Source organism: Notothenia coriiceps, unplaced genomic scaffold, assembly GCF_000735185.1.
Source record: "Notothenia coriiceps isolate Sejong01 unplaced genomic scaffold, NC01 NC01_scaffold00037246, whole genome shotgun sequence".
In the NCBI taxonomy this organism is placed as follows: domain Eukaryota; kingdom Metazoa; phylum Chordata; class Actinopteri; order Perciformes; family Nototheniidae; genus Notothenia; species Notothenia coriiceps.
In genome coordinates, this window is record NW_011369947.1 from 1018853 (window position 1) to 1090786 (window position 71934).

Genomic DNA, 71934 nt, shown 5'->3' on the forward strand with positions numbered 1-71934 from the left:
GACCTCTGCATGGCTATTGCCAAGACATGTCTCACTCACCCTCTTAGTTTTCACCACCGGCCTGTGACGGTAAAGAAAAAGCAGCACAGAAGAAAACCTAATTTCGCGTTTATGTTCAGACAAAGCCAGTGGAAGCACAGTGGAGGTTCATCCCAGGAGTCTCTGCTCTGATGTTATTCATACATGTTAGTTTCTGTGCAGGCAGTCCCTGTGGGGAGGGAATAGCGAAACCCTTTAAAGACTTCTGTGGCTATCAAATATCTGCCCTCAAAATATGGAGCCCCCTAGCCAATATATCTATGACTATTAGCTATCAATTAATACATCTGTCTCCATTGTAGGGGTCCACTGCCCTGCTAGCGGCCTGACCAGGCAGTGAACTCTTGCATTCCTAAAAAACACGGTCATCCAGCCTCTGTAATTTGTCATGTTAGAAGTTGACAGTAAAAGGTCATCCACTCCCATCGCTGGAGGCAAGAAAAAGCACCAGGATGAAAGTGCACGTTCTGACGATGCCTATTGCTGTGCTCTCCCTATTTGTATAAGACTGGGAAGACACACACACAGCTTTATCTAATCTAGACCACCTATCTGTCTTATACTTCCCAGACTATCTGAAAGCAGAAGCACCAGCAGGTCCTTTAAATAAGCACTACAGCGCTTCATAACCCTTCTATTACTTCCCTAAACTGAGTGTGAAGTGTCATGTTTGTGACACATTTTTACAATACGAGTTAAAATGCAGCTCCTCTGTGCGATAAGTCACATTGTGTACTCCCTCTCAGTTGTTTTTAAAATCAATATCAATAGATTTTTTGACAAGACGTTTTCCAAAACCGTGAAGTTAAATATATCAGTTGGAATTGAAGAAGGGACTGTGTCGTACCACTCATCATATTCATGTTCACTGGATATCATGACATATCAGTAAGCTAACACCAGCCTCCACTATAGCGGTAGATGTTATGCTCCGGTATAGTTGCACATCTAGTTTCGAAGCCGACAAGCTATCCATTAAAATCGGCCCACCTCTGACTCCACTCCAAAGAAAGGGCACGTCTGCCAACAGCTCATCCATCATGCACAATATCAATTGATTTCCAAACATAAACAGAACATCTCTGATATAAGGGACAGCTGGATCAGAGGGGGCACGGTGGCGGAAATGCACTTATAGGCATCACGGCCGAATAGTCTCGCTGCTGTCTGCTGCCCTCTCTCCCCCAGACTGGCATGATTTAGCCGGGTCGCTCGCTTCCTGCAATTATTTTACTTCCGAAGCACAACACGGCCGGAGCCTATAGCGCCATGACACCGAGGGGTTGACTCTAATGACTGCTCCAGTTCACCTATAGCTGAGCCTCGATCACTATTAACCCATTACCTTCACTATAGTACACCCATAAAACAGCATACCCATGCAAAACAAATGAGCTGCTAATGGCATGGAGGTTACAAAGGGCACATGTATTCACACTACGAGGGACGTGTAGGAGGACATTATGAACGTACGAGAGGCTCAGTCTGTGCTACTGTGCATCAAGATAAGAGTCCTTCATTAACGTCATTGGGATAAGGTCTTTGTGCAGCCTTTAAATAATTACAAATATTGATAGCTTTCATTCATAAAAGCCAAGTAAAATGTGAGTATTTATTTCATCTCCATTTGTTTCATCTACCAATACTTCCAGCATTCTAAACTCCAACACTCGTATCTTTCAACTAGGAAATAAGTGTATGTTTTAGTAATCATTCATAGATAATCCTACTGAACATGATAAGGGGCAATTCCTTTAAGCCACATTGAAATATTATCAATTATGGCGTTTTAATTCCTACCCAAGTGGCTCCCCTATCTCCACTTACATTACCCTCCTCTGCTCTGCATGCAGCATTAGAGCGGTGTCATTAGTGGGGAGCAGTGGGAAATCTGCCCGCAACGGAGCAAATGGAAGTCGTAAAGCAGCACTACTCATCGCATGGACATTACACACTGACCCTCCCAATCTCTCAGCCTCTGCAATCGGCTGACACTGTGCACCAACTACACGGTGAACCACAGGCTTTTCAAACTCAATTTAGTCTAGCATTAATTATTCCAATAAGTATTCTATGCCCCTGTTAATATTGAAATTCATAAATGTATAATGTTAGCGTGTTGTGGTACTCTTACTAACTTGATGATACAATTCACATTTGAGGTAGCCAACAAATTAACTAGCAAGCTGTGTTCTGCCGGACTCGTATGTCTTTGTTATAACAGACAAATATTGACTGAAAATAGAACAAGTTTCGAGTTTTTTTGATAGCTTGAAACTTCCATTAACTTTTATTTAAAATCCACTTGCTTCTGTATGAGGAACTACCACACGTCCATGTCCATCTATATCTCCATACACCGGACAAAAATGAATTACCCGTGGTGCTAAATTGAATTTGTTGCAGCACAGCCTCAAATCCTCAGAATGTTTGATGCCATAAGTGGATTAGAATCTCTCTGTGATGTAAAAATATTCAATACAACTGGTGGGTTGCTGGGTTTCTGGGAAACACTGCACTGCTGATGCACCATAGGTTTTTCATCTAAGGTGAGAAGAGTTCACGTTTCCTGCCCGAGGGCCCTGTTGTCCATTTGAACCCTTGGCCTTTGGTCCGGGGATCAGAGGTGCAGACTCTGCTCCAGCTCAGACAACCTCAGCATTGCTCTGTATTCAAATTAGCTGATCACTAAGATCAGTTAACTGTCTGTCATACTTACACAATAAATCAGAATGATAGACTTCATTTAAATTAATTGTTTGGATTACAATTGAATCCTAACTGATAGTTTGGTTTAAAGCACTTTTTTCACCTCTAAAATCTCGCTGTGGAGAAAAGGCAGTCAGCATGTGGTTGGAAAGAGCCTTAGCCGATTCCAAACAGATTTAGCTGCTGTTATTTATAGCATGATACAGTACAGCTGGTTCTTTTTACATTACCTTTTTTAGAGCGGTTGAACCTCATGACACAGAAGCTGCTCGGCTCTGAGTTCATTCACCCTGAGACTATGATCAGAGCTCTGAGTGGATTACAGTCTAGGCAAAAACACAACTCTCTCACACAAGTCAACATCCACCTAACATTACCGGTAAATATAATTTCTCTTGATACAGAAAACTGTAGATTTAGAGTCCCATGGCAGACATAATTCCTCTTTCTTAAGTCTGTCCATTTGTAAAATCAGAGTTAGGGTCGTCAGTAGGCCAGGCCCAGGAGTAATGTAGATTCTGATGTAATGGACCAACTTTTTGTGTTTTATGACTTACCTATGTAGGTCAAACTCTGAATGTGGAAGCAAGTGATGAAATCGTGTTGTAATAGTGTTGGACAAAAGTACTCATGTTTAATGTGTTTGCGTTTCGTTGTTTTTTTTTTATTTAGTTCTGGAGATGTGTTGATTTAACGTACGTGAACATTGAGCAGACGTTTCAATCTTTGTTTGTCATGTGTGCTTTGTTTTTGGTATTTAAAAAAGGAAAGATTGCTCACCTTGAGCTTCGAGAAAATGTACAGAGCAATCCGACTTTAAAGTTAATCAAATGAAATCTAAATGAATCAATATGCTTTAAAAGTTGCGTCTTAAATCCCTATCCCCTCACACCTCTCTGACACCAATAGTCAGGGGGGGATGCATGCGACAAATTCTGCAAACTACCAACATCAGATAATGAGGCCAAATTCATGCAACAACTAGTCAGGTGTGTACACCGTAAAAGTATTTTTGTTTAGCCTCAACACAAGTACTTTTTGTACAAAACTATGAATGACTCCTTGGGGAGACATTCTGAAGTCTAATATCCTCATATTAAAAGGAACATTGTATCCCTCCCTCTATGACAACAACTTCCAAGTTCGAAAAAAAACAATAAACACTTTAATCTGAACCTGATCAAAAAAACTGAACCAGTGTTTCACTTGTCAGTACCACTCTGTGTTCTGCTGTTCATATTCAGTTAGCTTCCTAGAGATACAGCTGTAGGTGCAATGCATCTTATTACCAGTATATGGGGGAGAGAAGGAGTCGAATAAGGCACAATCCCTTTCTCTTCACACAGTCTGGGGGGGGATCCTATTCTGCAATAATGGTGTAGGGGCTTGTGACATTCACTGCTGATAAAGGACATCATTTCACAGGAGACCTCACAGAGCAGCTAGACCAGGAAGAATGTGGCCAGATGGAACTGGGCTGAATTGTCAACATTTCCCTGTTGACTAGCCAGCTAAGCAAGTTCCAAAACGTAGGCAGATTCTTACATTCACAAGGCAACAGACACCACACACACGCACATCCCAAAAAAAGCCACTAAAACCAAACTAAAGTGAGTACACAGAGCCTCCTGAGTGCCTCGTCGGAGAGGGAGAGGACAAAGGTGAGGACTGGCTGTAATAAAGCCGTATGCCCGCTGTTAAGAAATGAAATGTAAAGCCATCACCGTGATCCATCTTCATTAAACAATTTCCCTTCTCCCTTGCTTGCGAGGGTATCAGTTTCGAGGGGTCAGGTGCTATTTCTCCTCCTCTTGGGTGTCGGCATGTGTTTAAATATACTGTAGAGTGCAGCACCAGTGCAGTGAAGCAGAGGAATGGGAGGCCATTGGTCCCGTGCCGATTGGCTGCCATTCAAGGTTACTCTTGGAGGGTTTCCCATCACCCCCCTCTAAGTGATACATTGCAATCTGACAAATGCAAACTGTGACATTTAGCAAAGCACTGGGAGAATAACTACTGTTGTGCTGTTAATATGGGCTCCTCACTGCCAAATTGGATTTTTGGGCAGACAGCTTTACAAGCCTGATGTCCATTACACAGCCGGATCATTTCATAATTACACTGCATGCATTTGACTCTTTTTTTCAACTCACTCCGAGAATATCTTAACAGTTTTAGGACACACAAATAACAGAGTGAGGAACAGAAGCCGGTACAGTATGTGTATTGGCAACTGCAGTAAAAAAAGACAAAATAAAAATACGCAGTAACTTTTAATTTCAAATCCGAAACTCTCTTTAACATCTCTGAACGCTACAGTTCATGTTTATAATTCAGGGAGTGAGTGGCGAGAGTGAAAACCAGATTAATTAAGATCATCCAAGCAGAGCATAACGATGAAAGAACTTTGTACAGGTAAACAAAAGTGTGTGTGTAAAGATCAGATGGTGTTTTGACAACTTAATTACATGATTTATGCCCTTTTTTCTAATCCAAGTCAGGGATGGCCTCTGTATTTTTGCTGATTCATAGGAAAAATACACCAGGACAGATCAGATGAATTGCCTTTTTCTCCAAGTCGTGTTTGTCTAAATAAGAACTCTGCGATCAATCTTCAGTCCCTCTGTTAAGTTTATTGTCTTGACTGGCTCCTCGTTGTCTGAGTAATAGCTATGCATTTTGGAATAGCTGATTACCTCATCGCGCCGGGGCAAATCTGTTATAATTGGAGAGAGCAGGTACACATCTCACTGCCTCGTGATGCCAAAATAAACTACGCAAGATAAGACATGTAAATCCTTTGGAATCTCAATAGAATTCATTATGCAGAGATTTATCAAGACATAAAAGCCATGGCAGCAGAATAATATTGTAAGCTGATGAAATTACAGAAAGGTAGAAATGTGCGTTTTTCGTTCCCAAGTGCACGGAGCCGTTCCCCATGTATGGTTGAAAGGCACACATTATTACAGCGCTCACAGGAATTGTCGCCGAAATATGGCCTTTTGCTACAGATCGGCTTCTTCTTTAATGTGCCATTTAATGCAGTTTCTCCTAATCCAGTTCATAGATAGAGGTGAATGGAAATGGTGCTTCGTGTGTTTTATGCAAATTGAGAGACGAGGTGATTAATTTATAATGGGTTTCAGTGCAATTGAAGGCAGCGGGAACTGATCAAGGGCAAGGACATTATAGAATGGTACAGGCTGCATAGGGGTGGCTCTGCTTGTTCTGCACTGTACCACAGCATGACAGTATCTCATTACATCTAGACAAAACACCTCCCCCATTGATAATGAGCATTTTTCATGAGGACGGACCGTTTTCGTCTCGTGCTGTATTTTCCTGCACTGAGCTGCACGTCATTCTTTATCTGGCTAAATCATGTATTGATCCAGCATCTCATATCCATGCACTATAATGTGTTGTGTACTGTGCATGCAACGCACCAGAGCCTTTTTAAAAAAAATCATGCCTCTTCTTTTTTACTGTAAGAACTGCAATGCATCACAATCTATAATTGAATAACAATAGTCTTTACATTGGCTATAACTAAAATGTGTTATATACGGACGTTGGCAAGCTCTTTGGAAACCAACCAAACACTCACACATAAACTAACATTGTTTTCTCTCACAGTCTCTTACTCTCGCATGCACGCAGCCTCTACTGTTAATGGAACGACAAAGGCTGCTGGATATAATGTCCTTGCCTGGGGAAATAAGAACGGAAAACTGTTTATATGTTTGATGCCGTTCATTACTGATTGCAAACTGCTGCGCGGGCCTGGACACATTCAGCAGTGTCAGTTGACATTTTTGATTTTGTCTGATGGTGTTTAAAACATGCTGGCATTGTCTGTTTAACAATTCAAATACACACAACTGATGCAGTGCCAACTAGCTGTAATGTACCCCCTCAGTTCATCATAATGTACAGTGTGTTAGTATTTAAAACCCTCTGGAGTTCGTCTGTTGATCTGTGGATAAAGTGAGCATGTATTATTTAAAGTAATTTAACTTTATTTATACATCAAGTAGACACAAGCTACAGAGAACACGAGCAGCAGATGTTTGACTTTCACACTACATAATTATGTCATTTAAAAAAAATGTGAGGGATTTGTTTATGTAATTACGGTACTCTGTATATTTTGGGTTCCTGTCAGCTTTGGTAAATTGACAACATGGTGATTCAGACCTAACAGAATTGTTGCTGAAAATAATGATACAATGCATGTGGGGTGAGAACTTCTAAGAAAAAAGAAGAATAGAAATCTGAAGAAAAAAAAAAAATCAAACTAAACCTGGACTTCAGAGGGTTTAAAATGGCCTTTGTGATTCCTCAAAAAAAACTAAAAAGGCCATTTTAGACTTTAAAGCCCTGTAGGGACAAATAAGACTTTGTGTCCTCCACAGTGCCATTACACTTCGGTTATTTTACTAATATCCCTGTTGGCCATCTGTCCCTGCTGCTTCTCATGAGTTCATCACATTAAATATTTACTAGTGCAACTGTGAGACAATAGCATTTCCTAAGTGTTCCTTAAAGCAGTAACTTTGCTGCTGATAAGTAAAAGGTTTGTCAGTCAGTGCAGTATATAGCAACCATTATTATTTCATTACTTGACCTTCTTTATGTGTTTTTACTCAGGAGTTAATGCCTATGCAGAAGCAATTCAATTTAAAAGCATGATTGTGATTCATTCCTCCGTGCTGCTTGGAGGAAAGGTGGATCGTATACTTTTTACTGAAGAGAGCAGGAGCCCGAACGGCCCGAGAGGTTTAGCAGAGAGACACAAAGCAGCAGTGGCACCGCTCATAGCTTCAGGTGACAGAGTGCTGATGATTATAGCAAGGACAATGCCCTGCATGTGTCAAACAATTGGCAAATAATTTACGTCATCTTTTCCACTGTTATTTCCGTGGAGGGCACTAACTGTGATGCCAATATCAAACCTCCTGCAGAGTTGAGGCAAAAAAAAGAGGACGTGCTACAAAAGAGTGATGGAGGGAGAGAGGAAGAGGGAGCAAGAGGAGTGGATTGGGGGAGGGGAATAAGTGCCAGGCTCAGCTTTTTCCTGACTGAAGATGCACAGCCATCTGTGAGGAGACAAACACACGTATGGCCATCATTTGTCCAACATCTTACGTGATGTGAAGGCTTTTCACTCGCCATGCCAACCTGTGTGGCAGATGATGTATGTGTTTCTTCAGTCCCGTGATTACTAGCATGGAGCTGCAGAGCAATGCTCTTCACCTCATCAGTTCCACAGGCTGCGCTCCAAGGTGGGTGAGGGATTCGCAGCAAGATGGCTTCTGACACACAGCACAACCAAGGCGTACCAGCATGAATATTATACAGTGCATTTCACCACAGCCACCCACTGTGAACAGATCAATTGAGGTGGATGAGGTGAATTAGAATTTTAATAGAGTGCCTGGATGCAGTAATTAAAAATAATGATTATATTTTCCCTAAATATATGAAAAATTGATGGTCCGTTGGGGTGGTGCAAACTGCTTTGGTCTTATATAAACTGCCTATAGCTATATGTTCTTTGATGGAAACTTTTAAGTGACACCACATTTACAACATATATAATAATGTATATTATTCATTTTCCTCATTTAAATGTATCTTCTGTGTAAAGGTGGTTAATGTTTCTTTGTTTATGCAAAGATATTGTAAATCTACCATCAGTTCACCAGCATGCACATACACTTTTTGCCCATTCCACTCAGCCATTAATAACTGCCAGGATTTAGGCGAGAATTATTACATTTCACTTAATTTGGAAAATAAAGCCCATTGCTCATTATGGTCTATAATTATCTTTCATGGCTGGCGAGTGATGCTTAAGAGGTTTACAAAAATATATATAAAAGACACAGCCAAAAAGGTAAGTATAAAAGAAGAGGAGGATGGAAAAAGAAGCTGAGACAACAACACCGTGTCACCAGACAAGCGGGTGATAATTGTTGTGGGAGCCACGGGAGCAATAGGCTCTTTGAGAGAAAGGTAACAAACCAGCACAACAATAGAGATGAATCACAGAGGAGGATCTGCTGCTGCAGTACCTTCCACTGAGGAGCCATTAGAGTCGGCTCACAAGCTTTATGTTTCAGCCTCAGACTTCTAGTTACAGCTCTGAAAGCCCAGTCTTCAACAACACAGATTGTAAAACAAATCTCTGCTTAGTTTCAGGTAAGAGAGGCTGATGCTTATCTTGGAAAAGATTAAGAATCAACCTTTGTTGTTGTTTTTACAAATGGACTCATCAAACAATTAATAATTGAGCTCGAGAGATGAGACACAGTGACCGGAAACTCTTCCAACAGACAAGTCTCTTGCTAAGTTGAACAGCAGGGCAGGAAGGATGTTCTGCGTTTAAGTTCACAGCTAAATGTGCGAGACAAGTGAGCTCAGTTTCAATTAGAGAACCAAGGGCTGTCTGTCAACAAAAATATCGCCATTGTTCGGAGGCTTCGTCCAGAGAGGGAGCGATGTTTTTGTAGGGTGACCTGGGCAACTATGCTGTGTCAACTGGTGTCAGGCTACGAGTGCAATATACCAGCTTGCCCGCAGGCTAAACCCCAAACGAGGGCCCCTTGTGTCCCAAACAACACAACCAAAGATAAGGCTCCTAGTCTCCTCCTTGACAAATGTTTCTGGTTGAAAGGAGCAGAAGAGGCACGCTGACTAGACAGGAAACCGGTCAGCCAACCTCTGTTTGGTATGTGAGCCGATCACCGTTGACCTGGAGAGCGTGCATGAACATGAAGGGGTACACTTGATGGGGTAACCTTATCAGAGGTTGCCAACAGTAGCATTGTATTTTCTAAAACTATAATCCTCTAATGTGCGACAATGCTTAAGATTTGTTCTTTTGTTCCTCTGGGGCAGAAGTCTCCTCTAATGGGACCCTGCACCACAGAGGAAGCTTTGTCTCTCATCAAAGAGGAGGAAGTCCTCTGCTGCTGTAACTACATCGCGGCCCTCAGAGTCCATGTTACAGACGACGCAGCATCTTTCATGTTCCAGTTAAGGGGAAGAGGGACAAGTGAACAACCCAACCTTTAACCCCCTCATGACTCTTCATAGCATGTGGTGATTTGTCTAAAAAGTTTGAGCGAGTACCAATCATTCCCTGACCAGAGCGGCAGGCCATATAGAATTATTTTACTTGAATTTGGAAATGTATAGATTTTCACAAGGTCTAATTAATTTACCATGAACAACCACCTTTCGGATCCAAACCAGGCCATCCAGTTCAGTGGTTCTCAAAATGGGACGCGGGAAAAACTCATTAAGTTTCCCCTCACCTCCCTCAGCTGTGGTTGAGCTGCGGCAGGTTAAGTGTCACTCAGAAATTAGCGTTCTCCTGGTAGAGCAGTGGACGCCACATCAGCTGCTACCATTTTTGTAACTACATTAAACAAACCCTCTGAAGGCCTCAATGATGCATGCAATCTTAATTTTTATTACAGCAATTTATTATAAGCTCCCCGAGCTTATGACAGCCCCGACTGTCATTAACAGATTAATTATAATTTCCCACCGCGCTCAGAGTAACGTGAACACATACAGGCGTCTCTTAAAAACAATGAGAGTTGGATAACCGCGTTTCATCATTCCAGTGGCTTTGCCCTTCACCCTTCCTGAAAACAAATGAAATGAAAGAACCAGGGGTCTGGCTCCTGGGGTGCTCTCTGCAGCCGCTGTGCATAACAAAGCACTCAGACACAACTGATGTGCTTCAGAGAGGAGAATCTCTTCTATTGCAGGGGAACTCTATACAAGCTGTTAAAAGCTGCCTTTTGGTTCCACCTTTGTGTGATTGTCCAAAAACAGGGCGATAGTCATGCACATTGCTAGTTTCCATGAAGGCTGACTCAAAATCCCTGAAGATTACTGCACTTCAAAAAATATTTTGCCAGGTCAGAAAAACACAGAAAAAACTCAATCCTGGAACCTTCTACCAAATCACAAAATTAGCTGCAACACTAAATATTTGTTAATTCAGCAACAAAGACTGATTTATATCTCTTTAAAACCCCTCTGTTCAAACATAATTGTAGCATCTCTGCCTGAACAATGGTCTAACTGTCCAACTGATGTGTACTAATGCTTTATCAAAATAGACCACTACTACTTTAAAAAATATGCCATGAACAAAATATAAGAAGAAAACAGTCAACCTATTATTTACAACATATAAATAGGGTGCTAGAAGTAGCATTTCAACTTCAAAGGAAATGATAAATCACATTTCACATATAATCAGCTACAGACATCCCAATTTATGCATTCTTTGTCCCATGCTTTGTCAATTATTTCATCCATTGTGGCCTGCAGCATTTCATCAGACTAGCCTAGCAAAGCCAATGAATGCTAATTAATTGCCAGCTAACGTGACTCAAATTACAGCCAGCAACTTTGAGCCAACAGAACTTCCTTGATAACGTTCACAACCTAACTCAACCAAGCAACACTACAGACAACACCACCAATTCCACTGAATATCAATAGGAAAAGAAACATTTTCGTACCTTTTTTCCCTTATCAGCCAGACGCTAAACAAACCTGCAGGTAGATGCCATCCTCCCGGAAGACGCACCTGCGTATGCTTTCTCCTACCGGCTTTTACTCTTTGAAAATAAAAGCATCGGCCTTTCTACCAAAGGCACTGAATGCACACCGTCCAAACAAAACACAGACAAAATGTACAAAGAAACATTGACAGATAATTAAACGCGCACAAAGGTGCTGTATACCGGCTTGCACATTTAAGCTTTTCACCGGTTGTCTCTCATCTGCATATTAAAACAGCAATACGGCGACATTGAGTTCAGGGTAAGTAACGCTAGTAATTTATGTAGGCCTGTAAAGCATGAGCATTAAAAAACTAGTTGGGATTAAGTGATAGCACATCATTTGACAATGGTTAGATTTAAACTCATTAGGTCACCCCTAATCATCTCTAATCACCCTTACATATATAATATGCACCTCATAAAAGTTCTTCCATCTCAAATGTCATCATTTTGGGTCACAATGATGAATTTAAAACAGTAAAAATGAGGAAGACTAACTCAACTCAGCAGATTACCACTGCTCCAAATCAATATGCAAGTTTCCCATTTTATAGCAGTTTTTGTGTTGAAACTGTACGTATAGCACTTTAATACTGCATGGCTTGAATTGATAGAAATCTGTCTCCTCTCATTAGCATTGCTCAATGTTTGTGATAAATGGCAGCTACTAGAAAAAGTAGCCTATTGCTAACCGAGCCAACACATATTAGCTCTACAGGTAGCCTATGGACACAAACCATGCATGAGCAGCACAGGTTAAAGCAGAGAAGCCCCACTCACACAAGTAACATTATCATAACGAGGTAATGTTACCATAAAGGGGTATCCTGCTGTTTACTACTATCAACATATAGGCTACCAGCCATTAGATGGGTCATTCCTAGCATTCGGTGCCATTTAGGTCCCCACCACATTATATCATATATTTTGTATTTAAAAGGTTTAATGCTTATTTTTTAAAAGCTTGGTTTTTAAATGTTTATGCCCTCTACCATAAAACAACAATGTTATTTAGCCAGGATATTAAAAATTCTAAATAATTACTCTGATTTTAGCACAAGTAGGCCAAATTGCTGTGTCCCCAATCATGTTTGCTCAACTTCTGTAACAGATATACAAAAAGAAATCAAAGAAATACAAACAAATTCTACATTTTTGTGAGTGTTGCATGACCCTTTTGCTAATATTCCTCACCAAATTGAAATTGTTGTTATTAATTCATTTGTATTGAAAATAAAGTGTGTGTCCCCTGTTTGAATGTCCCCCCTGTTACTCTGATTTGAATCCCTCTGGACACGCCCCTTTACTATTCTACTATTTTTATGACTCAAAAAAAATGTAAACATAATATCCTGAGCTTGACCAAAATATTTTTCTTATACTTTAACAAGCCATCATTCAGATTAAATAAAAAAAAAACATGGAAAATTATGTTTTTTATTTTTGAATACCCTAGCTGAAATGGCACCCAATGCTAGGAATGACCCAGATAGCAAAAGCATATATGCCTATAGGTTTTAAATTGAAGCTGGAGTTCGTAAAGTACAGGCATAGCTTTACAAACGTCATCTCAAAAATATACACAGTAAAATATGTGATGTATCAGCTGCAATTGCATTCACTCTTAACTTACAGAGAGGTTTCTTACTTGAGATATTGAACATATTCTTCCTATATAAATGTAACAATTCATGCTGTGTGTGGCATCAAATTAACTCAAGATGATTATGTTGTAGTTTGGGCAGAAGCAAATTTGAAGTTCATTATATTAATGTGAATCAAGGACATAAAAAGATCGAAGTTAAAGAAAAAGGAATATAGTATAACATACAATTAAATACATGTGTAGTAGGCCAAATTATTTAACAGTAAAGTAAGATGTAAAGGGTGTTAATAGGCGTAATGCATGTACATTATGTGTGTAAAACAGGGACAGTAAAAGAGAAACAATAACAGTAAAAAGGGGTAAGGCAGAGAGAATCATATATCAAAGATATCAGGCTGGCAGGACAGATACTGGAATGCTAGGACAGGTGCAAACTAGACAAACTGGCAGGGAATGATTGGAGATGGTCCTGTGTATATGCTAAAGGGCTAATTATAAGGATGGGAAACAGGTGAGTACTTGGCGGGGGTAAGAATCGAGATGGTAATACCAGGAAAGGGTTTACTGCAAGGCAGGAGGGAGAGCTAGTTTGAAAATAACAGAGCAGACAACAAAATAAAAACCATGAGCTATAGTAGCTAGTAGTGTAGTTGTCACAATGTATCTTAACATATAGAAAGAAAACCCTATCAAGTAGTTTATTTTCAGAAAGACAGATAAAAGAAATACTCAATGGGGGATTTCATTAAGCCACAGGAGCTTGTGGAACAGTGGCTAGCCTGGAGGTGAGTCCGGACTTTGGCTCAATATTAAAGAGCAGCCAATGAAGTTAGTCTGTACCAGGCTACTTTATAAATAAATTATATTTTACAATTGGTCTTTGATCCTGAGCTGCACAATTTAGGCCACACAAGTGGTTGCTGGAAGTCGCACAGTAGTTCTCAAAATGGATTATTCATTACATCCGCAATGGAGCACTCCTAAAAAAACAAATATCCCTTGACTTTGAAAACTGCATTACATTTGTCTGGTAGTATTGTCAAAGGAGCTGATCAAGAAACGGTTGTGGTTTTACCAATTGTTGCGGGACGCTTAAATAAACAATGCATGGAGCACTGTGTGAGTAATGCTACTAAGTACAATGTTTCATTTATGAGCTGCAAAACACAATAGTAAAGAGAGCCACATTTCATTAAATTTTAATTAAGACAAATGATCTGAGAGGACACAACATCTCTTAGGTGGCGCTCACGTGACAACCACATGGACACAACCACTGAAATGGAAGAGGAAACACTGAGAGGAGGCAGTGCTGGAGACCTGCTAATAACAATACATTTGTGAGAGCACATATATACACCTCAAACTAAAACAGCAAAACATGGTTGGTGGTAATAGTTTAGTGCGAGTAAACATCCCTCTGACAGGCCGTGTGATTTATGATGGGATGACTGTTATGAGAAAAGGTTAGCAACATGTCATTGTACTGTACTATGAAACCTAATGTACTTATATGATTCTGTTTTCTTCAAGTTTGTATCTTCTTGGTCGAATGCACTTATTGTAAGTTGTTTTGGATAAAAGCATCAGCTAAATGAAATGTAATGTAATTAATGAGATTTTACAGTGCCACAATAAAAAGGCATCCCAAGTAGATGTTCCCAGTTTGCAGTCTTTATATTAATCATTGAGACATGAATAACATGAATGTGCTGTAACTGGGACAAGCCTGTGATGCAATGCATGTTTATGCAGGTGCAATTTCTGCTCAGGGACATTTTACCCACTTTTTGGAGCCGGCAAAATCCAGCTGAAACCAAAACCTGACATAGCATATCTTTTTAAGTTAGTGTTGTCAATGTCACAGCTTAAAGACAGGTCTTAACTAAGTGTGCAGAAGCCAGGAGTAGATATACTTTACATGATGGGATATCAAGGAGCAACACTGGTTGATAACCCTCATCCCTGAAGTTATTTGGTTAAGTCTATGTATGCTTTTCTTTTGGACAACCAATGCATTCGGTGTATGTTTTGGTCTGGTAGTAGTTCACAGGTGAAAAAACTAGTGCTTATCAATCCACTAGACCTTATACCTATTATCAGTTTTGTGTTTTTATAAAGTCAAGTAGTTAGCAAGTTGCTTATTTTACACATCTATCCCAACCAAGGCAACTTTATCATTCATGTGAGGTTGCGTCTCTGGTCACATGATAAGTAAAGGTCTAATATTTACCACTACTTTATCTCTGTTTTTGGTTTCCACTGTTTTTGGTCTCACATTCGGCAGCTGGTTGCTAGCCATCTGCTGTTCCAGCTTTATCTCATCCTTTTTCGTCCTACTTTATACCTTGGATAGTAGCAGCTGGTTTGTCCGTTGGTAACGTTGCAACACATGGTGTAATGCTGTGGTTAAATAAAGGGAACCAAACCACTCTGTTAGGTTTAGGCAACAACATGGTGAGGATTAGAAAAAATGATGGTTTGTGTTAAAATAAGCTTTGGATAGTATCAATACGCTGACGCCCTCTGCTATAGTGTTGGAATTGTACGCCCTAGGTGGGAGACCAGACTCTTAAGTTAGAGACCCTAATGAAACTCATGTTTTTTGCATTTTGATTTTTCCTGATGCAGGTTTTCTCCAATGTTGTGTATAAGAAGTCAGAAAGCAGTGGTTGGCTTACCTGGGAGTTTAAATCAGGTCAGATTCTGAATACATGGAGCGCAAGATACTTATGCTCAATGAGACAAAATATTATGTGGGGTTGCTCTATGCACAGATTCACAGTGAGGAAACAGCTCCGTACATGAGACCCTTTTAAACAAAATTCCATTATTCCAATCCTCAAAGTCTAATGTCAGCACTTCCCAAGTAGAAAATTGTGTCATTTATTTTCCTGTCAGTCAGACCTGACTAGGGTGCTGTCAGTCACCATAAGCAAAAGAGCCATGAACACACTGCTCTGCTACCTACCATTAGGATCGGAAACACTCACATTTTCAAGAGTTACTGCCCCCGGTTTGTCAGCAACACATTTTTCATGAGCAAGCTTTTTGGATATATTCCAGATCCCAACTTTCTGTTTAGGACAAGAAGTCGGAGGATGTAGCTCCATGTGGGATCCTTATCATTTGTACAAGACATGAAAGATGTAAGAGCTTGAAGAATTTACAGCAATAAGTAAAGCAACTTTGTACTGAATCACTTTAGAATTGTTGAAGTTTAACATAATTTCTATTAGTTTTTTTCAAAGAAACGGCCAATGTAATATCAGCAATACTTGGAGGAGATATTTATGTTATGTATGCAGTCATTAGAGGCACTGTAGACCAGAAAGAGATTTATGGACTCGTGTGCAGTCTGTGCTGCCTGGTCATACTAAGGCGAGCTCCTTACAGTGCTTTCCCCTGGGCTAGCGAGACTATTGGTCGAAGTTCAGATATAACTTCATTTTCTATGTGGATGAAATGCACCTTAAGGGCAGAGGCAGCGGGTGGAGGAGGGGACGGGCTGTGCAGAAACTGTGTTTCCAGCTCACACAGATGCTCGGTGAGAGTCAGAGGCTAGGGCATAAAAGAAATCCATTGTGGCTGTGGAGCCTGACTGCTGACAGAAATTAAATTGTGTCCATGGACTTTTCATATAACAACCCAAGGTCTATGTCAATAGTGCCAGAGCCTCAGTACCATTACTGAACAAGAAAAAAAAAGGCTTTTTATTTGTACTAAATGTCAACCTTTCAATTTCCTTTATCTCTATCTCTCATGAGCAATTTCTAATAGCTAAAGCTAAAAACGTCACTATTCCTACTTTGAAACATTATTTCCGGACAATATACATAACAACCTAAGAACATCATGTTGTGCATGTGTTTTGGTTTTTCTTTGTACACACATGGAGGGAACACATAAGGAATCTTCACACCAATGCTTTATGATCAAACCCTTTCTTTTAATAATATAATGAAATACGATTGAATGAAAATCCTAACCAAGTATATTGAGTTATCTTGTATATTAATAATTCCTGGGGAAAATTTGCTTCAGCGTTTTAATGAAATGATTCCACATCACTGTTACCATTGTGTCCCACTGTAGCTGTTTAGGAAGATATACATCTCCACACACTGCACAGGGAAATCTTGATTCAACATGACAAGAAACTCATGAGATTCCCAGCTCAGACTTAGTCTCTATTGAATCTTTGGAGACAGATGCAGTGCTCAAAAGAATATCAGATTGACAGATTGATACATGAGGATGCTGTACGTGTTGATAGTAGCAATCTGTATGAAACACAGGCCAGAGCAGCGAGGAGAAATCACTTTTTTTTTGATGCATGGATCCCACTGTTGAGCCTAGTTCACGGAGAGTTCAGTTGAGCAGCAGGCTGTGTCTTTCCTTTTGAATGGATTCACTCTTCACTATCTCTCTGGCAGGCCAAGGGTAATGGATGAGGTGCGAGGTTCCAACAAAAAGCACATCTGCATCCACACGATAGTCTCACAAAGGAGAGGCTGGTTTCTTTGAACGAGGAGGACCCTCTTGGAGTTTCCCCACACATGGTCCTCATAAACAGTTAAGTCCACCAGTAACCCAAATGTTACTCTTTGGAGATAGACTTTTCAAAACGTATGCAACTACAGCTTAAACAAACAGTACCAATTATCATTATATTGCAACCACCCACATGCGTTATATGACATAATACAGCCTGGTCTCCTAAAGGTTAAGTTCCCATGAAAATAATGCATTGTGAAGTTTGTTTTGAATAATTTAGTTCTATAATTTTAATAACATAACATACGTATTTATGCTAAGCAAAACAACGATGTCTAAACCTTACCAAGTATTTTTGTTGGACTTTTCTTTTGTTTCAATGTTAACCATGTTTGTTATCTCTTTGGAATAGAAGTAGGGCCTCGTGTGGATTTTTTATTGGATATGAGATCAAAGTCAGAATTCTGAGGAAAAAAATATTTTTTGACCTTTTTCATAATTCTGACATTAATCTCAGACAATGGATTTTAATCTCAGAACTCAAAAATAAATTCACTTTTGATCTCAAAGAAACATTCACATGTGGCTCTAATCCTCTTCCATAAAACTGTAACCGTATTCCTTGAGAAAATATAATTTCCCTTGAAAAATAATCGAGTGTGCCTATTAGTTGGAACGTAATTTTGTAGGAGCCAGGGTTGCACTACGATAATATCTGACCAAGAATATTCTAGTAATGGTGTGGCCATTGGTGTAAAATGGTACAAGCGATGTGTTTTCTTTTTGCCTTTGGTCCATTATTGAGCACATCCCATTGCTCAGGGTAGACAGTATTGTGTAATTGACTGGCTGGCCCTAAGGCAACTGGAGATGTTAGGCATCTCTCTGGTCACACCTCAGTGCCTCACAGTTGGCAAGGCTGGACTTGCAACAAATCACACTCCACTGACAGCCACGCTTGTCTTTCGCTGCTCGCATCCTGTGGAACTGCAGCAACAGCAACAAAAGGGCCTGGAAGCCAAGGGCAGCACATTTAAATATTACTCAGCAGCAAAGATTTAACCCAACTCTATCTGCAACTAAGGACTAACTAGTTTCCAATCAGAGAACTGTGAGCACATGGTGGGATCGTTTACCCTGAGTGTAACCTTAGAAATGGCTGGGAAACCTCTGCTCCAGCAAATGGGAAGGTCTGGCCGGGGAAATGTATTGTCTGGGCAATCCAGAGAGAGAACAGATGGGGACCCGCTCCTGTTGTTGGGCCAACAGGACACTTGAACAGGCAGATTGCACATTTACATTTACTCCTCATGACTGGAGACATTACGAGCCAGCGCTTTATGCAGCGTAGTATGCTTCAATGCTCCCAACATATATAGTCTGGGGAAGCAGATACACATAGCCGTGAATGCATGAATGTAAAGGTTTTCAATGCAGACATTAAACCGTTCAGGATTAGAATGGTTGTCTAAGAAATGTGTGTTATATATTAATCAGTACTCGCAAACTCATCTATATAAAATCTGTTTTATTAAAAGAGGCAGGGCAGACAGAAGCACGAACAATTGCTGCCGTTGTTCCTGCATGGGGACACAAATGTATTCAGATTATACCTGGTGGTCAGAGTGCATCCCAAAATTCTCCAGTTTGATTTCATCCCATCTATCATTATTCTCTTTGGCAAACACAATGCCATTGGTTCCCAGAAGAATTATAGGGCAGCACTGCAGAAGACAAACAATTTACTGGCACTTTGCCTCACTGAACAGCACTGTCAGCCTGCCAGGAACAATCCATTTTAAACAATACGTGTTTTAGTCACCAAGCCGCACATTTCTTGGACAGAATAACTTACAGTATTCATAAGACCATTGAAATACTACTTAAAATAATAGAAGCTGTTCAAACACTGGAAATGTGTAATGTTATCATACAGCTTATATTGTATGCGTAATGCATGTAGATCAACAAATATTATATAAAATGAGCAGACAGGATGTGCAGGAATCATCCAGCTACCTCTATTCGATGTATCGTGCTCTTTAAACTACCTCACCTTTAAAGAGGGAGAGCCGATAAGATTCTTCTTGGCAGGCTTTTCTGCATCGACTCCCTCTCCTAGCAGAGTGTAAATTAAGAGGGGAGCTAGTGCAGTGTGCCGGAGCAGGAATGTGGGCCTGAGGCGGAGCAGAGACGAGCGGCGGGATGCTCCAGGGGGGCCGCGGGGCACATTATGCTGCAGCAGGGCCAGGAAGCTCAGAGTCTGACAGCCCCGCGCCCTCGGCGGACACACCAGGACCAGTGCCACCGTATTCTCAGGACATTTACATTATTCAAAGATAAATGCATTGTCAATTTTGTGTCTCCCAACACTAGATATGTATGCCGCTTCACTTCTCCCGCAGCCAAAGGTGGGCTCACCTCCACCCGCTGCAAGACACACTACAAATGAAATCAAATGTCTTTCTCAATGGTGCAGAATTACTTAACCCTGCACATTGCCACGGAGCTCCTGGGTTTTAGATTGTGATGCAGAGGGCTGTAGGTAAGGAGAACAATAGGGGTAGGATATGTGTCTTTGCATTTAGGTATTTTGAAATGAAAGATTCACATTGAGGCAAAGCATGCTGAGATTTAACATTTACAATGAGGATGGTTAGGGGGATAGCACCAAGAGGAAAACTCTCCCTGTATGTTTCTTTCAAAATGGAACAATTTGCCTTGTCTAAAAAAGAAATGAGATTACCAGAAATGTCATTTGTGAAGTAAAATGCTGAATTGGAGACTGCAGTTAAAGAAAAAACTGACCCATCTTGGTCAGTATTGAGTCTTTAAGTTATACTCAGAATATAAGTAGGTATACACTCCTTTAAAGAAATAAGCTTATATGCTAGTCTACTACGAGCTGTGTTGGTAAGACTGATTTTGAAGAGGATTTGTGTTACAAGGTTACCATTTAAGATTTAAGAACATCCTTTCTCACACTTAATATTTGAAATCTCTTATGTGTGCTCAACCCAAAACAAAGCCAAATTGCTCACTTTTGATAATGATACCTCGAGCGATATTCTGTATTTTTGTTATTTTCAAGAAATTCCATGAAAAGACAAAAACCAACAACTAATTGAACCAACTAATTAGTTGCCCCCTTATGTCTGATCTATATTATTCCTCTGTTGTTGTCCGAAAACTATTAAAAACACATCAGCGACACACCACTGCACTGGGTGACACGCTCGCTCTATTGCCATGCAGTTGAATTCAGTCACACTTACAGTACTATAATACCTCTGTAAATACGTTTGCTGTAAAGAGCAAATGTGTATTAATCCGCCGCTGAAAATAGTCCAAACAATGTGCTGTTTACTCCTGGTTGAATAACATTTCCTAAAATACACAGTACCAGCTGTTTAAGGAAAGGAACTATAATGTGTCATTGGTATTTAATGATGAACGTATTCAGTAGGAACAAATCGACTGAGGCTTATTGCCAAAGCCAGGGAAAGTAAAACATGTTAGAGAGACATACAAACATTGTTGTTGTTTTTTTATTGGATTTGAGAATAAGGAAAATATCACCCGCCACATCCTTTAGATGAGCATTTCTATTGATTTTCATGCCATACTCAAGCCATTTTTGATATTTACGATATATATCTTCTCTACAGTGAGTTTTCCTTTAGGATATTATTTCTGCTGACCACAGTGTACGCCATCCAGTGAAGATCCTGTGTGTCAGACTGATAGAGATCTACCTCACATCCTCAGCAAAGGTAAGACCTCCAACTAAGCAGCGTCCAGTTTCCGTCCACTGTGAGGGAAAAGTTACATAGGACACACATTTCATGAATGAATAGTGAACTTTAATTCAGAAACTTATGAATATACTTATTCATTCAACAATCCATCTCTCATATCTAAAAGTCACAGACTATTTTACTGAAATAATGTGTCTGGGATTACAAATGAAAACCACACAGGATCATTCTTTATCCAGCAGACAGATTAAATTCCAAACCCTGTTACTGTAATAGGCACACTTGTAGCTTGCCATGAATTAGAGCTCTAATTATATTAGGTACTATTTTAAACAAAATAACACATTTCTTATGATCCATAGGTGTAATTTATAGCAAAGCCAGGTTCATTTTCCTGGGCAATCAATTTTGTGGTGTAGCAGAAGACTAATATAATTATGTAAAGCGCTGAGAGCTGAGTATCGCAGTCACCACAGAAGGGCTTTTGGAAGATAAATGAAGATGCAATTTATTCACTCATAATTTCATACAGAAAATGCCGTGAAAGAAATCCATATGAGCATCAGCAAAGGGTAGAGGCACTAATACTTTTTGATATAGACTACCAGAGCATTGTAGTCAAGGCTGGGGTAATGTATGAGTTACTTCAGGTTTCCTCACACCAGTGAGCTATCTCTCACACGAGGAAGGAGGAGGAGAAGAGCCTTTTGGCCAAGCCCTCTAAATCATACCCAGAGGAGTGAGTCATTTATTATAGTTACAATTATATCAATATCACTAACACATAAGAGCTGCGATAAATCCACGCACATCAGTTTCTGTGACAACATACGTGATCAATGTAGGGAGGATCCTCAGCTACAGTTATTCTCTGCAGTGTTTTGTGAATCGGTGTTTAAAAACTTAACGTATTAAAGTATAGGTTTCAGATTTTTAGATTTCAATAAATCCTCATCTTGCTTTGTGGTCCCTCCTTATATTTGCAAACGTACCCATAAGCCTGCTGTTAAGGCAAAACACAGGACCACCTACTACATCTCACTGGAAATCCACTTCTGTCAGCTGCAGGGGAGTGGGAGCTGGCAGGGTAAAGATGAATTCTTAAGCTTATCGTTGCTTTAGTTGTGGATCTTTTTGTAGAAATGTCTCCTATTGTTATAGTCAACATGTGTTTGAGTGTATAAAGTGAACCTCCCTGGTGGCACCTTGTATGGCAGCCTCTGTGTGCCAATGGGTGAATGCTGACTTGTATGCGGGGTCATAGAAACTGGAAAATTGCATGCCCATTTACCAGATCATGCACAATAAACAGCAACCCTACATCAGGCATTTGTTACTTAGCTAGAGTCATGTATTTAACAAACTATTTATTTAATGTGCATTTTACTTTGCTATGTGAATGTGGAAAGCCTTTTCCCATATTATGCACTCTTTAATAATTTACCAACAAAAGGACAGATGTAGCCCTGTAGTAGATTTCTGTAAAAAAAAATGCAGTGTTGCTTTAGTTGTGTTTTTTTTTGTTGTTCTAGAAATTGCTCCTAATGTTATAGTCAACATTGTTTGAGTGGAGAAGGGGATCTCCCTGGTGGCACCTTGTATGGCAGCCACTGTAGACATTGGTTTGAATAGGTGAATGCTGACTTGTAATGATGGGTCATATAGAGACTGGAAAAGAGTATGACCATGCAGAATGAACAGCAACACTATCAGTCAGTTGTTCTCCCATGGATGGAGCCTTTTGCCATATGACATGTCCTCTTTAATAATATACCAACCGAAGGACAGTTGTAGCCCATTGCACACAAATGTTAAGTATGCATGGATGAGATGTAGCCCTTCTGTAGATTTCCTTTTGGAAGGAAAAATGCTGTGTTTATAAGTTTGCAAACATCACAGATGCTGCTCATTCATCTGCACACAGTGTTCTGAATCCTTAATGACAGCAGGGGCCAGAGGACAGGAAGGGCTTGTGACAACGGTGTCCTCTAACATTCACATCTTCTGTCAGTATTTACAGATGGTCAGCGTGTGTGATACAGATCAGCTCTCCTTCCTCCTTGTGTCTGATGTGGAAAAATGACTGAACATCAACACAAAACCAGGAAAGAAATAGGATACTGTGTGTCAGTGTAATGGACTGAAATAGAATTATGGGTATTTATATAATCCCTTCAATGTGCACTGGGATTGCACCTTAAGAATTAAACAAGAAGCTCTTTTTGCTCTCATGTCTCTTGAATTAATAGTTTGGATGAGTTAATGACAATAAGATACAAAAACACACAATTTCAAGGCTTATTAAGTCCTTTATTTAAACAAAGAATACATTATATCAGGTAGCAATACATTCTCTTTTATTAATATATATACATTAACATTTCAATGAGTCACTGGTGGTTTAATCTATCAACTTTCAATGGCATAATAACAGTGAGAAATGTCATTCATATTAACATTGACATCCTGTTATCTATAGAAACATGTAGGAATGGAATTAAACACTAAATTGAGTTTACATTAAAATGGTTTTGTTGTTCAGACTGGAAGAGACATAACATATGCAAATTGAATCAAAGTGAATAAGTAAACGTGCACATGTTCCACAGAAATGTAAACTAACTTTATCATCATCTTACAAAGGTGGCAAATTAATTAATAGCAAGCTTCCATCAAACTGAACCAACTTCAAGTATTTAAGGTAGTTGTGAATTGGCTGTTGGATTACATTACATTTAAATCACCAACTATAATAAATCCTGCACTTAACAGTACTTCAGTTTCAGAGATAGCAGCACGATAACACACAAACTATTGCTCTATGAAATAAATGATTTTTAAGGGATGTTGTTATAAAAGCGAGGCATTCCTGCGACCCACTTTCCTCTCACATCCTCTGCTCCACGCTTATATCTGAAATAGTCCTCATAGTTTTTGTCAGATTTTGTTGAGTTGAAAATCCTTCCTCCGTTCACTTCCATCACCTGCTTTGTTGTGAAATGCAGTCTTGATCCGATGATAATCCACAATAACCTCGTTTGACAGGACGCGTTAAATAAAAGTAAAAAACCAGACATTTTCTACCTCATCTTAATTTCTTCTGCGACGCTTTGCACAAACTCCTGCTGCTATCTCCCGTGCGTGTAGAAACATAAGAGCCCTTGGGATGGAGATGAATGCTCTCACAGAGGAACCATCGCGATATGTTCTGTGCACACCAACTTTATCCGAGGTCTGATGAAAGAATTGTCTTGTGTTGTTGCAGTGGGAATATATTCATCCTGCAGCCTATAAATTAATATAAGCAGCAGCTGTGACTGCACCTCTTTTACTTCAAAAACTTTGAATGAAAAGATGGCTCGCTGTTAGCTCTTTATCGATAATCACTGCATAAATTACAAAAGATACCTGAAAAAAACGTTTTAATTGAATAACCGGCTGCCTCTGTCCTGTGTATAGAAGAGCCAATGGCTGTTAACACCTCTCTTTCATTAATAGTTCGCCTACAGTAGGCTACTCTCCCAAATGTTAATATTACTCTGCAGGCTGAGTGGGCGTGGCCCGCTCTGCTTTTATCCAATCAGGATCAAGCTCACTGCTGCACTGCCTGCTCCAACGAAGCTGCTGTTGCTTTACTTATTTATTATGGCTATGATTAACTTGTTATTAAATTGCAAAAAAAAATGTTTAGCATTACTTCAAACAGGTTTACAAAATGACATCCCCTGCAATGCCAGATAGAATTATTTTCCACAACCGCTTATTAAAGTAGTGTTTTTTTCAAAGCAGCTATAATCAAAGTAACTATGCTGCTGCTATTTCAAAAAGTGGTAAAACATATTTTTGGAAGTCACATTGTTGAATTTTGTCGGAGCTAAAGACCAATCAGAGGGTCAGGATAACTGCTCCAGCCCGAGATTTAATTGTCCACAAAAACCTATTTTCATCATCATGTGGAAGAGTATAGGTTAGCTTGAAAAAATGTTATGAATCATTTATTTACATATCCAATATGTGCATCTAGTTCTTCTTAAAGCAATGTTTGATTCAATATTAAATGTATTTTCAATTGTTGTTTTTTTGTCTCAGTGAATGACTCGGTGCAGGAGCTGCATGGGGGGGGGTGGGGGGTAGTGGATGAAAAGAAGAAAGAGCTCACCCAGGGTTAAAATGGCCGCCTTCCTCTGAACACTGAGATGATTTGTGGCCTATTAGAAGCTCACAGCCAAAATCCAGGAATAAATTCATTATAAAATGAGATGAAATCAACTTTAAAGCTTTATGTTGTTTAGGGGTTTACGATTATTCTTGAGTGACGAGACACATTGAGGAATAACTTTTAGTGTGGCTGTGGTGATAAAGTCACTGATTTGCATTGTATTTGCCTTGACGCGCTCTTAAATCCGAGGTTGTATCATCTCAGAAAATGTGAACACAGTAGATTTTTTTTTTTTTAAAGCTCCCCCACCATTAAAGATTGTGGCTGCTCGGTTTGAAATGTGTTACTTGGATCTGGAATGCAAATGCTTTGTTCAGGAGGAGGAGGGATCAGCGAGGAGTCTGAAAGCGACGAGTTTTTGATTAATGAGCTTTGAAATGGCTCTCCAGGAGCAATAAAGGATGAACTGCTCCCTCCCTCTTTCTTTCTCTCTCTCTCACACGCACACGCAAAGGGATAAATACACGCACATCCATCGTTGCATCATTTCCAATGTCAAATCTTGTTTTTTTTCTACTTTTGTTTTTATTCTCACAAATCTGATCTGCCATATTCATCATTGAATAGACACACTTCCACTCCTTCAATATTTGAAATATTAGTTTTTACCAATAAATTAGAGAGCAGTGATTATGCTTTGAAAATGCAGCTTATTCCCTTGTCCCAACAGATATGAAGGTAATCATGTGGCCGAGTCTAAAAAATGATAAGTGACATGTGAAAGATGCAATAAGTCCATAGACTCCCTTCCCTCACAACAATGAAACATCAATAATCTGCAGAGCCTTCGCTGAAATGCACTTTGCATTGGAGGCATAGAGCCGTCTGATGAGTTTTAGATATCCTGGTGTCTAATTATTGATCTGCTCTCCCTGTTTGGACTGTACAGTAGAGCAGTACAGTCAATACGCCTCCTCTGTTACCTGACAGTTCTACTGGGAGGAATTAAAATAATCAGAAACAAGTGGCGACCAATGCTGCTGGGATTTTTCTTTTTCAACAAAATGCAATCAATAATACAAGTTTGAGCACTTTATTTACAAAATTTTAAACACAATAAAATATAACATTTCAATATCATTAAGGTTTCATAAATGTATGGATATCCAACTGAATGGAATAACAATGTAAGACAAATAAAAAATAGTAATGACTACACAAAATGACATGCTGGTGTGTATAATATTCATATTCGATAGTCTACGTTTTGCTTTAGTTTTGACACAAGATTAACCATGGACATGTAGTGGCGTTTATACACTACCAGATGTCCCATTTATCCCAGATTTACAATTAGAAATGCTCTTTTTCAACAATACTGCGAGTCATAGCATTTTTCAAACCCTGTTTTACCAACACTTTTAAGTGCACTGATCTGTCCAATCTTACAAAAAACTCCACACTTATAAATACTCGCATATAAACGATAAATAATGTGCAATACAAAAGTAATTAAATAATAAATAGGCTATATGCTAGTACAAAAGATTATGCAAAATGATACAAAATAAATAAATAGGATGCTCGAGAGGAGAGTGATATCCTACAAAACAGACGAAATATTCCCTAAAAGTCCTTCTCTCTAAAGATGAGCTTCTACTTTCGTGATCTACAAGACTTACCTTCAAGTAACACCATGAAATATTCAGTCAAAAATTGCGCATTGCACTTTAGAAAAAAAAAGAAAAAGGAACAACTGACAACCTGCCTCTGCGCATCAGATTTTCAACAGAAAAGGACAAAGCTGTTATTATTTAAAAAATAATCACACAATAGCATTAATAGTAATATCAATAATACTGTAATAATACACACGACTCGCTTGGAGTGTAGTTATTAGACTAGTGAGGTAATAAAAAGAGCGGAACATAATTTTGGCACACGCACGCACGCACACACACACACACACACACACACACACACACACACACACACACACACACACACACACACACACACACACACACACACACACAGAAACCACATATTACAAATGCGTGAGTTTAGGCGCTTCCTGAATCCTTCCCTGAGATGCTTGGAGAGAGGTGAGGTCTGTGTATGTGGGATGGGGATCACAGGGTCCATGGTGGTGGTTTCCTGGGATCTGAGCGGCACAGCTGTAGTCCACACTGGTGGATGAGGGGTGGGGAAGATGGCCGAGGTTGAACATGGGGCCCGAGGCTGGCATGGAATCAACAAAATTCCCCCCCACGTAAACGGGGCTACCCTGCAAATTGGCGTTGGCAAAGCCGCCGTTACTCTGCATGGCGTGGTGCTCGTACTCGGAGCCCGGGTACCTCTTCTGTTGCGGGATGCAGCCACCCAGAGGTGCCGTGTACGCCGCCAAACCGTACATGTTTTGCTGTGGTTTGGCGAAGGACGGGGGCGAGGGCGCGTCATAGCTGAGGCTGTTCACGTTTTGGAGCTGACCAGAGTATCCAATGTGATTTGGGCCACTCATCGGTGGGCTCCTGTCCGGGGAGTGTCCCAGGGGAGAGTGTGCGAGCCCTTTAGACTTCTGATCCTTTTTGTATTTCATCCTCCTGTTTTGAAACCAGATCTTTATTTGACGCTCGGTGAGATTCAACAGATTCGCCATCTCCACTCTCCGTGGGCGACACAGGTAGCGGTTAAAGTGAAACTCCTTCTCCAGCTCCACAAGTTGTGCGCTAGTGTAAGCAGTTCTGACCCGCTTGGAGGCCGGTCCCGGTGGGCTCTTCTCATCACTCATCTCTCCAGCTGTAGAAAGCACAGCATCATGTTAGCCTCTTTACAGACATTTTATTATAATATCAACTGTAGCAGATCTTATTTATTATTACAATAAACAGGATTGTATTCCAGTATTTCATTTAACATTCTGGTTTTAGCTCATCTTATTCTATTTTACATGTTTATAGTTTACTTCTTACTCATGTACTTGCACATTTGTCCCTTGCATCATTCTCTTGCCCTATTTTATATATTCAGATTTAGTTTTTTTTGCACCATTTATATTGTTGTTTATCTTACATTCATGTTGGATTGCGTTGAAGGACCTGGGACATGCATTGTGCATATGACAATAAAACCTTTGAATCTTTGAAAAGGCCCAAACCCACCCTCACCCCCCATTCCCTTAATGTATAAACAAACACGCACCATCCTGATCTCTACCTGCGCCGGAGCAGCTGCTGCCCTTCTGCTTTGAGTTCTGCCGGGTCTCCTTCATCCAGGGGAAGATCTGCTTAGTGAGGGTCGGTGTGGCAGTGCTGGAAGCGCTGCTGGGTGGGGATTTCTTCTTCGGGGGTGCAGAGCTGTTGGGGCTGGGAGAGGATGCAGACAGTGGGGGTGCCTGCTGCTCCACGATGCTGGTGGCCTGGCTGCTGCTGCTGCTGCTGCTCTGGCTGCCGCTCTGCCGCATGCAGTCTGCGTTCAGGTCACTGTCTTTGAGGGTCGGGGGCCGGACAGCAGCGGTCTGGATGGGACACACCGAGGCCTGGTAGTCATTCTCAATGTTAGACGCAGGGTAGGACTGGTGGGCAGGGCCGTAGTTGTAGGAGTCTGGTTTGGGGAAGGTGTACCCTCCAAACAGTCCAGAGTTATCGTAGTATGTTGCTTTCTGCATTTTGGTGTGGATTCAAAGCCAAAAAGCCAATGCAACTTTATCCAATGGCATGGATGTTGTTGTTTATTCACGTGATTGGTGTTTCCCACCGTTGCTCCAGTCTGTGACCTACAAAGACAAATGTGTCAGAGTCATGGGGGCAAACATGAATAAGGCCTGCAGTCATTAGAGCTGCAACCGCCTTTACATTACTCCAATGACCGCTGAAATACATGGTTTACATTCACATTAAAGCAGGAGAATCACTCTGCTTATACCAATGCTAATGCTGCTATAGGCTAATAAAGAAACTGCCAACTGTCTCCCCAGTGTCTCTAACACTGTGGCACTCTGACTGATTTGTGGCACAAAACAGTTAAAGTTTAACTTGTGCTTAAAGGACCCTCTGGGAGGCTTTAGTGGTCCCTCAGAAATAAGCTGAATCAGCATTTGACACACATGCACACAATACCCTTTTCACTAATCACAACGCCTGACAAAGCCAGTCATGCATTGTTCCCTGCAGCAGAAATATAGCCCACCAGGGCCGCGCACATGCGTTTGGATCACATGTTTACGCACAGATACTAATCTCCTTCACTGTTTGTTATTAATGGCAAAGGAATGTAATTAATTTTAGATTTAAAATGTAGGTGATATCGGTGTGTAAGTAAGAAAGGGAGAGAGGGATGGAGGGAGGGATAAAGAGAGATAGATTGAAAGAAAGAGAGGTGGGTGATGGTGGGAGTTAAATATGATATTAGTCTTTACACAGTCCTGAAATCATGTATTTTGCATTCTGACTAGCTGTTTGGATTTAAAATCTATGTCCCATTCATGCAAAATGTACCTTCAATTTAAATTAAATAATAACAATTCAGAGGAAATTTGTCAAATACTCTGGATATTGTTGCAACCACATTTGTTTTCAGAATATCCTTTGAACTAGAAGCTGCAACACACATATCAAAGGGCCCTGTACTGTATGTTGGTGGCTTGAGGAGTGCAGCCTACGCCGTGCATAACAATTGCACCTGTCAGTGTGGACCGCGGACAAAATTTATGACCGCAAATGTTATGGTCGTAAACGGCCTCAGAGAGGAATGAAAAGCAAAACAGTCCTCAAGACTCGCTGCCCTCAGAAGTGTACAACTAAGCGTAGGAGGAAGGCAAGGGAAAGAATTTCATACTCGGCGACTTCTCCCATGCAGAGGCTCGCTTTATAAGCGAAGCCTCCAGTCTGCAGCCAAACACCGAGGAGAAACACTGGAGAGATTTGAGCGTTAAAAAAGGCTGGGAATTTTACGAATCGGTTGAAAAGCCAGAATCGTGGGACGAAATGGAAAAAATCTTACGGATTTTACGTTTTTTAATTAACATTTTTATTTTATTTATTAAAATGTAAACATAAACAATGTATTTTTTTGTTCTTAAAATAATGTTGGCTTTATTCATGCGGCGATGGAATTGGACATATTGGAATGGGACCCTGGCCTGCGCTAATACCTAATACTGGTCCAGGCGAAGTGAAAGTCATCCCTCATGTCTGTGTTGGTGATTTAAGCCTCCTGTGAAACACTGTGAGCGTTAATATGTAGCCTAATAGCAAATCACCCTTTCACCTTGTTAGCAGTTGTTCTGTGCTGTCCACTCCCTTCATTAAAGAAATGTTACTCACCGAAATCTGTGCAATTCTCTTGTATATCCCTCACGCATTCATCACTGCCCCCTCCTCGACCTGGAAGAGAAACAAAACATAGTTTCCTACATTAGATTTATTTTAAAACACATTCATTATTCGAGGAATACACCCAGTTTATACAAAAATAGATATTAACATCATGAAGCCCAATCTTCTTCACCACTGTAAGAATATACAATTAAAATAGTAATTGTATTTGTTATGAAATGAAAAACATTTTTTAATTCAAATAATTCCTTCATAATTATTGATTTGTATATGTGTTGGCCTGTTTAAATAGGCTAAATCTTAAAGCTGAATTGTCCCTGCAATAACCAACTATGGCACTTTTTTTCAAGAACCTGCTTGACAGAAAAAGGTCTTGCATGTGCACTTTTTGCACAAAGAGCCAGCCAAATATTTAGCAGTCATAAGCTTTTTTAGGTGACCTTTAGGTCATTTAGCATTTGGTCAAAGTTTAATGAACAACGAGCAGTTTGGCTTCAAGTAGCCTCAACTCTCAACTGAATTCAAAGCAGATTTTCAGAGGTGACTGAAACAGACGAGAAGATGTTTCACCGAAGGCAAGAAAGTATAAATTAAACATCAGGACATTTCAGAGAATAGTTTTTTGTCTGTGAGTTTGAAACCATCGCTGGTTCCCTGCTTGTAGGTTTTTTGAGGATTAATTGCTTTAAATATGATCATGGAGATTTAAGATTCATTCGTTGTGGATTATCTGTTAAACTGGTCGATAGTCTGCGCCTGAAGTGCTTTTGGAGCACACTGGGTACTAGTAGCAGACATGGTCCTCTTTTCACACAGCAGTGTGTTTCGCCTACGCGCTGTTACGGTAAGTTTGGTTCACACAATGGGCCGGAGTCAATGTGGAGTGTTATTATCCCAGCTTGTCTTTTCTCCTGCTAGCTCTTTGAAATGCTGGTCATATTCAAGTTAAACAGCACTTTAAGATTATTTTTGCTATTATTGGAAATGTTTCTTACATGCACGAAATAACTGCAGTTGATCAGTGAAATAATATTGTCTCCCTCGCAGTTGTTTGTAGAAAAATACGAATTGTGTTTTTCTTGGAGAAAGCTGCTCACAAAATGCTAGCACCAGTTGCAGCAGAAGGTTTTGATTCAAGACTGCTTTTTCCTGATTTTGGAAGAAATTAAGCAGCTTTTCTGAAAATAAGCATAATCACAAGTGTATGCAAAGGCGTAGGAACATAAATTAAGAACATAAATAAAACATACATTCATAGTAGAAACGTTAATAATCTGTTTTCAGTAGATAGGCTACATGGGTAATATTCAACTTAAATATATATTAATAACCCACTTTTATTTTCGCGATCAGGCCTGACTTTTATTGCCGAAGCCAAATATATAAAAAGAAAATTCGCATGAATTGCAATTAACCAAATACAAGTGACCCAAAAACGCATCGAAAATAGTAGGAAAATTAAGTATTTGCCTTGATCCTCGTCCACTATCCAGCCCGGTAATCATTCAAAACATCCGATATGAATTCATGTATAATATAACGTTGCAGGTTAACAAAGCCATATAGTTGAAACCACATAAATCACGGCAAACGCCAGTGTGACGATAAGACAACAAATTAATGTGATTTACGATCCAAGAGTCAAAAAGAAAAAGTTCCTCTCCTACTTCTTCCCTCCGAGACGGTTTTCATCCAAACGTGAAATCAGCTGAAAAGCAGCTCAATCTGTCGATAATATTTGAACGCACTTTCTCAAAAAATAAATAATGATATAGGCTTCATGGGGAGGTATAGCTGTGGACTACATATCCGTACGGTCGCCGGTGAGAGCGACATTAACAAGCATCACCTCCATGAGTGGAATAAATCAAATATATTTCCTTGCATTATATTAACCCGTGGTTAAAGGTTGCTTTCTGCCATGCGATTGCTTACCTGCGAATCAATTCATCATAAAACAACTTCCCTCTCAGTCTCAGTTGCTTTCCACGCAGTCTCTAGAATAAATCCTTCACCCTTTGTCTGTACACAATGCTGTCCTAAACCTGATCTTGCTGTTTTTCAGACATTTCCATATACCAATGGAGACAGTATTCCCGAAAGATTGGAAGGACTAGCATTCAACTACCAATAAAAAGCGAACAAGGTATCCTTATTCCAGAAGAAAAAATCCCTGGCAATCAATCACCCATTGAAATATACAGGAAATATTCAGAAACGATAGGCCTGTATACACATTTGGAGCTAACGTTAGGATTTTGGGGTGTTTCGGAAGCTTTGTGATGACAAATAAAGGCGCTGCCTTAAGATACAAGCATATTTGTTCACGTGATTGTTCTCTTCTACAACCGAGCCTTACCTCACCAATCCATTTTGATAAAGGGTGGCGTTTATTTCCTCATCTGAACTGTGTGAAAATGTTCCACTGCCTATTTCTTTTCATCTGCTGCTGAATTACAACTCGCCTGCACTTCAGTATTTAAACACAAGCATTATATCACAAGCTATTGTTAAGGTATTATAATAAAGATTTGTACATTTTGTGGTTTCCGCATATGAAGAGCATTGTGTTGGCTTAGGTTAAAGAAATGGTGTGCATTTTATGAGATTCAGCTGCTTTTACATTTTCACCCTTTTGCAGTTTTTTCCCCACATTTATCCTTGAAAACAATCACAATTACACGTTTAAACCTGGCCGTAAATGCACCACGTATTTTGGATACTATTTTTAAATAGTATCATTATACTTCCTATTGATATCCTATTTGGTCGCCCAATAATTGCATCGATGTGGGAGATGCATTTTCTAAAATGATTTATGAAATACACGACATCTGTTTGTTTTTTTCTCCTTCCAGCTGGGATTGCATTGTATTCAAATAAACCACAGTATAATCTTTTGTGTGTTGTGTCTGTCCTCACACACTGCTCAAACACAAACAGTGGGAGATCCATGTCTTCTCCTGCATTGTTTGCAATATTATCCCAATAAATAAATAAAATAAAAAGCCCGATTTGATAAGCAATAAATAAATATGTTGGTAAAAGAGCAGAAAGGACAGCAGCAGGAGGATTTGGAGCCGCAGAGCGTCGGCTGATCAGCGGTGTGTTATCTCTGCTGAGAAGAAGGACCAGAAGAACAAGAAGAGATGCAGGATCGGTAGCGTCGCAGCATATGTTCAGAGGGCAATAAAAGTGAAAGATTTACAGTTTTCGCCCGACCCCCAACAGCCTAAAACCCTTTCAGGAATTACTGCGAATGATTTACAAGGAGGCAGACCTGTCAGCCTGCCCAAACTTCCAAGACTTCTTAGAAATCACAATCAAAACAGCCCATACTACCCATAAAAATAATGAAGAAATACACCACAATTCTATAATAAGGACATATAAATTGTAAATAACCTATTATTTATCTTGTTGAGAACTATGACTATAAAGCAAGATGTATTATACTTAGCAATTTATGATTCTAATGTTTTTTTTTATATCTATTTAATTTCTTCTTTTTTTTAACTTAATTGTTAAAAATCAGAATTAGAGTCTTTATAAAGAGTCAGTGGGCCCTGTGGAGGGGCCACACTGAGCGGATGGGTCCGAAAGAGCATTTATTCAGAGCGATAAGCCATAAATACATGTCAGTGCCCTTTAGTTTTTACCATTTCTCCTATCAATCCTTCCCCAGAAAAGTGCGTAAACAGCACACATCCTACCATATATAATAAATGTGATAAAAAGAAGACATGCACACAGTGACTATACAGTTTACACAATCCTGCTCAGCGCACACATCAAAAGGTTGCAATTTATCAAAAATCACGACATTTGATATCGTCATTTACCAGCTCGGGCAACATGAAAAATGCTGAAATATTTACCTACCCAAGCATCCATCGGTTCGGATGTGTCGCTAAAGTGCGAGCCTATACGGTGGAGCCGGGTATCGGATATTATTTTTCTTGGGGGATCTCTTCAGTTTTCAAGTCTGATAGAGTCCTTGCGATTAATGACGACGCCGTGTTTCTAGGGGGACGTGCTGCATTAATTATTTAGACAATCACGTGGTCGAGGAAAAGAGAGCGGAGTGGTATAGTCTCTGGATTATATCTCTGAATGCAGACAGCGCACTTTAATATATTTTAGGGGGGTTGTCTGGCTCGGAGAGGCTTCTGCGAAAAAACTGCTGGAAATCAAATATGGCCGGATGGAGAGCAACGACGTTGTATTCCTGCACTGGGTGCAGTGTCATTGAAAATGGCACTGCCTTTGGCTCCCATTTATTGCTGCTCAGACATGTAGGTCAGTGTGGCTATACACACTGTACGGTGTAGTACTGCTCTGACCTGATAACTGCTGGGTAGGAACAGTGTTGTGATAGGTTTAATTCATATTAATAATAACTGGAGTTCAGCAAGTCGTGATTAATTATAAATGGCTTTAACATATAAAATAGATCAAAAGTTATCTTAAAGAACTATAATGTATAGTAGGTATAGGTTAGTTGTCCAATTGTTCCTATACCACCCCCTCCCCTCCCCCACTCCTCTCACCCCCCCTCCTCTCTCTCGCTCATCCTTTCTTCAGCATCTATGTGCAGATCATTTATGGCAGGATGGTGGATCGGTGGCATCACTTTGTCTCAGCTTCTCTCTGAATCTATATGACACACGCTTGCATTTTACACAACCATAAAGTGCACGCCATAGGCCCTCGCGCACTCAGCGGGATCAGACAGTGGTCACTGGGGATAGAAACATGCTGAGTGACTGTAGATTGTCTTTCCACATGTCCGTTTATGGCCACTATTGTTTGTATCAGCACTGATGCTGCAGTGGGGGGGTCGAGGGTCAATGCAAATGTGGGTCATATTCAATAAAGGGATAGCTCTTAAAGCACGAGGGGGTCTAATAACAAATATATAATGGTTGATAAAGTGTGTATGACTATGTTATAAACTGTTTCTGGTAATTGTGGCGTAATCTGATTTAGTAACAGGAGCATCGACTCGGAAAAAGTTTGTAACTGTCAGATTGAATGTACCAGGCTGTTTGGTAATAAAGACTCATGTAACTAACAACTGTTTTGCAATAAAGACTCGTGTTTTCTGAGACACCTAAACGCAGCTTTCATTGAATAAAAGCACCTCTAAAAGCTCCACTAGAGCTGATGAGGACTCGCTCCTCTTGATAAGAGCTTATGAGCGAACAATAAGACACAACATCTCGTTCTTAAACACGTTTCTTCAAAGATATTCTACAATATGGTAGACTCATAATGTATTTTTTGCTACTTAATTTCATGTCTTACATGAGAACAGTGTATTTGCCCATGCAGTGAACATTTGGTGCATTGTGGATGTTTTTTTAAAAGGGGGCTTCAGGTCCATATGGCTCCACACGCTTGTTCCCACTGAGAAACAACTCGTTTCCCATCAAAAGGGATCCCTTTTTTTTTTAAATGGTGCAAACCGAATGACAGGAAATAATTATTTTAAATCGAATATAAAATGTCCATGAGAAATAAGATACATTTAAATACCTCAGTGGGCACGGGGAAATACCCATTTTCTTCTCGAGTGGAGAAAATAAAAATAAAAAGAACGCAACAAAATGCTTCTGCAATCAATTAAATACATAATCAGTAGAAATCTTTATTTTTTCGAATATACTTCTCGCATTTCAATGCACAATACAAGGTAAAAAGCATGTACAAAAATAAAACCAAAAATATTGCATATTGACATGAGGAGACAAATGCACAAATCAGAAGCTTCTGGGGGATGATATATAAATAGGCCTACTGTCAAAACACGTGTAAAAACTATGGAATTTACGCCCTGAATATTTTTAACTCTTTTTTTAAATTTGGAAAAAAGCCTCCAAAGCAAAGCTCGGAGCGCCTGGGAGAGCTGCTCGTCCGGCGGGTCAGAGGTGTTGGGGTCAGTCCTGCGGCTGAAATGTGGCCCCTGGATGAACCTGCCTCTGCTGCTTTTGTCGACCTGCGGTTGAAATACCTTTTCAAGCCTCTCATCGGGAAGACTTCACAGAGAAAGACCTCTTCTTACTGGGATGAGCTTCTGGGCTTTTTTTGTCCGAAAGACAATGACGGTATCAAACAAGGAATATCTGTCTTTGAAAACGTGACGTGAAAGCCCCCCTCGGTCAGCTCTGTGTAAATGAAAAACTAGAAGATTCCCACATTAACTAAAGACTACAAACTCTGCGTAAAGCCATGCTAATAATTCACAAGAGTTCAAACATATTTTAGATCAATTGAAATTTAACGAATACTTTTAATTAAAATTGTATGTGTGCTATACGAAAATGTACACGTTTTTTTAAATAAATAATGACTTAAAAAATAATATCAAGAAGAAACGAACATTATATTCCTAAATATTCTGGATTTTATTATTTCCGATGAGAAACATCCAATATCAATTTGATGCCATGCAGGAACAAATGATCTTTTATAGTAGGACTCTCAAATGGTGCGAGAGCCTCTGAAAATGTACACTGTTTACAAAGATGTCAAGAGAGATTTATAAGGGCACTCAGAATAGTTTGCACACAGGAATGTCTTGCGTTTAGGAATAATATTTAGGCTAACAAAAATTCAACGTTTTATTTTACAAAATAAGTTAAAACAAATAAGAGTCACAAAGAAACGTGATCTGAGATTCAACGGGGTTTTTGCAACTTACGAAAGTAGGTTGTGTTTGGCGTGCTCTATGCAAATAATACCTCCTTCAAGTATATAGGCTATTTTTCTATATTGTGCGGTTAATGTGAGGTTTGAATAGGAACAAAATAGAAATAACCTTTGTGTGTGCGTGTAATTTCAACCAAAGGCTTCCCTGTTCTGAAATAAGAGATTTCGATCTGTAAAACCAGCGTGAATCCACGTGAGAAGATCTGGAAGACTTTGTTTAAATCCATGAAATCAGCCGAGATCCCTCATTAAATGTCCTCAGTTGGGTAACGTCCAAAAAAAAAAACGAAAGAAAGAAAAGTTTGTTTCGGTGTTTTTTGTGTCTCTTTGAGGAAATTAAAACAAGACAGAGCTTTTCAAACCTCTCACTTATAAAGACTGATTGATTTTCTGACTCTTGAGTCAACACTGCTGGGGTCTTTTTTGTTAAATAAAAAACATGTCTAAAAACATCATCAGTCCATGCAAAAGTCAGATGCAACCTCTGTCTTTTTTATGTACAGTTTGTGTCTAAAAAGGACTTTCATCCTTTCTTATAATGATGTGATATCAGTCTGGTTGTCCTTTTGGAGGTTTTGCAGATGGCTGGATGTTGGGGCAGATCTGCCCTTGGTGTTGGGTAGTTTGTGGTCTTTCTTCCATTTCATCCTCCTGTTTTGAAACCAAATTTTGATTTGCCTTTCGGAGAGACAAAGAGTGTGGGCAATCTCAATCCGTCGCCGCCTCGTCAGATACCTGTTAAAATGAAACTCCTTTTCTAGCTCCAAAACCTGCTGCCGGGTGTAAGCTGTCCTGGACCGTTTGGTATCGGGTCCTGTGTAATCCGGGTTCACTAGAAGAAATAAAAACAAACAAGAAAACAAGTCACCAAATGTGGCCAATGCAGCATGCTGCAATAAACAATACAACAGGAGGAGTTCCTCTCTACCCGAGGCGCTCAAACTTTAGGAACATTAACGAGGAATCGAGAGCAGGAAATAAACAGTGATTTTTAACTGAATTTAAACAGATTAGCTGCCGGTTTTAGCACCATTTACAGCCGGTCAATACGTGTTTTCAGTAGCTTTCAGGCGCTCACCTAGCGGCCTATTTCCTGAGCTATAAAAATTTATGACTTGTGTAATTGGCGAGGCCTTTCAAAGACTCCCATAAATATTACACTGAGTGATTTCTGAAGTACAGGTCTCAGTTGGTCCATAAGAGAAGAGGGAGAATAAGAAGGAGAAGGAGGAGAATAAGGAGAAGAAGAAGAAGAAGTCTTACCAGTATTTACGTGGACTTTCTTCATCCAGGGGTAAACTACTGCAGGCTGCTTGGACTGTATCCCATTTTGGCTCTTTGTGTTTTGCTCCTGTCCAACTGTCCGGGGTCCGGACACTTGCACCGGGGTCCCCTCCTCAGTCTGTGCGCTAAAAGTGCTGGGTCTACTGGATCTGTCCTGACCCCGTGGCAGCACAGTGGAGTCCTGCACAGTGGAGTCCTGCCCAGTGCTGCAGAAGGGCTGCTCCGGGTAGTTTGGCCGTGGGTAGATCCCTGGATGCTGAAAGACTGTGTCCTGCGCTGGACTGTAGAAGTCCGAGCCCTGCTCAGGTATATAGTTATTTTGTGAATATTCCTCGCAGGGAGGAAATTGGGGATCCACATACTTAGAGTTCACCATAAACGAACTCATGGCCATTAATTTCTGAAGGTAGAAAATACTAATTTTTCTCGAGTTGTCTTTTTTTCCTCCCTCCATAAAGCCCTCCTACTTGGTGTCAACTGAATAAAGTTAGCGAACCATGTGACCAGATCGGCCAATAGAGGTGATGCTGGTTCACGAACGGGTAAACATACAACTAAAAGCAATTGTATCTGACAACAAAATGATACCCAGGTGGAGGAAAACAAATATATATTATACTGAAATATCTGCTTGCACATTTGGATAATAAAATACGTGCTTGAAAAAAAAGAAGAAGAGAGAAACATAGTTCCAACGTTGCATCAATTTATACCTTTATAATTATATATTTTAAAGATACTGGACCCATGCATGAGGTGGTTTTATCAAAGTAGATGTAAAAATATATCAGTTTGTAAAGTGTAACTTGAAGGCATGGTGTTCAACAGAGAAACCAACAAAAGATACAAAAAGCCCCTCGGCATGAAAGCAGCGAATAATGACTGAGGACAATTGATGGACACTGTCTTTGTCAAGAAGGGGTCATCCAAAAGTTACACGAATCTCATCACTTCATCTGCTCCCATCCCTTTGAAAAAAACTCAGGAGCCTATTGGCCAGCAGCAGCAGCCTCTGGGAATCAATAATGTAGACACAGACCCTCAGGAGGAAGAAGCTGCAGCTGGAGTGTGCTGAGGCTTTCTTTAAGAACATCCATTTGGTGTTTTATTACAACACACTGAGCTATATAGAAATAATTCCTAATTAAATTTGTTTTCAGGTGAAAACGCGTCAGAATTCCTTGAAGCCTATAGAGTTTCACTTTGAGCCCGCGAGAGCTTCTTGTGAAGTATATCTGGTGTTGTCAGATGTACTCATTCATAAACCTATGACAGCAGGTCAGGCACCAAACGCCTGATAATAGGATGGCAACAAGTCATTGGATCGAAGTTTTTTCATCGACCATATACTCCCCTAGAATCGAATCTGTGATTGTGGTTTTATCACACAAATTCGGTTCTACAGGGTATATATAGACGACGGCAAGCAAGCGGCACTGCACACCTTTAGCGCACTTTAGCCTGTAAAGTACAATGTGGCTCAAAGAAACTATATATCTTAAACAGGCTTCCATTGGGTAAAAGGACAATATGAATAAGTCATATTTTTGCTTATAGTAATTTTAGAGTGTCTTATTCTACTTAGTCTTAATATGTAAAAATCTCAGTTTGACGCATCCTTTCTTCTCTGTTTGATTTCCTTTGAATGTATTTATCTAGAAAGTAGCTCAGTCAAAAGCCATGTCAGTGGTTGCCTCTTAAAAAAAAGAAAATGTAACTGAAAAATATGTAGGATTACAGGCTACTTTTACCAATAAATATTGTCAATTTAAGGCAGCAAATGACAAGCAAAAGACACTGAACTAAAAAAGATCTGGCAGTATCTCAGGTCAAACCAGGTTTCATGCAGTCGGTCTTTCCCCCTCTATTATAGTCCAAGTTCATTATCAGAAAAAAAAAAGATTCTTCAAAATTATAAAAATATCTTTATACTTTAATGAGCTGTAACCTTTCAAAACCTCATACTGGTGAAATAACGCACTAAAGCTGTAAACTCATCACCAGATAAGCGTTGGATGCTCACTGCCTTATATAGGGCAGCTTATCATCACTGCTCCAAAAGATGAAGCTAGAGGCCACGGAGGTCAAACTAAATCATTTACAAAGTTATCAAAAAGTTCAATTATTTCTGTCCTGGTGACAGCTCAAAGGGTGCAAAAGTTTACCAATTCCCCGCCAGCCATTAACCAAACCGCCATGGCGGCTGCTGCTTCAGAGACATCCTTACAAAGGAATTGAAGCTGGGAATAGAGAAGAGAGGCTTGTTACTTTAACAAAATCACCAAAATCAAGTAAATATTATTGTCCAAACATAGAAATGTAATATTATATTATAATACTATGATGAGCCTATATCTAGCTGAGAGTTTTTAACAAAAACAGTCCAACATTTGGATGGCACCGGTATTACGCGTTGAATTGGTCCGATTTAAAACAAAAATATATATATTGTTAAACATGCGTTTGAAAGCAAATTTGGCCAAATGCTTCTCTGGGTTAATGTGTCAGATCTGAAAAAGCTTGTAATAAAGATTGAGCCAGATATTTAGCCGTATGTTTTACCTTTAGTAAGAAGATGTAAGATTGTAATTTAGCTACTGTTCACTGGATGATACTTTAGGTTTAGTTTTATGCTACGTTTGTAGCATAAAACTAAACCTTTGCTAAACTTAAAATGTCAGTTTATGTTTAGTCTACAAGTTGAACTATGCAGGCCTTCTAAATGTAAGAATATAATAGAATCAGCTTAATGAATTTACGTTTATGTCTATATGGTTTACATGTTTCCTATTATTAAAATATATAATAGAAGCTTTAATTTTTTCTTTCCACATGTACATTTAAATGTCAACAAGAACATTAAATATTCGTTTCCACCAAGGGATAAATCATCAAATCTGAATAAAATTCGTTCCTGCACTTCACATTTCAATACGAGTGAGACAGCCTGACCTGTCTTTCACCTTCCCCTGCTAGCCCTTCAGACGGGTCAAAGCCGAGGAGCACAACAACAGAAAGATAAAGTCAGCTATTCACGGGAGCTTGTGTTAAAAGCAGGGCTAACTACTTCAGCTCGTGTCATTTTATCAGTAAAATTACAAGCTTTTATATTTAAAGAAACTCAAATTGTGAGTTTAAGAGCCACAGAAAAAAGACGAGGCCATATTTGATCTTATTTACGGGCAATAAGGGAGCGTTTTGTACTGATAATAATATAAAATAAAGCTTAAATTCACTGTTAACTTTGTATTTTGTATTATTTAACTATTTGTAAGTAGCATGTAATTCATCAAGATATGACGGCCTTATGAATAAATAGCCTACATTAGGCCTATAGTGAATAAAACAGCAGCCACATAATGTGCAAACGAGAATACAGATTGGGTAAACTCAATGCTGTTTTAGTTAATACATTTTAGTGGTTAAAGCTAATAATACTAGAACGAATTGTGAATTATTAACTATACAAAAAAGGCATTTACATGTATCATTGAGTTATGCCTTTCACACATTACGCGTAATTCTTCAGGGATTTACAAAAACTCTGCAGACAACAGGTTGATTTCTCCGCCTCCAAGCAAATAAGAACACCCAATGCTAACAAGCAGCTACATCATGTAGCAGAGAATCAGACCAACAACATAAGGAACACCATCAGAAAAAGCATCGATTGATTCTTAAGAGGTTTAAACCCAAAACCCAGCTCAGTAATTGGATTAAACACGATTTCCTGCAGCCTCATCCAACTATCTCTGCTCATCTTCAGCGCGCACTGTTGCGGCTTTTAGAGGCAGGAAACAGTGCAGCCCGAGCACTGTGCGTGTGACATCACTGCACGCCCATACCACGAGCATAATGATAAAACACAGCTTACCACAGAGACCGCCACCCAAGCCACAACGAGAAGCAAACGCATCCATGCTGGAGGAAAAGCCAGCTCATGGCACAAGCTCCCTGCCAATTCCAGCTATTCCAACCCATCTGGACGCTCTTAATACACAATGAGAATTATATTTTGGCTTGTCAAGTCCCGGGCCATAAAACAAACTTTAATGGCATCACGTGTTTCCTCACAGCCACTCACAACACCGCGCAGGCTCATAAATAATCCTCAAAGTTGCACTTACTCAATAACGGCGATTACACTGATGTGCACTGAGGAAAAGTCGTAGAAAGGGAGGAAGCTGGAAGGATAACTGCCATGATAGACATGGGAACAGAGGAGCAGTGGGATAAAAACATTAAAAAGTCAAACTCTTTTTAAATAAATTGGCTTTGTTGTTATTTAAAGGCATACTACTTAAGCAATGATTGAAAAGTATAAGCAAAGTTTTATAACTGGGCCTCTGACCATTGATATAATAATCTTATGGTGATCCCCAGTTATTTTATTCAATAAAGTATACCTCTCCTTATAGGACAGAGCTGATTACACCATTTGTCTGAAGCCTGTTGACCTCCAAAGTGTTGACAAAACAGCAAACATGCATCAATGATTTGTCCTCAAATACATTTTTCTCTCCAGTGAACCTGACACAATAAGACTGATGTCATTCCTTCTTCCGGACCAATCCCAGAGTGCAGAGCAGCTTCGCTCCTCCTCCTCCTCCCCTTCCTGTCAAAGATCAGAGGAGCTGATGATGCTGAGGTTTGGATGGCTGCCACTGTGGGCAGGTATGATAAATGGAGGGGCATCAAATCAGAGGCCTGTCACTTTTTACATGCATGTCCTCATAAAAAGTTATTTCCCTTGAGATAATTTGAACGTAAAACCTCAGTATGACCTCCTGTGTGTTTTAGTGGAGGCTGCACTCACATGTTTCCTGTTGTTAGTTGGTTCGGTGTTTCCTGTGGTTTAATGACTTACATGCAGTGTAATGCTATGAATTAAGTCCTTTGTTAAAGATAATTTCCTTCAACATCTTCATCATCATGAGGAAGATGTCATGCACAACTCACTATGATCTGTGGGAAGGTTGCTGTCCATAAAGTTGGCTTTAAAAGCATCCACTTTACTCTCTAATACATGAATACCAATATACAACTGTTTGCCTTTTTCTGCAATGCACCCTTTGGATTTGTAGAGCTCTGATGATAACAAAACAAATCCAACACAAACCAATTCAGCATCAGAACAGCTCATCTCATATATGTAAACAAACATATATTTCCATGGCTAAAAATAGAGACTATGTTAACACAAACCACTTTCAAAAGTGAACCAGATCACATGACCACGTCTCTCAGCCAATCAGCGTGCTCTTGCTCCTGCTAGTAAAGGACTGCTGAAGGGTGCAGGGAGGCTGACCGTTGGGCAACAGCGCCTTCTGCTGGCATTTTAACGACCTCCCTCCTTTTCCACTGCAAAAAATGTCCATCTCTGCTAACAAGTAATTTCACTTCATAATTTGTTTGATAAGGATAGAACGATAAAGATGAGCAATAGGAAATGTCACTTCAAATGCAAATGAGTATGTTCACTGTTCAAACATCATTTTAATTAGGTGAAGGTCTCTTTAAGTATGTGGGCTGATGAAACCTGATTTAATAATTAATTATCATAGTTATCTAAAAGAAAATTGCATTTGAAGTTTGAAAAATTATCCCATCCTTTTGCAAAATGTGTTCTTTTTTAATGTATATGTAGATATGTAAACTTAATCTAAAATAACACAGTGCCATGGGAATATTGGCATGCTTTTTTGATGTTATAAATAATCCTTAAGCAGATACAACTAAATAAACGTGGTTGCTCGTGATGATGGTGATATCATAGACACATTAAGTTATTCTTACTTTTTTTAGTAGGTAGTAGTAAATAACGAAAATAATGAAATACTTCAAATAAGAGCTATTGTATCTTTTAGGTTTCCTATAAATTGATAAGAAGAGATATTTGTTTACAAAGATCTCACTTTGTCACATAATATTGTAAAAGAGTCTAACAATGGACTTGGTTGAGTCTTTGGGGGGCTTTAATAAGCTACATCCATTCATGAAAGTTAATATCTGCGTTTAAATGTTTTTTTTTTCTGGGCCTGCGGTCAGATATTGTCCTAAATAATTACATAAAGCAAACACAGAAATGATGTAAACTGTACACATTGTCGAATTAGAAATACACAGAGTGAACCCTGTCCAGTTTCCTCAGGCTTCTACTTGTGCCTCTGTCCCAGGGTCCATTTTGCCGCATTGCAGTAAGGCTGTAAATACTTTCGCAGCTGCCTGTCAGGCCACAGTGAAATACTGTCTTTGTTCAGTTGGCCCCATCTCCAGGCAGCTGAAAACGGCTAGTAAAACCCAACTTCTACTGCCTTGCATATGTGGAATATAGCAAAGCACATTTGTTTTGTGTGCAGTAGTTTAACAAATAAACAGCGTGTTAAAGTATACTTGGGTTCATCAGATAAATGCAGATGTGTCTGGTAGCTACAGAAAATCAAACTGATATAACTTTAGATTCAAAAGCTTAGTAAAATAAAAAGACTTGGTGTGCTATTAACTGCTTCACACTGAAAACGAAATGGAAATGGAGAATGTTTGGTTCAACACATGACGCAGTTTTCTAATTCATTGGGGAATCACTGCACTTGGTGTGCTTCAAATGAAACTGCTCAACACCACCCCGATTTACTTAAACAAATAGCTATTCTCTGCAGAATGTTTTTAACTAGAAGGAGCCACAATCAAAACATTTCCAAGAATAATGTTCCATTAGATTACTTAAAATATGAATCTCTAATTCGTGTAGAATAATAGCAATAAAGGCACATTTTTTAATGAACATTACCCACATTTTCTTCGTTAAGAGTATACAACTATTTACTTGCCACATGGGAAACCACCAAATTACCTGAGAGTCATTACCCTGCTTCTAATTTACATGACTAATACAAACAGGAAGCTGTCAAACACATGCAGACACCCGGGCGGTATTAAAGCTCATTATCACACAGAAAGCTTACCTATAGAAGGGATGTAATCCATGTTTACTCTTGGAGGTTTACCTTTGCACTGCATTTTGATAAAGCAGTGAAGAGCCAGTGCTGCTGTGTGTATGAGGAGGTTAGACGAGTAGAAAGTTGAAACCCTCCTTTTGTCATCCAGGAGAATGACCTGCGCAGTGCTTCAGATAAGTGCTGATCAGACGTTTATGAAACGAATGCAATTTTTGAGAAAGCAGACTGTGGCGTATCGGTTTGAACGACATAGACGCAGAATGCAGTGGGAAAAAACCGCCTGGGAAATCAGGAAAAGAGCCATGAAGACGTTTGCCTCTCACACATGACCAGTGGCATCCAATGACAGGCGATGGAGGCACATAAAAAGGTCTATTACCAAGTTGTAAATTGTCCTCTCACAAAAAGGAATTTCGACTGCTGCAGCTCTCTCCATCTTTGCGCATAATAACAGAAGCCCCTCCACGTCCTCTTGAGACAAACAAGAGGGGTGTTCCCCCTTTTTTTGTTTTTATTACTCAACCGTAAAAAGTTGCAGTTTAAAGGGCAAAAGGGCAGTTTAGCTCCATCATAATGTGAATTCGTTACAACAACAAAAACGTTAAACCATTAATATGTAAAATGTATCCTTTCTCCGAAGATATAGCAAAAAAACATTATGACGCAACATTTTATTTTTGTTTAACTTTAAATAAGAAACACAATTATTTTTGCAAGGTTTTTGCGTAAAATGGAAGCTTTTGTGCATCAACAAATGGATGTTTTTCTTTCTTTTTAAGCGGCCTGTGCACAATTTGTTAACATTTGATGTGATAAACCATATATTAGGCCCAATTTTAACTAATGCTGATAAGTTAATAAACATAATAGAATATATCCTCAAATAATCTTTATATGACTTTGTGACACTGGCCTAATTTGATATTTAATCGCACATTGTTCTAGACGACAAAATGTGTTTTGAATTGAGTGTCTGCACATCGTCCACATTTACGCGCTCTAACAGGCCTGATGTTATTCATAAATATGGAGTAAAAAAAAAAAAAAGGAGGAATAAATTATTACAAATGACCAATTCTTACGCTTTTGACCTCCAAGATTTAAAAAGCTAAAATTAACAAACTACTGTCACGTCCATGTGTATGATTCTGCAGCTAAAACAAAGAAGGAATTTATTTCATTTCATGCTGGCTCATCTGGCCAGAGTCAGCACTGTGCGATTTATAGTCAGGCTATGGCCCAGTCTCTGGTTTCCTGTGTGTGTGTGTGTGTGTGTGTGTGTGTGTGTGTGTGTGTGTGTGTGTGTGTGTGTGTGATGTGGAAGATCAGGGTCATTCTAATAGAGGAAATACAAAATATTGGATTATGCTCGCTTTAGTCTCGGTGCAGTGAGGACTATTTGTCTGTTGGTTGTTGTTAGCTACATGATGTTGCCATGTTTTATCTGAGGTCACTAATTGTAAGCGAGTGATTATGTCGCACTGGATGAATGGTATTAGCGTAAGTGTGTAATACGGTGGTGGACCATTGCACACTACATTAATGATGGAGAGTCAAAGACTAATCTTGCAAACTAGCATTAGCCACATTGCCATTTCCTCTCACAAATGGTGTCTGCTACAGGCCCGTACAAATATAAAGATGGTTAAAAGCAGCACAAATGAAAGAAAGAAACCCCACTACAACACTGACCCAAAGTTATTTGATATTGGGAATGACAAAAAGAGAAAGACAATGGGTCGCTGTTGGTAAACTACACACACAGTTGAAACATTGTTACACACCAGGACTAATAAAGATGTTGCAGCAAACAGCACCTCTCAGTCTGCTGGGGGTTTCCTTCGTCTGCTAGCTTATTGTACGGGTGTTAACAATTCATATCCTAAGGCTTGTTTTCAGTAAATCATTTAAAAACAAACAATGTTATCCGAAAAGTGAGTTTAAATCAGCTAATAAATTTGACACGTGCTTAAAAAAGAGAAGTGCCAAACAGGAAAGTACATGTTATGGTAATGTGACATTATCGGTCTAAGATCAAGTGATGCGTTTTATTTTCAACACAGAAGTCCAATTGTTCTTTCTGTGCAGCCCAATTCTTCGGCAATCAAGCGAAAAATGTAGAGAGCGTTATATCTAGTTTTTGTTCTGACATTGTGGTTGCTCAGATAATTTCAATGCACCATGTTACACCAAACACATGGATTTACAACTTGGAACAGTATAGTATCTAGCCATGGAAGTAACCTAAAGATAACACAACTGATATGCAACACTTGTGTTATTATTGCTAAGCAGAGCACTGCTGATGTATCAGTGTTAATGACAGATTCTCCCTTCGTTATTAAATAGCGGCAGATCCATCATCCACACCCAAGCATTCCACATTAATGCAACATTGTTGCATTGACGTACCGTGTTCCACTCTGCATAGAAACACAGTGCAGAACGAGCGGTTGTTTAGAATGTGATACGTCTCAATTCACTCTATAGTTAGAACAACTGCTTGTTAAATTCTTCAAATGCATTACAGTTAGTGGAGTTTGCGTTAGTGAAAGATAGGAGGCATCTTCAGATTTAATAAAATAGTGGAATATATCCAAGTACATTAACTTAAGTAGCCTACTGTGCTAATATAGTCTATATAGCTACACATGTTGGGTGCTTGTATACTTTCACTTTATTTAATTGTGCTTCAGAGAGAAATATTGTGCTGCATATTCAATCATATTCATCAGTTACTTTGAGGACTATTTCGCCAATAAAATAGGATGGATTATCATCTGGTTTCAAAAGTTCATTTTGTTTGGAAAAAAATAAACTAAAAAGGAAGTTACCTTGCACATAGATGCACCAGTTGTAATAATAGTCAGCACAATAAAATATAAAATTAAAAGCATTTTTGGCATTTTTAATATTTATTTATTTATTTTTTACTTTTGATGCTTTAAGCCTATATTTTGAAGATATTACATTGTAAATAGATGTTCAATGCAGTTGTGGGCATGGATTTAGCATGGTTAACTTTTTCTCGTATTTTTCCTTGGATGTATGTGGCTTTCAGAGTCCGACATACTATTTTTCTGTGTTCAGGAAGAGCCCGGATATTAGCCCGAGTGTGTTCCCAATCAGTCACAGACAGCTCATTTTCACAGCTCTTATTTTCAAACAGCTTCCACGGAAATGACACTGGACAGTGTGAATATGGACCACAGCACGCGGTGTGACATGACTGTAGCTAATGACAATAGTGAACCTGGAGAGGAAGTGACACGTGACTCTCCAGGAGAGGAAGTGACACGTGACTGTCTGTACAGTAGGGATGGACCGATGGACATGTTGACAAAACCCCCCCCTTATATCACAGAAACGAATATATCTAGTTATGATGTGCATAAACAGCTTGTAATCATGAAGTCACTTGTTTAGATCGAGGAGATGAACATCATTATTCGGGGTTCAAGTTTTCAGCCGTGACACAAAAAATCACTTCAAGATTTCCCGTAATTGCTGCCATATTTTTTATCCATCCTGTTGCTCTCTAAAAGCTGCCATTGACTGTCAGTGTTTGATTATTCGAACAACTGGAAACCACATGACAATCATCAAATTGTATGGCGAAGACTGAAGTAATGTTCACTTTAGCTCCTCAGGACTAGATGCACATCCACACTGCAGACTGAATGAAACACAGCAGCAATAGTCAGAATAGCAGCCCATCAGTTTTAAGTTACAGAAACCCTCATTGCAGCATTTTATATATAAAAGCAATGTAGCCTACTGTAGGCTAAAATTATGATAACAATGTGTTAATAGTAGGTGTGTTATTTGGGTAGGCTTTCCCTGGTTGAGAAAAAATATATAGCCTAGGCTATTTTTTCCAAGGCCAAATATAACACAACACCTTTGTGCTAACTACCGGATTTTGTTTATGTCAGTATTTAAACAAAAAACTAAAGTATGAAAGTAACATTTGAGCATTTGGGGGAACAAATAAATCACAAGGCAAAGTGTCGCTACTGTGTTTAGTATAGGGACTATTCATAAAATATGAGTCCATCATTCATATTTTCATTAGCCTCCTCCCTCACATGAACAACAAAATACTTATTTGTTTCATCGCATTTTTAAATACTGATAGGGGAGTTTATATGGCCTTTAATTAGGAATGCATTTATAAAGCTATTCCTAATTATTCCTGTTATTTTCTTCTAAATACGAGAATGTATTGAGTCTGCTTCATGTATCAATTAAAATCGGCTGCTCCTTTGTGCAAATGTAAACTATGGCCGGGGTCTGAAAATTATAACAACATAACTGCAATAAACTATTCGACATGGATTCACAGTTTTACACATTTGTAACAATTAAATAGACGTGCTGTTCTAGTTTCTTATCTAATAACAGATTTTTATTTAAGACAAGATTCAGGTAATAGACAATTTAAGGTAAATTGTGTTGTTATTGTAAAACTGCTCACTAGGTATTGCCCTTTAGATGTTCACAAACTAAAGTTCTCCAGTTTTATAAAGAATACTCAGAGATAAAGCCATATAGTATGTGTCTCCTTTCAAATATTTCATATAATTAATAATGCATGTTGCATGGACTGGTCCATGTGTTGCCTGCATGTTCCAGCATTGAATGAGTTCCTGTATCTCAGAATAAAAGGCCAATATCGCCCTCTAGCGACCAAATTACTTTCCCAATGTATAGCCTAACGCTCTGCAGAGGTAAACAAATTGTATTTAGTCCTTCTAAATGCAGAGTTCTTGCATTGGTTTGACTACTGCAGATCCAAATGGTATCATTCATTTATTGATACAAATTAAGTAATTATCCAAAATGATGATATCATTTTAGTTTCCTTTAGTGCAGACAGTGTGAGTTAAAATAAGGACACATCTCTGGTTTTACATTTCAATAATACAATAAACCCACAATAAGGCTTAACTCCATCTGACATCAGTCAATGTGAAGGTTTTTTTTTCCCATCGGTTGGAAGTGCAGTTGGTGAATAAACGTGACCATTACGGTGGGGGTGATTTCCTCTAAAACAATTCATCGACCAGACACCCCGTGGAAAAGTGTCTAGATTCTGTTTGTCAGCAACAGACGCAAACGCCCGAGATAAAGAGGATTTCAAAGGAGAATGTAATTACTGGCCAGGACCATAAAGTCATTTAGGCCAGACGTCTAGCCATTTCTATAGCTTTATTGGACCACGTTTCTTCCTGCTTTAAAGTAATTATTCGTACAAGTTGGACAATAAATTGGAAATCGGCCGCAACACCTCTCCCAATCGTAAACACTTTTGTTCTTCTAAGTTTCAATTCCACTGTTTGGAAAATGAAGTGAAATCCAACGAAGTAGCCTAAAGACAGATTTGAATGGGATATAAGAGTAGCCTACGTTTATTTGCCGATTTGTTAGCTGCAAATAAGAAAATGGTCAAATCTGTCAAACACTAACTATTTCGTTAAGTTGTGTGTTTCATGCTCAAATAATGCAGCTGTAATTCATGCTGCATAGTCTTACTGAAAGCAAGGCTTCAGCGGATATGTTTGACCTTTCATTTCCAAACTAAAATGAGCCTCGATAAAATAACCCATCAGTATGGTAAAATCGTGCTGGAAAATATGTAAAATGCATTTAAGGAAAACAGGTATTCTACGCATTGATGTGGAAGAGTAAAATTACTAATTGATTTGGTTTGTGTAAATTAAAAAACGCACGTCTATATTTTCTTTCTCACATAATTTATGGGCCACCATTTCAAAACAAAAGCCCTTGTGAAAATGTATCAATGCACGTTTTACTGATGAGATATATCCGTGTGTGTGTGTGTGTGTGTGTGTGTGTGTGTGTGTGTGTGTGTGTGTGTGTGTGTGTGTGTGTGTGTGTGTGTGTGTGTATGTGTGGGTTTGTGTGTGTACAGACCACAAACAGCAGTCAAAGCAGTTCAGCTGTGAAAATGTTTTATATACAACTCCAAATTCTTAACAAAAGCAATATGCTACACATAGTTTCCTAAATCTGACAAACTGCTTGTGGTTGTGTGTAAAACAGAAAATATCACAATAAACAGTATTTGAAGGGTACTCTGAATCTCACCAAAACTCTGCACATGTGATTGTTTTGTATATTTGGCCAACACGGTAGGACACGAACACGCACTATTACACTACACATAGAGGATCTAAAAATGAAAATGGCTAACGGGGATCCTAAACAAAATGAATATAATTGTTCAGATGGCTTCCTTGGTACAAATGTGTCAAATGGCTGTGATTTTAGAGCAGATCCTTGCCGTTCCTCTCTCTGTTCATCTTCTTCATTTTCATCCTCCTGTTCTGGAACCAGATCTTCACTTGTCTCTCGGTTAAAGTCAGAATGCGGGCCACTTCAAAGCGTCGGTCTCTTGTCAAATACATGTTGAACAGGAACTCTTTTTCCAGCTCTAAAGTCTGATATTTTGTGTACGGGCATCGCTTCTTTCTCGTGGAGCGTGCGTGAATCCAGTTTACTGAAGGGTTGCCTGAAAAACAGATATAAATGAAGTATAACGACACATGTTATGAGGATGTTTTTATTTATTTAAAAGTGTATTAAATTGTCCTTAAATTATGATTCTGGGACCCATAAGCTCACTGGTGTGTTTGCAGGTAATTAAAAGCAAAATGAGAAATCGTTGAATGTGATAGATAATGCGTAAAGATGAGTATTTCCATTACATGTTGTCTTGTTTTTACCAGCAGGTAAAATAACATAATAGAGAAAACAACATATATTATACTTATATATCCCTAACGTCTATAGCTCATGAAAAATCTAAAATAAAGAAGCAATGTTGCTGTTTAGGGCGTCCTATGACATGACAAACTTTAGGATACCCTGCAATAATCCGAGCAGGGCGGGTTTTCTCCCTTTCGGAGCCGAGGTATAGTACGAGACACTTTTATAGGTTAGTAAAACCTCCAGTTTTACACACCCAGCCCATACAGTTCTTAGGGTTGTAAATCAGGATTAGCTTTTTGGTTTACTTACTTTGGTCAAGTTGTTGTTGTTTCTCTTCTTTGGGCTCGCTGTGGCTCGAAAGCTCACTTCCACTTTGCTCTTTGGTCGCTTTTTCTGGACACTCCGATACTCCACACGCGAAATCCCCGCCGACCGGCCGAGCCTCTGCCTCTAAAGAGTTGCTCTCCGTAGCTTTCGGTGGCAAGACCTCCGGCTTTGTCCCGTACGGCCGACTGCTGGGGTGAAATCCGCTGAACGAAACGTGGTTGGAGATGGGGTCCATCCAGGAGCGGACGCCGACATATCTACCGTCCGAAGCGGGCAGATGGGACTGGTGGTGGTGGTGATGGTGTACGTACGGATGATAAATCCCCTGCGGGTGAACCGAGGACCAAGACGACGAAAAAACGGCAGACTTTGGCGCAAAATTGCATGAGGAGAAGTCTGCGTTGTCCCCGGCACCTGGCGGCCTCGGGGTCACCGTGTGCGGAGCTTGAAGAAAACGAGCACCGTACACATCCTCCGGTTCCTGCCCCATGATAGCGTCCACATAGCAGTTACTGAGAGTGCCACTGGAAGACATTTTTTGATCTCTTCCTACTCATATAATAAGGGTTGCACTGTTACGGGAAGCTTCCCTCTATGAACAATCATAGTATTTTTTGCTGGCCTGCATCTACAGGGATTGGTTACATGGATCACGTGGTCATATTTACCAATACAGCGAGTAAATCAATCCTGCCCTTGCTCTCTTTTTTTTCCTCGTCAGGTTTAATTTAGCTTTTCATTTCACAAATAATAAAAAGGCCCCATCATATGTGACTGGAGGGAGAGTGAAATCACTCAAATGAATTCAAATTATTATCTTTTCTATTTTTTTCATTTTCGGGTGGTGCAGGACCCTGCAACAATGCAAGCAGGTCAGAAAATGAATAAGACACATCCCCCCCCCACACACAGTCAAACACCCCGTGTCTTAATGTTATAGGAAACTCTTCTAATATCGTCCTGATACCCTCAATGCTAGTAAAATTCTTTATAGACTTACGGAGTCCTCGTAAAATAGATGTAATAACATGCTGTAAAATAACAGTCGCCATTTCCGCTCACAATGCAGTGAATCCTTTGTTAATAATAGGCTAGAAAACCTATTTTCAGGTTTGTTTTAATTTTTAAAAGCTAAGCCGGAAACGCTACTTGTGAAATAGTTGTATTCATTCAAAGGAGGGCAATAATGTCTTTATGCATCAATAAATGTTTTATGAGGTGCGTGTGATTATACATGCCGTCAATAAAAAAAGAAAAGACTAGGAGAAGCTTAGTCCATCTGTATGTTGCTATGTGGAAGGTGTAATTCAACTCTAACATAAATATAGTTCTTTTTGAGCAAAATACACATTTTCGCTTGTTTTGAAACATTCTAAGTTTACCTTCAGTCCAGAAAAATACGCACATTAATAGCCAAGCATAGGACAAATCTGCAGACTGCAATTCAGAGTGACCATTTCATCTCAGATCATCTGAACATATAAAGTTATTCCTCACCATGAGAATAATAATAATAGCTACGTGGCTACGGAGGCCTGTGTCGCTCGGGGGAAAGGAAATGCTGAGGCTTGCCTGTGAATTTGTGCTTGAACATAACTTAGTCCGCCTGATAGTTTCATATAGACTGTTAGTTTAGCAACAAACAGGCCTGCTGGAAATTAAAACACAATTTGTATTTCATATCACAGCCTCCGACTATATTTGTCCATGTTGCTGCACTCTTCGTACGCAAAGGCCGAGACATTTCGATATGTTTTTTTATTTATTTTTAATACGTTTGATTTAACAAACATCAGTCTTACACTTTCTCTTTAAGGAGTTTAAATATAATTGATAAGAATTTGCTAAATCTTGTACAAAACACATGCATTGAAATGCTAGCCCACTAACTAAACCTTGTTTTAAACAATGTTTAGTTAGTGGGCTACTAGCATTTCAATACGCTACAAGCTCAAAATGTATAGAATTGAGATATAATTTAGTGAAATTAGAGTTTAATTGTACACATATAGACAGCATTTACGCACGGAAGTATACTGCGCATTAGGAACATTTTGGAACACCATTTATTTTCGTGCTACAAAGTGCAAAAGGCTCCTTTAGAAAATCTATTTTATTTGCCTCCTCTTCATAACCGTTTTAAGCAAACTAATGTCTGCGTCAATGCAAATACCGCAGATTCCGGCGGTGGCATAGCATTCACCAATAAGATGATGTCAGATGAGATACTTTGGTATAGCACAAAGAAAAACAAAACAAGATTATTTGACAATTTATTGCAAGATACATGCCACAAACATGCAACAATTTCACAGATTAACATTGTATTCCGCCATAGAAACATTTCACTGTTGAGCAAATGGCTTGCATTTACTGCAAAACAAATGTTGCACTATACAAGACAATAAAATGTGCTTTCATGACTGGAAAGGAGGAAATATTTTACAAACAGCTCGTCATCGCGATACATTAAATGTCCAGGTCTACTGGCTACAAAGAAGAAATCTACTTCAATAATTTAAGACTTAGAAGTGTAACCCTGTGATAAAATAAAGCAAATAGGCCTACACGACACCACAGAAAGTACTAAAATTGGCTAAGGGCCTATATTCACAGTTTCGTTGAAATTGAGGATAAACGTCCAATGCTCTAAATGTCAAAATGTCACTAAAGCATCAAACTGAATATGAGAGAACATGAAACACAGCTAACCACAGTTACATGCAGGCTCACGAAAAGGTGAGATTTGAGGTCAGTTCTCGGATGCGGTTTTCTCTGTTCATTTTCTTCAGCTTCATCCTGCGGTTCTGAAACCAGATCTTGACCTGCCTGTCGGTCAGGTTGACGCCCCTGCTGATCTCTAGGCGGCGCTCTCGGGTCAGATACATGTTGAAGAGAAACTCCTTCTCCAACTCCAAGGTCTGGTGCTTTGTGTAGGGACATCTTTTCTTTCTTCCACTTTTTGCAGTTAACCAGTTGCTTGTTGGAGGGGCACTCTTGCAATCTGTAGAGATTAAAAACCAGTTAGTGATTTATTTTGAACAAAGTCTCACCTGCTAATTTTGATTTTACCTCTGGGAAATAACACACAATATACATGTTTTCCCAGAAAAACTAAATCAAATCAAATTTCTTTCCAATTGAAATGGAAATTAAATTATCACTTTTGATTGTGATCAAACCACACTGACCTCATCTTTATAAAGCTTTAAACATGTGCAGAACATCTGTTTAATTACATCAATGCTTCAAATGCATTAACACTTCATAACATTGTTACAATCATCAATTTTAAAGATACTTTCTAACAGTGTTATGATTATCTTCTAACGAAAGTCACAGACTCATCTATCTAGAATTACACAGATGCAAATGCACCAATTTTATAGTTTCCACGAGTAAAGACATTTTGCAATAATGCAAACATTTAAACTACTCTTAGATTATTTGTTTTTGCTTTTAAATCAGTGCAACATGCAGAACATAAAGCAACACAATGGGAAAACGTTTTTTTTAAGTGCACATTAGAATTTCAATAGGAGGAAAGACTGACACACAGTCTGCATGCTGCATGGTAAAACCATTCTCTGTTGCCCATTACTGCAACCTGAGAAAGACTCTCATTAAACATTACGACTTTAGGGTTGTTTGTGTTTTATACTTGGTTTTATGATGCTGAAGCCTTCACTGCAGCGCCACAAGATAAAAGCTTTACTGTAGCCAACCCACCTTTCCCTTCTTTTAGCAGCTCAGGGCTGGACACTGGGGCTTCCATGGAGCAGTTTTTCTCCCCGGAGCTAGACCTTGGATCCGGGCTGTCTGCGGGGACCGGGGTCCTTGAGGTCTCGGGGTTTTGCGGTACAACCTCACATTTCTTTTTCTCCTCTGCAAAATTTGAAGGCGCCGAGGACGACTGCGGTTTCGGGGTGACCCGGCTGAGCTGCACCAGTGTTGGGTTTGGACTCGGCGGCTCATGGCAGTAGTTTTCCGGATGTTTCCCATTCGCATAAGTTTGGCTCAGTCTGAAATAGCCCGGCACCGGAATCTCGGGACCATCGACAGGACAAGACTGGGAAATAACGTTGGAATATGCAGGGACCTCTGTCGAGCTGACTTTTTGCACTCTCTTTTCCGAGTACATGCAGCAGTTACTCTCTTCCTTTATGCTCTGTGAAAATGTGCAGTTTGACATCTGAGTGGACGGCTCTAATCTGCAGGGTCTGTTCGGATCAGTCCAGTTATCTATTTGAGGTATGTACGAGTGGACATTCATGCCCATATTTTGGTGGTTGACTTCCCCTCTTTTGCCGAAAGACGGCAGGAGTCCACAGGTTTGCATTCCGTAAGTTCCCATTTCTGAGCCAGACGGCATGTACATGTTGCTGCTGGAGTAAAAGCTGTCCGACCTGCAAGCACCTAATAAAGAGTCCACTAGAAAGGTGTTTGCCGCAGGAGAGCTACTGGGAAAGGACATTTTGGGGGGTTAAGTTCTTAAGAGGAGAGAGATGTCCTTTGTAAGATGACATATCTAGGAAAAACAATCTCCGTGTAAGTCAGGATGCCTCCCGACCACATGACAAGCCCACCAATGAGATTTGAAAATGGCCTTGAGACGCAGCCTCCTCTCCCTGCACACACGCTCTGCTGCAGATCAGACGTGGTCAACAGCGACCCCTACTACACGGACTTGAAATTGGTTTGCAGACTTAACTGGCTGTTCAATCAAAACTGAAACAATCACATCTTTTAAAAATGCAATTTGCGATCAGAAAATAGTCCACTTTCATGTAAATGTTACGTGTGCAGTCTATCTATGAAATGTTTTCAATGAGATAAATACTTGAAAAGGATATATATGCTTCTTTGTGGTAGAGTCAGAGGGAAATGAATGCATGTGTACGTGTAAAATGCTGCCTATAGCCTATGCCGCATAGAAGAGTTTTTTTTTTAAATAATATAACCATTTCTAATTGAATGCCTTCTTTATTCATATAAACCATACACACCAACAACACAGTCCACATTAACCGTGTAGGAAAAACACATGTTTTACTGTCTGAATTATACTAATAATCGATACAAAAATAAAGATTGGAATTTGATAATAACACTGTTTGCTTTGTCATTCCTTCATTCTTTCAGGGTTTGGGGTTGTTCACACATTCACTCTCCTGATTTATTTATCTGATTAACAGCACATAACTATTCGATTTAATGACAAAGACCATTGCATTTCTTGCAGCAAATCAGAAGAAATTAAGGTACAATGGATATGCCATTCCCTTATTAGAATTAATTAACTAAAATAGCTCTTTTTGCATCATCATATCTTTGCAATGCGGAACCTTTCCTAAATTTCCCTTAAAACGAATAGAAAACTGTCCTTTGTTGTTTACACAGATATTTAGCAAAATGTCTGTGTTTGCATTTTTTTTACAAGTATTTCCGATGTTGAGAATAAAACCTGGTGGTGCACAGTCTGGGGATTATTTTGCTCAGGGGTCCATTGTTTGTGTCTTAAAGGAAGGCAAATGTGTGCAAGACAAACATAGTGCCTGGTAAACTAAAGGAAAAAATAAAAACACTTGGTACTCGAAAATATCAACCGAAGTCAAGGCACAATTATTGCAACGATCCTACAGGTCTGTATAAAACATAGTAAATACAGCATGAAATAATTATATATTTGGTATTTATGCAACAAGTTTCTAATCCTACAACTTTTTTTGAAAGGCTATTTATATCCGTCTTCAAGGCTCTTGTTTTAAAATAGCATATATGCATCTCATCTCGAAATCACAGGATTGACAAACAAAAAAGGCTCATTAACCCAAATTTAATCACAGAGTATGTGTAAAAAATACATTTTTTTGTAATACCACGTTGGTTATTTTACATGAAGAAGAAATAACATTTCACTGAGACATCTGACAACACAGACACCATTTCTGTTCTAAAAATGAAAATTGATCAAAGATAATATTGAGCTATTTTGCATATCATGAAACGCATTGAAATAAAAATAAACTTCAATAGGGGAGTATATTCTTCAGGTATAATCAACAATTAATACACACAATGTACACAAGTACCGTAAAACTGGAAAAACTAATTTGACGTTGTGTCATATAGTAGGCTAATAATAATAATAATAATAATAATAATAATACTGTTTTTAAAGCAAATACAAGGAGATTTTCTTATTTTACAAACACAAAACACAAGGGCATAGCCATTAACAAATATGGGCCTTGGGGTGCTAAAAAAAGGGAAAGCGATATTGTTGCAGATTCAGGCAAAACTTCTGTCTGTTTTTTGATAAACTGTTTCTCTTAACATTTGAAATGCAAAAAGCTAGAGGCATATAAACGATCATATAATGACACAGCTGCAACTTTTAAATAAATTCAAAGCACGTCAATAATTCCCTACAATCCGGATATATTTCAGGGGCCCATAAGGTTTTTCGGCCTTCAGCTAAATGTCGAAATCTGTATTTTTAAGGTTCTGATGACAAACACTGATTAGTAATATATTGATTTTGTTAGTCTTTTAAAACACTTAACGTGACTTGAAAATGTGTTGCCGCCTGGAAGACAAGGGAGCTGCTGAAGCTAAACTTTATTGAAATACATCATTTGTATTAAAATTACCTGTGTTTTTAGTTTTTTAGAAAAACTAGTTTGTTGGGTTTAATGGTTTGATCTAAAAAGAAAACATTTAGGTGATTTTGGACTTTTACATTTTTGTATATATACAGTCTGTTGAAGACAATACAAATACAAACCACTTGATGCAGTTGTTATTCAAATACAAATGTAAGCAGAACCTGTGTTTAACGGATTAGTCACCCGCTGGATGACTGTTTATGCAAGATTTGACATTTGTCTGAAATCTGCATTTCAATCTGCAGTTTAAACTGCAAGCCTGCCCTCATGTGGTTACACCGAGCAGCGAAATGAAACACCCTACACAGTTGGTAACGTAATTTCACTGTTGGACATAAAGACAACCCAATTAAACGCTTAATGAACTCTCAGTTTTTAATAGCTTTTTGGGAAATAAAAGGTAGATGTGATGCGCAAAAATAAAATAGACATTCAAACTTTTTTTTTTCATAAAGAACAGTGAAACAAGGGGTGTAATTGTTGCTGCATAGAGCTTAAGTGAAAATAATCACATGAATGATCAATAAAGCGACTGTTTGTGAGGGATGAATGCGTTTATTTATTGTTGTCCCCCTGACTACAAAAATAACAGTTATAAACTACTGAGGTAAAGCAATTTACTCAGCCTGGGTCCCTGCAAACTGTATCTTAACAAAGATGGAAACGTTTCGCCTGCATTAATTCAAGATTGGAAAAGCACTATTTTCGCCAAAAATGTGGAATAGTCCTCCTTTTCCAGCTTATTTGTTGACGTCAGAGCAACATTTCGCCTATTGATGAAACTAAATAGTGTATGAAGTTAAAAAATAATTACTTATCCTTTCTTACGGCGGTCCTTCTTAGAATATCCTCCATTGTATCCCAGCTAACAACTAGCATTACAAGTGCCAAAAAGAGTAAACAGGAGCTAAATGTGGACTGGATGCGCAAAAAACACTTGAATTCTCCAAAGATTTGTAGCCTGGAGTGAAATTACTTAGAGAAAGGAAAGAGCATCAGATCTCTTGTGGTCTGGGGGTTGGGACTCCAAAGTACAATAGCCCCCTATTTAGACATTTACAGCTGCGTTTATTATACTGTCTAGACGGTTCAAGGTTTAGTAAACAATCCAGTGTTGAAAGCAGAGGAAATAACGGGACTACCCTACAAGCACCAAATGTACCCATTGATGAATCTTTGAAAAAAAATCCCCTTTTGTGATATTTTTGTTGGTTAAGTTCATGTGGCAAGTTGCGTGACTATGGTATAAGATGTGTCCCGTCTAATTTATTTCACACCACAACGTGCATTGCATGCGTCTTTTAAATGAACATTATACAAATTAGCCTATATTTGATATAAATAATTTCAAAGCACACCTTGCGCTTTTGTGGAATATTTGACACGAAAATATATGAACACAAATAAATAAATGCTGAAATTGTTTGCAAAATAAAATGGCATCTTGACGATTTTCCAAATGCAAGATTTATGTAGGATACACTTTTTAAACAGGAGGATGAGGGTTGAAATATGCAGGGAGGACCAGTCTTTAAGACGTGTGTGTATAGCTCCTGCCATGTGTGTGTGTGTGTGTGTGTGTGTGTGTGTGTGTGTGTGTGTGTGTGTGTGTGTGTGTGTGTGTGTGTGTCAGGTATCAGAATAAGGGATTCCCAGTAAAATACTGTAGGCGATCGCGATTGAGCTTTTTCTCTTTCATTCTTCTGTTCTGAAACCAAATCTTCACCTGGCGATCGGACAGGTTTAACATCCTGGACAGCTGGAGCCGCTTCTCTTTGTTAATGTACACGTTGAAGAAAAACTCTCGTTCAAGTTCTCGGAGCTGGTATTTGGTGTAAGGACACCTCTTCTTTCTGGACTTGGTTGATGAACCTGCAGAAGAAAAAATAAAACGTATAGAACATTTTTAATATCATATACTAAAATTCAGACTATAGCTTAATGCATATAACAGGTTGACGGATACATTTATTTATTTAATTGCATATGTTTGCTCAAAGGCCCTCTCTGCAACACACGCACACAATGAGACAAACAACGGATTTTGCATTATAATATAACTTTTACCGCACTGATGTTTATGCATGGCGTTCACTGAAAGTGTTATACCAGCACGACATTGCCTATAACACGATGAAATAAACTTTAATACAACGATTTTATTGGATTCCCTATCAATACAAATCACATCCAGCAACACAGTCCAGTTATAAGACACAGGGCAATCTTTAAAGTATGGTTAACTTAACGGTTTCCCATTGTAAATACCTTTACAACCGTAAACTAAATCTTATAGGGATATAAAACCTTTTGCATGCTTATAAAGAGTCACATAACTATGCACGGTCACGGAGGAGGACACAGTGCAGTCCAGACGCTCTATTGTCTAACTTGTACACCTTATGTCCCAGACAAAGAGAAAAACACTTACTCTGTTGGTTGTTCTTGTCGCCGCAGTTGGAGGATGAGTCGTCGTCAGCGCTTTGCTCAGCTTTGTCCTGCTCCAGTTTGGTTAGATCCTGATTGTTATTCGCAGCATCTTCAGCAGCAGCAGAGTCTGTCTTTTGTCCAGGCAGCTCCGCGTTGGGCTTGTCTGTTTTAGGAGTTTCCAAAAACTGGTCGAAGACCTGGGGGAGAACCCCGTTACGGCCGACACCGTTGAAGAAATTACACGGCGAGCTGGTGCCCCCGTGGTGGCCGTACAAGGAGTCGTTTTTGAAAATCACATCCGCCCTGCTGCCCGAGGACTGGATCAAGTCCCGGTGCATTATCTCGTCTGTCGAGTAGTAAGACGCGTAATTGCCCCTGTAGTGCCATTTGCTAGGATGGTCCAGTCCATAATCCCTGAAAGCGACTTCTCGGACAGGTTGGATTTGGGCTATGTTGGAAGAATAAGGGAAATTTATCTGACACGAAGTAGTCTGCGGTAAAAAGGAGGAGACTGATGTAAAATCGGGCGACGAAACGTAATAAGTACAGCTCGGTAAATACATATTTGACGCACAGCTGCGATCATCGTATTCCGTCATATCTCTTCTTCCCCCCTTTCCTCTTTGCAACAGAGGAGAGGAATTGGCAGCTTGACTGTGTTAAACTTTGTTCATCTACAGCACCACAGGCGCCTGGTTAGACCCCGCCAGGGAGAAGAAATCGGAAACGCAGGCAGACCTGCAATACATCTTGATCGATTCTTGAGGTAATTGTGTCATGTGATCCGGCCAAGAAATTACCATACATCAATATCAGTCATTAAAAACTGTCCGGAGAAACTCATGTGAGCGCATGCGAGAGCCTCCATTGGCTCCCTGGCTGCAGAGGAAACTCCTCTCCAGCCTTCTTGCCCTATAGCTCACGGAAAAAGAAATGTGTGAACCACCACTGGAATACTTAATTGAAAGCTTTACAGCATCGTCGTCATTCTTTAATGACAGTCGCATGCGTTCTATCGGCAATAGATTTGAGCAATTTGGAATAGGCACCGCTGTTTGTTGCAACAGTTAGGTTGGAAACAATGAAATTGACCCCCCCCCCCTATTTAAAGCAAAGCTTGAGGAAAATAGTACTATGCCAACCGTGCATGCCCTTCGTTGCAAAATCAAGTGTGATTCACAAGCGACTCATTAAGTCTGTTTTATGCAAATACATTGTAGGGTTCATCGAGTATAATCACTGTGTACCAATATGACGGTTAGAATACATTTAAATACACAACATGCACACAAATACGTTTATATACACATCTCTGGGCCTGCAGCAGGGTGCGAAAAGGGTCAGGCGCCACAAAAGAAATAACAAGACCACAAAATGATTATTGCAACGTGTTGTAGTACTGACAAATTCTAGTATAAATTACAGCCTACTGCACAGCATGTTGAGCCCGTGTGCCTAAACTCTGAACTATGTATGTGTAAATATAAATGTAAAAACATTTCTTGCTTGCTTGTTAATTTGTTTCACGTCAATAATAAATGCAGATTAACGCGGGTAAAAAAAAGGCAAATCAAACATCGCGATGCTTTTACAAAATGCAGGGATGTTGAATGTGGATGCCACAAAAACATAGGCTATAAGTCAACCGTGCGTGAATCACTAAGCACATTAAGCATGGCCAAGTCCACAACAACTGCCTTTGACCGTCTGTGGTCTAGGTGATGTCCACAGAGTATTCAGAGACAAGTCTCTGCACCCAGATCCTTTTATTACACGAAGGCAGCCATGCCAGCAGAGTTTAGGGCCCTCTTCTCGGCAGAGAAAACGGAGTTAAAACACTGGTGAAAGGATACACATATCTACCAGGCTGCAGCAATAGTCAGGGTATCCTCTGTGAGTATGATCTTTATTTTTCATACTGTATTGTATCACTCGTAAAACAGAAAAAACGTTTAAATAAATCCTTGTCCAGTGTTTGCAGGCCTGATGCTTGACATTGAGCACAACAAAATAATATAATTTGTCGACCTATATGTGGAACTCCAGCTAAAATCTGAATGGGAGCATTGTATTCAGAGGACAAGCAGATTCTTCAATGCTTAAAGCCTGAAGGTCACACGCAATGTGAAAGTAGCTTAAAGGCGGCTGGGTTTATTGTTATTGGGGGTAAAATCCGCTCTGTGGTCGCCTTTCCAACCTTTATCGCACTTCACGTGAAAACCCCTCAGGCAGTTTACAACACGCAAAATGAAGTTAACATTCAAATCTTAAAATAGAGGGAAAATGTGACATTTCTGAAATAATCCGACGCACAGTTTAAACATAACTAAAACAAATCTCATCGAAGCAATACTCAGCATTGGAGTGTTTACATTTTTTTATTAAAGTGTTAACTTATTATTTAGGCGTTCACTTTTTTAACCCCCAAAGTGAATGCGACCTGTTGATTATCACTTATGTGACTGTTTCTTTTAGCTTGTGTTTTTTTTAATTTATTTGTTATCTCCTTTTGTGCTAAAGACTTTTTTAAATGAGTATTTGTCATTATTACAATAATTATTTGTATCGTTATCTCCTCGATCATTTGTGCACTGTTGTTCTAAAATATTGGGAAATGTTTTAGGTTCTGAGCATAACGAGCAATCATAAATGTGGTTAGCAAAACAGATTATTCACAGATTCTCTTCAAAAATTAACATTTTAAATGACAGATGTTACAAGTAAGAGTTTTAAGAGAGCAAACATCACTGCAACTTTAATGGTCGAACTGCTTGGCCCGTTTGTGCGTAACAGCAACAACAACTAACTAATAATCTATGCACCTTATTTTATGTTATGAAGCACCAAAACCTTTATATACATATATTTTTTTCAAACACATTCGAAACGCTAAACCTTATAAAACAGTCCTGGCAGAAGAACTGCATTCACGTATCAAACTAAAAGTGAAGTCGTTTTTATTCAAACAAGCAAAACAATTTTTTAAAGAAAAAAGGCCAACTAATCACATGACTGAATAACCAAGCCATGTCTCTGTTTTACCCTTAAAAGGCTACTACACATTTACCTAATATAAATGAGAAGCTACTTCTTAATGTCGTTATTTACTTGAAATTATTTCAGAATCAGAAACAGGTTTATTGCCAAGTTCACATACGAGGAAGTAGCCTTGGTGTAAATTATGCATACATAAACCCAGTTAAAGAAGATACAGTGTAAAAAAAAAAAGACCAAAGAAATCAAACTAGTATTAAAAACGATTAAAAAGAAAACCTAGTATAAAGTTACTGCAGTAAACACTGAATTAAAGCACAAAACAAGACATGTGTAGCCTACCTACTCACAAATAGGTGTTGTGCCAATATTGTGGAAAAAGGCACAGCCTAAACAGCTAAATAACTTAGGCCACTAACTTGACCATAACTTTGTTTGGGCTCCCCCATATCTTAAGCAGCTATATGATGCAGTCTGCGTTTGGCAGTAAAGCAATAACACAAATACTGAAGAGAAACGCTGCATTCTGAATGCATAGAAAACTCAGTACAGCCTTTCAAAATAGACTGAGCAATAAACACTAATAGTCAGTGAAGCACTTGTGGGAACGATTTTAAACTGAGAAAAATACACAAACCTCGAGTTGGGACAACAAAACCGAACCATACGAATATAAGAGTGTAGATTCAGTGCGAATTATCATAGTTAAATAATATTAAGATTGCACAAATATAAATGACAGTTGGTCACAATAATTCCGCAAAAATAAAATACAAGTGGTGGTAAAGAGACAGACAGTTGTTGATTGAATAACCATCTCTTCGCGTTTCTTTAGCAAATTAAATGTGACTGCCTCTCGTGAACCTTTATTATGACTGCAGTGGTGTGTTCGTGTTGCAGTGATGCGGTGATGATGACGTGACAATGATGTAATGGGAGGGCCCATTAATAGATTCACTCTCATGTCACGTTTCACGTACAGAGGCCTTGGTAATGGTGGTTAGCAGTGCTTTGATAGGGTCAGTTAAGCCTTTCCTTTAATAAACAGCCTGACCACTGGTGACCTGGTGGCTTCAGAACCGTCAATTCTCAAAGTATTAGAAAAAACAAGAAGAGTATTGGTACATATAAACAATGACCCAGACACACACACACACACACACACACACACACACACACACACACACACACACACACACACACACACACACACACACACACACACACACACACACACAGGCTACCACTGTGCAAAGACACACACAAACGCCTACAGAATATCTTGTAATACGCACAAAAAGAGCCTGTTTTGGGGTTAGAATTGCATTTTGAACAAAGTAAAGGATGCATATTGAATTACTTCTGAAACATACCAGACAAAGTTTCCATTTGGTCCAAGCAATGTTAACTCCTTGACATGTGGAGGTTTGGCCTGTGTGTGTGTGTGTGTGTGTGTGTGTGTGTGTGTGTGTGTGTGTGTGTGTGTGTGTGTGTGTGTGTGTGTGTGTGTGTGTGTGTGTGTGTGTGTGTGTGTGTGTGTGTGTGTGTGTGTGTGTGTGTGTTGCGTGTGTGTTGCGTGCGTGTATAGGCTATGCTACGTGGCTAAGAAAGCTAAACATATGCTCACAAAAGAAGATGTGACTAATAATGAAGACAACTGCAACATAAGATACAACATAAATGCAATTTGCAATTTGATTTACAATTAAAACCAAAGAAGACAGAACATATATATTTTTTAAAGCAGTGGGTGGCTTTGTTCTGCTGGCTGTGAAACATTTTATTAAATATTATACAACCTTTGAAGCTACTTTATGTAGACACATTTACTACTAAATGCAGTGGAACGTTTAATTTAAAGTAAGTGGGGTATTGCTTTCTGGAAAGATATGTATGAGTATATTAACAAATACTTTGCTCGCATGCATGGTCGATTCATAAAGTGAGGAGAATTCAGTCTATTTTAAGTACAAAACACGCATAGGCTGATCCCTCCATCACTGCAGGTAGCGAAAAAACACTGAGGTTTCCAAAGTAAATCCTATCGAGCCCTCTTTAAAACCTTTCAAATTGGGTAGGAGTAGTGCAGGGCATGAATTCAGAATATAAACATGAAGCCCATACACTCGCAATTAAAAATAACACCTCAAAAGTAGAATTATTCACATGATGCACACACACTTGTCTTTAGGTAGTTTCAAAATGATCTTTATTTACAAATGTGTTCATCTGCAGATCACGTATCCGTGCGTAAAAGATGGCTGGTGCAATGCGTATTCCTTCAAAAACATTATTTCAGAGATAGTTTTCAATATGTTCAATCCGAAATTATAGATAATATTTAAAGAAATATTATTTAATTGCTTAGGTATTCAAAAAATAATAATACTGATTTAGATCTATTGTCCAGTATAATATCCCTTAGTGATACAAAAACAGGTGTGACGAGAACAGAAATCACTTTAACAGTTATATAGTTAAAAATCAAAAGCATAAAAATAATCGTATCCACAAACATTTCTTTTTCAGGCTTTTGAAGTAAACACATACTGGAACCAAATGCGGAACAATTCTTGTCCTCCACAGATTTTGGGTGTGGACGTGGCCCAAAAGAGCAGAAATAATGTTAGTTTGATTATTTAATTAGATTTACAACAAATTGAGGAAAAAAACAGGCATGTCATTCAATAACAGCAATAAGGAAATAGACATGCAAAATTAATATATTTCGCAATACCATATGATTAATGTTCATTCCGTCCGTAAACATGAACTTGACTGTCTGCTTCCACATTGGGCCTACACCATGCAAGCCATAAAACAAAATACACACACAAATATACAAACATATTCCTGTTTAAACAGTTTTTACTTTTAAGTTACAAACAATAGGGTGTTAAGCTGTTTTATCATCTGCGGCTGCAGGCCAACAGGGCCTGTGCGCATTTGGAGAATCTCAGTATCTAAAATGCACACTTAAGTCAAACGGATAATATTTGAATCTGCAATGTATTTTCAGTTCTATTCATATTGTTGCATTTTTATTGGATAAAACTACAGCCTCGTATGTGGCAGGAATATAATCATTTTTTTATACATCTATAAATACAAGTCCATGCCACAAACCGAAGTGTGTGTGTGCTTTTGTTTTGCTGCATTATAGTACAACATATTCGGTGCGCTGCTGGTCATGATCAAGTCCAAAGGTCGTCAGTATGCGGAGAAAGAATGTTCGCGCATTATCAATCTCTTCTTCTTCATCCTCCTGTTCTGAAACCATATTTTCACCTGTTGGTCGCTGAGGTCCAGTCTTTCTGACAAGTCCTTCCGTTTCTGCCTGTTGATGAATTCATTCATCATAAATTCATTCTCAAGTTCAGCCAGCTGCAGCTTGGTGTATGGCTTTCTCTTCTTTCTGATTTTCACTTGTGACGAGCACCATGGGGCACCTGATGGAGCAGAGGTAGAAACAAGTTTTATACTTTAAATTAACACCAACGTCAGGAACAGCGATACAGACTGGCTGGATTGACAGCTCCCAGTGGCACTGCCTGCAGTGTTGCACAAGACTACAACAACAAAAAACGGGTTAACAACATAACATTAGTGGGCTTGCCTACATAATGCAAATATGGATAATATCACCATCAACCCCAGCTATGTATATTATTGGAATAATAAAATAATAATCATGCCACAGAAGATACACAGGCCATAAAGTAGTCATAGTAATTTTCGCTCATTTCAGAAACTAATATAATAATATGTTTTGATGGAAAATGAAACTATCTTTTGACGTAACAAGTGGTAGAAGCGTAATTAACATGACATAAGGCACAATAACCACTGCTTGTATATTCTATATTGAGATACAATTGTATAAAATAGTTATACAACAGGCTACTTTACCTTCTGCAAAAGACGTCCTGGAGCATGTGTGACTGGATGATGGTTGAATGGGATCCTGCTCCTGTTTGGTGCTGTTCACATTAAGTGGACCTGCTGAATCCGGATCGAGCTGGGCCGCAGAACCGTGAGACCGGCGGTCCAGCTCTGAGAACCCGCGGTCACTGCCAACATGATCCCCCACATAAGCCTCCTCTCGCCTCCCAGACTCCTCTGTCTTGTGGTTTGTGACCTGAAAGCCCCGAACCGTCTCCTCCAGATGCGCCTTGATGTGGCCGCTGGACGAGTTCGTATTTAAAGACAACGAGTTGGACAGAAACGGAGGACAGTAGCCTCCAAAGGCGCGGCTCGGTGGCGGTGCTGCTGGTCCAGACGTGCACGAACTTGAGGAAATCCACGGGAGCGTGCACACCTCTCTCCTATTGTAAGGGATCTGCAGCCCGGGTATGTGGGCTCCATTACCGCGCAAGTTGGAGAAATACAGCGACTCAGGAGGAGTAAAATTCAGCAGAGAACCAACATAGCCAGGATTTAAAGGATTCCGCTCACACATCTCCATAGAGCCTTACTCAAACGCTTCTTGCAAGCCTGTTAGCAACTCCTGAAGAATAAAGGGTAGGTAATTGGTGATTTGTTAATACGGCATCACGTGATATGCAAAATATGTTGTTCCGCCCCACCCTTGCTCCCAATACTGCAAAGCAAAAATACTCCATGAGCACATATTTTGGTATTGAGTGGGTGGGGGATGAAGTTCAGATCCAACCATCTGTTTAGTCTGGAATAACACAAGAATATTTGACTTGTGTCAATTTCAATGTCAGAGGCTCTTACTTCCAAAAGTAAATGCGTTGAATCTCTGGTATCATTGAAGAATAACAAGGTGTCTGAGTGGATAGAGAACCAGGGTAAATGATCCTGAGCCTTAAATGCACCACAGGAGACCATCTCCCATATTCAAATTTATCATGCGATTAAATAAGCTCCATGAAAAAGGACATATTCCAGTGCAAATATTATAATTATACAGAGTAAAATGTGAAATCTAACGTCAGTGTTTTCTTGCTTTTACTGAAAAACAGTGCAATAAAGACAAGTCGTAAAATAAAAATACCTTTTCCCCATGCAAGCTCAACAATGTAACAGTAAGCCTCACACTATTACTTTGTTGGACATATTGTTGGGATGTGTTGTTTTCCTTGTGGTCACTCCTTTGTAAACAATGTAACCTTCATACATGTCGGCCTGCAATAGCCTACTGAGATTTATAAATGCATTGATAAATATCCCTATTTCAATAACTCACGTCTTCTTTTAGAGAAACTTGAATTAGTGTTAAATGTTTTTTCAGCGTTCACTACATGTTTGTTTAGTAACACTTTTATTTTTTAAATAAAAATAAATGCAGTCCTCTTCGCAGTTAGGTTGATAGGGCCGTGAAAAACGATATTTTTTTCCAAATAAAAGAAGAAGAACCATAAAACAGTCATATCTGTAAAAAGACTTATGCGTGGCAACCTTACTTTACAATCTCGACATCCAGTCAAATGTTAGCACCTTATAAAATGTAATAATATTTAGGCCTAGTATCTTTAGACTACACTATCTCTACAAATTGTATAAAGATTACAATTCTCGGTAAATAGTGATCAAAGTGCAGGAGTCCTAGGACTATTAAATATTGTCAGTGCTGCTGCACCATTGGGGACACTTGTATCTGGTAAACGGAACTGCTATTATAGTGATGATTATGAAACGCACAACTGCGTTTCATAATCATCACTACAATAGCGTATTTGGATAATATTTCCAATATTGCATCTACTATACTCGAGCTATTGTTCATGGTATGAATTGTTTTCTGCAGTGCAATACCTCCCTGAAATGTCTTAGATCAGGAACAAGTGAGATGTGTGTGTGTGTGTGTGTGTGTGTGTGTGTGTGTGTGTGTGTGTGTGTGTGTGTGTGTGTGTGACTGTTTTTTTGCTTGATCAAACTATTATTTATATATATTTTGATTTTTTTGGAGCCAATCAGCCCTGAGACACCAATGTTAAAAAGATAAATTTTTATGGCTAAAATAGACAAGTTTGACTACCACAATCCACTATCATATGAGAAATGACGGCTGTCATCCAATAGGTGGCAGTATACATTCATATGGCCTCCATCCTGGATGCTGCCTGTGCTCTTCTTGTTAGTCAGTTACTTAATTCCGCAATTAAACATCAGCAGTTTCGGTCACTGCTGGAGTTGTGTGTAGTTTTACTGCTTTCAAAGTCTTTGTTGCAGACTGAGCGACTAGTGTGTGCACTGTGCCTTTATTCAGCAGCCAAGGTAAGACAAGTGCCAAAATTACAATAACGTGTATTTCTTTTGCAAATTGCTGTTGATAGTGTCTTTGAACTAGGGGAAACAATAACAAAACAGCTGGCAAAATAAGTATTTTAGTGGGATTCATTTCAGAGAATAAAAAAAGACTGGGATTCATTTGAATCAAAGATGTAGATATAGATTTATAGAAAACAATAATTGTAATAAGACTGATATATTATATTATACAAGTCTGAAAAATAAATACTGCATATACTAAATAAAAACAAAGAAAACGATATTACAAAAGCATTATAACTAAAGTGACAAAGTATGAATAAAGACGTTTTAGTTGAAAGCTTATTTTTTAAATAGTTTCGTTTGGAACCTCTGTTTTCCATATTGAAACTATTTTCAAAAGTTTATACAGTGCGTTCTCAATATTCAGGGCTGAAACAATGTAAAAGAGACTGCCAATGAGCAGCATGAATACAATTATGTTCATCGCATAAGAAACTTGTGGAAAAACGAATCCAACAAAAAAGGAAATACACGCAATCGCTGTCAAGTTTTAATTGCAATAACTTTCAAAACGTGGTTGTTTTAACAAAACTTTGCGGGGCGAATGCGTCCAATTTCCCCTCGATAGATACAATAATGAAAATTTTTGTATTTTGGGCATTCAGGCTTAAAATGCTGCTGTACGTGACGTTTAACCATTAACCTTCAGATGGGCTCACACTATCACAAAATTAGAAGTTTTAGTGTTCCGTTTTACTGTCATTTACTGCTCTTCGTCCTTCATGTTTAGGGTGTCAGGAGCCAAATTGAGGAGCCTCAGTCTGGTTGTTTTCCAGACTCTTTGAAGGAACATATCCGCCGTCTATTGTCCTTGGTAATAAACTT

At 39.1% G+C, this 71934-nt stretch overlaps 6 protein-coding genes across 7 annotated transcripts; all 6 read right to left on the reverse strand.

The window, feature by feature from the left end:
* Nucleotides 1–26489: 26489 nt before the first annotated feature.
* On the reverse strand, nucleotides 26490–46063 carry hoxd3a (homeobox D3a). 2 transcript variants are annotated; one of them, XM_010794501.1, is made up of 4 exons: nucleotides 45662–46063; nucleotides 30690–30749; nucleotides 28582–29140; nucleotides 26490–28164 (listed from the first exon to the last, which is right to left on the reverse strand). In XM_010794501.1, exons 3-4 carry the CDS (start codon nucleotides 29030–29032, stop codon nucleotides 27413–27415), a joined length of 1203 nt encoding a protein of 400 aa, XP_010792803.1. In that variant the 5' UTR covers nucleotides 29033–29140; nucleotides 30690–30749; nucleotides 45662–46063; the 3' UTR covers nucleotides 26490–27412. The 2 variants fall into 2 exon arrangements, with proteins under 2 accessions (XP_010792803.1, XP_010792802.1); XM_010794500.1 differs by having other exon boundaries at nucleotides 28567–29140.
* Nucleotides 36384–40020, reverse strand: hoxd4a (homeobox D4a). Its single transcript, XM_010794498.1, has 2 exons — nucleotides 38676–40020; nucleotides 36384–38244 (listed from the first exon to the last, which is right to left on the reverse strand). Exons 1-2 carry the CDS (start codon nucleotides 39148–39150, stop codon nucleotides 37946–37948), a joined length of 774 nt encoding a protein of 257 aa, XP_010792800.1. The 5' UTR covers nucleotides 39151–40020; the 3' UTR covers nucleotides 36384–37945.
* Nucleotides 46064–51617: 5554 nt separating the features above from the next.
* hoxd9a (homeobox D9a) lies at nucleotides 51618–53340 on the reverse strand. The gene is made up of 2 exons (XM_010794502.1): nucleotides 52700–53340; nucleotides 51618–52190 (listed from the first exon to the last, which is right to left on the reverse strand). The coding sequence occupies exons 1-2, from the start codon at nucleotides 53250–53252 to the stop codon at nucleotides 51946–51948; spliced, it is 798 nt and encodes a 265-aa protein (XP_010792804.1). The 5' UTR covers nucleotides 53253–53340; the 3' UTR covers nucleotides 51618–51945.
* Nucleotides 53341–54977: 1637 nt separating this feature from the next.
* Nucleotides 54978–57443, reverse strand: hoxd10a (homeobox D10a). The gene is made up of 2 exons (XM_010794503.1): nucleotides 56447–57443; nucleotides 54978–55721 (listed from the first exon to the last, which is right to left on the reverse strand). Exons 1-2 carry the CDS (start codon nucleotides 57189–57191, stop codon nucleotides 55447–55449), a joined length of 1020 nt encoding a protein of 339 aa, XP_010792805.1. The 5' UTR covers nucleotides 57192–57443; the 3' UTR covers nucleotides 54978–55446.
* Nucleotides 57444–58518: 1075 nt separating this feature from the next.
* On the reverse strand, nucleotides 58519–62557 carry hoxd11a (homeobox D11a). Its single transcript, XM_010794504.1, has 2 exons — nucleotides 61817–62557; nucleotides 58519–61257 (listed from the first exon to the last, which is right to left on the reverse strand). Exons 1-2 carry the CDS (start codon nucleotides 62412–62414, stop codon nucleotides 61022–61024), a joined length of 834 nt encoding a protein of 277 aa, XP_010792806.1. The 5' UTR covers nucleotides 62415–62557; the 3' UTR covers nucleotides 58519–61021.
* A 4482-nt stretch (nucleotides 62558–67039) lies between these two features.
* On the reverse strand, nucleotides 67040–69300 carry hoxd12a (homeobox D12a). Its single transcript, XM_010794505.1, has 2 exons — nucleotides 68719–69300; nucleotides 67040–68258 (listed from the first exon to the last, which is right to left on the reverse strand). The coding sequence occupies exons 1-2, from the start codon at nucleotides 69272–69274 to the stop codon at nucleotides 68020–68022; spliced, it is 795 nt and encodes a 264-aa protein (XP_010792807.1). The 5' UTR covers nucleotides 69275–69300; the 3' UTR covers nucleotides 67040–68019.
* Between the last annotated feature and the right edge of the window lie 2634 nt (nucleotides 69301–71934).

Bases quoted from the DNA above. Each gene is read 5' to 3' on its own strand.
- hoxd3a (XM_010794500.1), bottom strand. From the start codon at position 29,032: ATGCAGAAAGCAACATACTACGATAACTCTGGACTGTTTGGAGGGTAC. The intron at 28,165-28,566 runs GTGCGTGTTTGT...TGCTTTCTACAG, and splicing joins CGCAGGTAGAGATCAGGATG to CTGGAGAGATGAGTGATGAG.
- hoxd4a (XM_010794498.1), bottom strand. From the start codon at position 39,150: ATGGAGGGAGGAAAAAAAGACAACTCGAGAAAAATTAGTATTTTCTAC. The intron at 38,245-38,675 runs GTAAGACTTCTT...TATTTCTTCTAG, and splicing joins GAAAGTCCACGTAAATACTG to TGAACCCGGATTACACAGGA.
- hoxd9a (XM_010794502.1), bottom strand. From the start codon at position 53,252: ATGTCTTCCAGTGGCACTCTCAGTAACTGCTATGTGGACGCTATCATG. The intron at 52,191-52,699 runs GTAAGTAAACCA...TCTGTTTTTCAG, and splicing joins ACAACAACAACTTGACCAAA to GCAACCCTTCAGTAAACTGG.
- hoxd10a (XM_010794503.1), bottom strand. From the start codon at position 57,191: ATGTCCTTTCCCAGTAGCTCTCCTGCGGCAAACACCTTTCTAGTGGAC. The intron at 55,722-56,446 runs GTGGGTTGGCTA...TAATCTCTACAG, and splicing joins GCTGCTAAAAGAAGGGAAAG to ATTGCAAGAGTGCCCCTCCA.
- hoxd11a (XM_010794504.1), bottom strand. From the start codon at position 62,414: ATGACGGAATACGATGATCGCAGCTGTGCGTCAAATATGTATTTACCG. The intron at 61,258-61,816 runs GTAAGTGTTTTT...TTTCTTCTGCAG, and splicing joins CGACAAGAACAACCAACAGA to GTTCATCAACCAAGTCCAGA.
- hoxd12a (XM_010794505.1), bottom strand. From the start codon at position 69,274: ATGGAGATGTGTGAGCGGAATCCTTTAAATCCTGGCTATGTTGGTTCT. The intron at 68,259-68,718 runs GTAAAGTAGCCT...CTGCTCCATCAG, and splicing joins CAGGACGTCTTTTGCAGAAG to GTGCCCCATGGTGCTCGTCA.